The sequence below is a fragment of the Tinamus guttatus genome, unplaced genomic scaffold, assembly GCF_059628265.1.
Source record: "Tinamus guttatus ecotype Peru unplaced genomic scaffold, ASM5962826v1 Tinamus_guttatus_pri_ptg001596l, whole genome shotgun sequence".
NCBI lineage: Eukaryota > Metazoa > Chordata > Aves > Tinamiformes > Tinamidae > Tinamus > Tinamus guttatus.
This window is the reverse complement of record NW_028290130.1, coordinates 1-62082: the sequence shown is the minus strand read 5'-3', so window position 1 is coordinate 62082 and position 62082 is coordinate 1. Positions and strand designations below refer to the sequence as shown.

General features: G+C 54.3%; 2 protein-coding genes and 1 pseudogene across 2 annotated transcripts; 2 read left to right on the top strand and 1 right to left on the bottom strand.

Moving 5' to 3' along the window:
* Positions 1–15729: 15729 nt before the first annotated feature.
* LOC148590207 (uncharacterized) lies at positions 15730–16872 on the bottom strand (the record flags this gene model as incomplete). Its single annotated transcript, XM_088539318.1, has 2 exons — positions 16826–16872; positions 15730–16475 (listed from the first exon to the last, which is right to left on the bottom strand). Coding segments are annotated over exons 1-2 (793 nt in total), but the record flags the coding sequence as incomplete, so codon positions are not given.
* Positions 16873–21230: 4358 nt separating this feature from the next.
* Positions 21231–34029, top strand: LOC148590206 (maestro heat-like repeat-containing protein family member 2B; annotated as a pseudogene).
* Positions 34030–34167: 138 nt separating this feature from the next.
* Positions 34168–35701, top strand: LOC148590205 (protein maestro-like; the record flags this gene model as incomplete). Its single annotated transcript, XM_088539316.1, has 6 exons — positions 34168–34215; positions 34426–34608; positions 34777–34929; positions 35122–35244; positions 35423–35525; positions 35633–35701. Coding segments are annotated over exons 1-6 (679 nt in total), but the record flags the coding sequence as incomplete, so codon positions are not given.
* Positions 35702–62082: the final 26381 nt, after the last annotated feature.

Here is a 62082-nt window from a genome sequence, read left to right as displayed (position 1 = left end):
CAAATCTGATAATGCCGCCTTTTTCCCTTCCTTTTTCATTAAGTAAATATCAACCTTTTCATCCTTTCCATTCACCCCCACAAAAGGTTTCAGCCATGGGGGTGGATGTAAAACCAAATCCTCCCAGGTGATTATATATGGAAATTGATCTGGGTGTCCTTCCGACCCAGGTCTCATTATTACCTCTTTTACTTTCCTTATCAATTTTAAATCTAAACTTCCCTCTCTCAGCCAGCCTACGTCAAAACTTGGCCACTCACTTTTACAAAATATTTCCCACCGGTGTTTATACACTTCTACAGACAAATTATGTGCCCGATGTTTAACATATCCAAAATGATTTAACATAAATGACAAAGGAGTGGATTTCCCTTGTCCCATTGTATCAAGCTCGTCGCTTAAAACCAAAATTAATACAATTGCCAGTAAACCAGTAAGGGCGATTATTAACAGAATTTGCCCTTCCCAGACCGATCTCCCCTCGTCAAGGAGAAACAGTATTCCCAACCAACCACCCTTCCTTTTCCTGGGAGTCCGAGGGACGTCTCCCTCGGGCTCCAGCCGACAATCCTTTGGTGCGTCCACCTGGATTACCGTCGGCTCACCACCACACCCTGAGGCCTCCCTTAACTTATTATCTTTCTCCATTTTTTTCTTCTTTCTCGTATTCGAATCCTGGACGAGCCCCCAAATGTTAGGTCCGGTTTTCGAATCAACAGAGAAAGAGGCAAACACCATCGATATTTTGTGCTTTTAATAATAGGAGAAAGATAATAAGTATTACCAGCTAGCTGGGGTCCGGGCTTTCCCACGCAGGGGTCACACCACGGACCCCGACTACTTTGGTCATCCCTCTTTTATACCCTTTTCACCCCAAAAATGTTCCCCCCTCCCGTTTCTCTGTTCTACTTTCATGTTAATGTTATCTATATTTTATTGCTAACTAGGACATCTGGACAGGCAACCCCTCCATGCGGAACCTCCTGACTTGCCATTTCTCAGGAGTCGTCCTTGTAGATAGGCAACCCCTCCATGCAGAGCCATCTGTCATGCCATTTATCAAGAGTCCTTGCATTTTGAGACTAAGTATTGACTAGCTTATTACTACACTCTACATTAACTATTTAATCCCTACACCTTCAGGAGCTTCCTCTGCTCCCATCTCTCCGGCCTGTCCAGGGCTCTCAGAAGGGCAGCCCAGAGCTCTGCTGTAGCAGACATTCCTCCCACTTGTGCATCACCAGCCAACATGAGGAGGGAGCTCTCTGTGCCTTCATCCCTGTCAGTGCTGAGCAGGCTGAACAAGAGTGCAGCCAGTCCCGAACCCTGGGCACAGCACTATCCTCAGAGTGCCCAAAAGCCTCTGAGCTCTGCCCAGTTCAGCCCCTTCTCAATGCACCTCACCGCCCCATCTAACCCACACTGCCTGCGCTTACCAAGGAGACTGTGATGGGAGACAGTATCAAAGGGCTTGCTGAAGACGAGGGAGACAATATCCAGTGTCCTCCTCTCATCTCCCCAACCACGCATTGACCTCCCCATCACAACATGACATCTGCCAACAACCTCCTTGTCTTCTTCCTTGCTTGTCCTGTTTTGTCAGGAACCATACACTGATTCCCTAGAGGAGCAAGACATTCCACAGCCTGGCATTGGAATGGATACACATTGCTACAAAAGAACCATTGTTCCTTTGCAGGCCTGGCCTTGGAGGCTCCCTTCCTTTCCAGAGAGCAATGCCTGCTCTCCTGAGGATGGGCTTGTCCTCTCCTGGCACTGCTTGAGTGCAGGCATTTAGAAGGGGAGCACCTGAGTGCTGAGTAGAGCTGCGGTCCCTGCTGCCTGTGGGGAATGCTCTTTGTCTCAGTGATGTCCTACACTCCTTTTCTCTGCCACAGTTTTCTCCCAGAGAACAACCCTTGGAGGAAATAAAAGAAGAAAAAAGGTAGGAAAAAACAGAATAAAAACAAATAAAAAGAAAAAGAATTGGAATGAAACCAAAGAGGAAAAAATGATAAAAATAAAGAAGAGGAAAAGAAAGAAAAGAAAGGTAAAGAAGAAAAAAAATACAAAGAAAGGAAAAAAAGAAGAGTAGTAGAAAAAGAAAAAGAAGTGACAAAGAACAAAAAAAGAAAAAGGGTGGAAAATGGGCTGTGGCATCCCAAGGGTCACATGTGAAGGAAAATCCTAGAGGGAAACTTTGCTGGCCCACACTTGCCCCTAGGGTCTGAAATGTTAGGGCTACACACACACATCTGCAATGGGGATGGCAGAGGTTGCACTTTGGTGGCAGGGTTTGCGCTGCTTGCTTTTGGAGGGTTCTCCTCTGCGTGAGGGAAACATCTGACAGCACCGGGGAGATCTGCTGCTTCATCTGCCATTGGCTTTCCTGTCCTTACCCAAGGGCAGGGAATTTACCTCCATTAGCAAGTGAGCATTGTAGCCCAGTGCTGGGCAGAGCTGCAGCAGCTGAAGGTCCCTGCTGCTGCTCAGGGCACATTTGTGCCTGCTCTGCCCTCTGCAGCCCTAGGAAGCCGTGGCAGGGGCAGCAGTGCAGGAGCCGCACCAAGGCTGCTCTCAACCACAGCACATGGCGCCTGCAAGGTGCGCAGCAGGACAAGAGAAGGAGCCCAGCACCGCACCAGGGCTCCCAGGCTACCACCAACTCACAAGGGCTCTGCTGAGGACATGCACACCTGGCCCCAGGGCACAACTGCCCTTCCTGCTCATTGAGCTACCAAGGAACAGGTCTCGACCACGGAAAACAAAACTTTCTTGACTCCTTCGGGCTGTAAGGGCAGCAGGGGAGCAGGGAAGAAAGATCAAGGTGTTCAAGGCTCCTTGCAGGGTTGGAAGCAGAGCCCCAAGTGCAGCCTGGCCTCTGGGCAGGCAGCCGCCAGCAGCACCATGGGGCTGCATGAGGAGCCCTCCTTGGCACCCAGCAAGCCCAAGGCCACGCACTGCTCTCTGCCGCCAGGCTCAGAACTGCCAGGGGGAGTCCAGCACATGCAGACCCTTCCTCATGGCGATCCCCCCAGCCCTGCCGCTGCCCTCCTCCCCCCACGCAGCAGTGGAACATCCCAGAGGGGCAGTTATCGCCATGGGAACACGGATGCTTCCCAGGGCTGCGCCTCACAGTGGCCCCAGTGCTGGCCACGCAGCAGCAAGGCCAGGTGAGCAGCAGAGCCACGCAGCACCAGGGGCCACCCGTGGTGCCCATGAGATGCAGGGGAGCTGCGGGGCTCCAGGGCAGCATGCGCGATGCCTCCCAGGGGAGGCCCCAAAGCCACCGCACGACACTTGGCACTCATGGCTGCAAATGTAAACAATTCCATTCCATTGCAGACTCAGGAGAGTGAAAGAAAATGAATAAATATGAAGTTGAAGACATGGAGTGGGAGAGCTCGGTGCAGGTACTGTGCCCGCAGGCAGAGGCTGCGCGGGGACGGCTGGCGCTTGGCTCTGCGAGAGCAGCCACAGGGCTGGTGGCAGAGGTGCCAGGGAGCTCTGGCAGGTCTGGGTGCTGGGGCAGAGCTGCGCCAGGGCCAGGAGCAGCCAAGGCCTCGGGGGCTGCTGCCTGAGCCTGGCGCCCTGGCTCTGTGCACCGCCTGCCCTGCGCACACAGGGGACACGAGGCCCCGCGCACAGAGCCAGTGCTGCCACCATGACTGTCCCCACAAGCTCTCCTGCTGTTTTCCAGACTCCTGGCACCTGGAGTCCGGATGGCTGCAGCGTCGAGGAGCCCATGGAATGGGAGAGTTCGACCTGCAGCGTCCAGGTATTGTCACGGCTACACGAGAAGACCTGGGGCGGGTCCTTGCCCGTTCCTGCTTTCCCGCTTCCTGCTGCAGGAAGAGGGACCCTGGGGCCAGCCTTACCTTGCTCTGGCACCTGTCCTGGAAACACTTCCTTCTCTCTCGCAGGCTCTGCACACAGATCAGGGCCCTGCACTTAATGAACCAGAGCCAATGGACTGGCTCCGTTCTGGCAGCAGCCAGGTACAGCACCCACAGCCACTGGATGCGCTTGTGCTTCCTCCTCTCCACGCAGTGCCCCTACCAAAGTCTCCTGGTCTCTTCCAGGCTGTGGGCACCAATGGCCTGGTCGGCTGCAGCACGGAGGAGCCCATGGAGTGGGAGAGCTCCGGCTGCAGCCCCCAGGTATAGCCCCTGCTGCCGGCTGCACGGGCAGAGCTGGGGCTGTGCCCGGCCCCTTGGCGCTGCTCCGCGCTGCCTTTGGGGAGCAGCCGCGCGGGAACCTGGCCCAGGTGTGCGGGTGCTCTGGCGGGCCGCGGCGCCAGGGCAGAGCTGCACAGGGCGCAGGAGCGCCCAAGGCCTGGGCACCTGCTGCCTCAGCCCCTCTGCCGGCCTCTGGGCTGCGCTGGCCACGCCAAGCCTCTGCCAGGGCACCAATGACGGCAGCGCTGCTGCCAAAGAGCCCGCGCAGCCGCCAAAGAGCCTCTGCTCCACGGGAGCCCCCGAGCCGCTCCTCGGCCCTGCTCACGCCTCCTTTTCCCTTGCAGGCCAAGCTCCCCTTCACCCTGGCTGCTGATGGGAAGCGCTGGGCTCATGGATGCCAGCAATAACTTCTTCTTTGGATTTTTCTTTATAGACTTTTATATTAGCATTTATTGTTGTTAATATTGTTGTTGGTTTTATTGTCGTTCTGATGATTATATCGTTGCTATTTTTCTTGTTGTTATTGTTTATTATATTTTTATTTTTATTGTTGTTTAAATATATATTCCTGTATCGTTCTTTAAGTGCTGTGTGATGTTTCCAAGTGATCTCAGGCACAAAAATCATCCCCACTGCAGGTGTGTGTGCCTAGCCCTAAGATTTCAGAACACAGGGGCAAGTGGGTCCAGAAAAAGGTCCCTGTAGGATTTCCCTTTGCACACAGTCCTTTAGGATGCCACAGCCCATTTCCATCCTTTTTCTTTTCTTATTCTATGTATGTTGTTCTTCTTTTTCTGTTTTCTATTCTTCTTCATTTTTCTTTCCATCTTTTTCTTCTTTACCTTTTATTTTTTTCTTTTCCTCTTTATTTTTATTATTTTTCCTCTTTCTTTTGCCTTCTAATTCTTTTCATTTATTTTTATTCTTTTTTTTTCCAACTTCTTTTTTTTTTCTACTTTTCTTTCTCTGAGGATGGTTCTCTGGGAGAGAACTCTAGCAGAGAAACAGAGTGTAGGACATCACTGAACCAAGGAGCATTCAATCCCACAGGCAGCAGGGACCGCAGCTCTGCTCAACACTCAGGTGCTCCCCTTCTAAATGCCTGCACTCATGCCGCATCACTGCATGGCTCTTGTTTTGAGAGACAGCCCAAGAGGGCAGCCTCAGATCCTGAAGGAACCACGAGGGTCCTGAGCGGGCCATGATGTTCACTCCTTCCAGCAGCATGGAACACACGGATACACTGGGCTTTGGAAGCAAAGCACCAGCAGCACCTGCCCTGCAGAACCACCAAGGCCAGGAAAAAGGAGGACAGTAGCTTTAACACAAACCGCCTTCTCTTCAGGCACCCCAAATACAAGAAAAGGCACCCCATCCATATCCTCATCTTCCACAGCTGCAAGGAGCAAGGGCCTCCTTTGGCCCCTTTGCCATGCGCAGCAAGCCAGCAGGGCTGCAGCTTCCCAAGCAAGGCCACTGCAGCCCTGCACAGATCACAACGGGCACTGCGCTCGCACCGGCACCAAGCAGTCCTGATGCACAGTGCGAGCAGGCTCCTGCCGGCCTCTTGGTGCAGCTTGCTGAGCACACCTCTGTGCTCACACACCCCCTGCTCAGCAAGCATTTGCACCTGGCTCCTCACACCATCTGCCACAAGGAAAAGAGCCCATGCTGAGGCATTCCTCTGGCCATTCCTTCCAAAGGGGGCCCATGCCTTTGCAGCAACTGCCAGCTGCACCTGCGCAGCCCCAAAGCAAGTGGAGCTCTCGGGCTCTCCACACAAGCCAAGCTGCTGTACACAGTGACCTCACAACCACCTGAATAACCCCACAGACCTACCACCTCCTCAGCAGCAAGCTGCTCACACACAGCTCATGCAGACTGACCACACATGATTCAGTACCTCCGCTCTGAGGTAAAAGAGTGTGCTGAGACCTTTGTCAGTAATGCCTGGGAGAGCATGAATCATAGAATCATAGAATCATAGAATGCTTAGGGTTGGAAGGGACCTCTAGAGATCATCTAGTCCAACCCCCCTGCATACGCAGGGTCACCTAAAGCATGTGGCACAGGACTGCATCCAAGCGGGTTTTGAAGATCTCCAGAGCAGGAGACTCCACAACCTCTCTGGGCAGCCTGTTCCAGTGCTCTGTCACCCTCACTGTTAAGAAATTTTTCCTTAAGTTCCTATGGAATTTTTGGTGTTTCAGTTTCCGGCCATTTCCTCTAGTCCTATCAGTGGCCACCACTGAAAAGAGACCAGCACCGTCCTCTGCACTCCCTCCCTTGAGGTATTTATATACACTGATTAGATCCCCTCTCAGCCTTCTCTTCTCCAGGCTGAACAAGCCCAGCTCCCTCAGCCTCTCCTCATAGGGCAGATGTTCCAGGCCCCTGATCATCCTTGTGGCCCTGCGCTGGACTCTCTCCAGAAGCTCCACATCCCTCTTGTACTGTGGAGCCCAGAACTGGACACAATACTGCAGATGTGGCCTCACCAGGGCTGAGTAGAGGGGCAGGATCACCTCCCTCGACCTGCTGGAGACATTCTTCTTAATGCACCCCAGGATTTCATTGGCCTTCTTGGCCACGAGGGCACACTGCTGCCTCATGGTCAACTTGTCATCTACCATGACACCCAGGTCTTTCTCCGCCGAGCAAGGAGGCCTTGAATCAAAAGGAGGCCTTGGATCAAAAACGTCATGCCAAGACAAGAGCCTTACAAAACAGCTCAGCAGAAAGCACTGTGGAGAGGGTGCAGCAGCCAGGAGAGCAGCGTGAGCGGCCTCTGACTGCAGCAGCTTCAGCAGAGAACTGTGCAAGGCGGGTGGCAAGAGAGCCCAGCCCCAGAGATGGGAGCAAGGTGAGGCAGGACCATGGAAGGCAAGAAGGAAGGACAACTCCTCTGGGAGAATCCAGGGGGTGTGACAAAAGAACACAGCTCCCATCTATCATCCTTCTGGGAATGGCCAGGATTTGAGAGGGTGAAGTAGAAGTTGGAGAAGCAGCAGAGAAACATTCAGCTCATCTGCTCCCATTCCTCTGACAAAGCTGCACGTAAAATGTGGAGAGCACATGGGAAGGCAGGCAGGAGCCCCTCGTTTCCCCCTTACCACACGCATCAGTTCCTTGTTCTCCAGAGCTGGAAAGGGAACTTCAAGCAAGAGCAGGAAGTACATGAGAGCCCATCCCCTCCATGAGTCAGCAGGATTCCAGGCAGCCGCTCTGTCCATTAGCTCTGAAATTCCCTTCTCAGAGACAGACCATGAAGAGAACCCTGCATGCAAGGCTGGGGACGGACAAGCCAGAGCAAGACGAGTGCTCAGAGAGGGCAGTATCTTGGGGGCAGCTAGAATAAAGACGTTACTCAAAAGGGCCCTTGCGCCCAAGTTTTGAGGCAAACAAGCTGCAGCTTCTCTGCAAGCAGCCTGCGAGGGGCAAGGGCTTCCCAGCGCCTTTCCTGCCGGCGGGGGCGCTGCGCACGCCTGGGCTCTGCAGGCGTCATGCGCGCAGACAAGGCGGCTCCCAGCACTGGCCATCACAGCCACGGGGCTGAGCTCGCTGCCCAGCCCTCTGCTCGCGCCTCCCTGCAGGGAACACTGCTCTGCTTCACACTTCCCCTCCAGCATTGCCAGGGCAGCAGACAAATGCCTGCCGACAATTCCCCGTGCCACCAGCCTTGCGGCTGCTTGGGAGCCAACCAGAGCCCTCCGCGCACCTCTGGCACCAGCCCCTTCCCAGCAGCTGCGCTCTGCCTCGCAGGGGCACTGCGGCATGCCAGCAAGCAAGCTTGGCCAGCAGCAAGATGCTCCTCTGGGCTCCAGCACTTTGGTGGCAGGGGTTGCGCTGCTTGCTTTTGGAGGGTTTTCCTCTGTGAGAGGGGTGGAAGCAGAGCCCCAAGTGCATCCTCTGGGTAGGCAGCCTCCAGCAGCGCCATGGGGCTGCGTGAGGAGCCCTCCTTGGCACCCAGCAAGCCCAAGGCCACGCACTGCTCTCTGCCGCCAGGCTCAGCAGTGCCAGGGGGAGTCCAGCACATGCAGACCCTTCCTCACGGAGACCCCCCTGGCCCCTGCCGCTGCCCTCCTCCCCCCACACAGCAGTGGAACATCCCAGAGGGGCAGTTATCGCCACGGGAACACGGATGCTTCCCAGGGCTGCGCCTCACAGTGGCCCCAGTGCTGGCCACGCAGCAGCAAGGCCAGGTGAGCAGCAGGGCCGCGCAGCACCAGGGGCCACCCGTGGTGCCCATGAGATGCAGGGGAGCTGCGGGGCTGCAGGGCAGCCTGCGCGCTGCCTCCCAGGGGAGGCCCCAAAGCCACCGCACGACACTTGGTGCTCACACCTCTCACATTGCCCTTTTCTCTCCTCCACTTGGCACTGGACTCCCTGCCTGCCAAAGGGGCTGCCAGGGCAGGGAGGCTGCTGTGGGCAGGCCCAGCACAGCCTGCTCCATGCCCAACTGCTCCCGCGTACGGAGACGCCAAGAGGCTCCTGGCACAGAGATCCCTGCTCTCAAGGCTGGAAATGACAACAACTCCTTTTTTCTTGCAGTCTGGGGAGATTAAAAACAAATGGATAATTTGGGAGTGGAGGATATGGATTGGGAGAGCTATGGCTGCAGTGGACTGGTACTGTGCACACAGGCAGAGGCTGTGTGGGGTCGGCTGGCGCTTGGCTCTGCGAGAGCAGCCGCAGGGCTGGTGGCAGAGGTGCCAGGGAGCTCTGGCGGGCCTGGGTGCTGGGGCAGAGCTGCACCAGGGCCAGGAGCAGCCAAGGCCTCGGGGGCTGCTGCCTGAGCCTGGCGCCCTGGCTCTGTGCACCGCCTGCCCTGCGCACACAGGGGACACGAGGCCCCGCGCACAGAGCCAGCGCTGCCACCATGACCGTCCCCACAAGCTCTCCTGCTGTTTTCCAGACTCCTGGCACCTGGAGCCTGGATGGCTGCAGCGTCGAGGAGCCCATGGAATGGGAGAGTTCGACCTGCAGCGTCCAGGTAGTGCCCTCGCTGCACGGGGAGACCTGGGGCAGGTCCTTGCCCGTTCCTGCTTTCCCGCTTCCTGCTGCAGGAAGAGGGACCCTGGGGCCAGCCTTACCTTGCTCTGGCACCTGTCCTGGAAACACTTCCTTCTCTCTCGCAGGCTCTGCACACAGATCAGGGCCCTGCACTTAATGAACCAGAGCCAATGGACTGGCTCCGTTCTGGCAGCAGCCAGGTACAGCACCCACAGCCACTGGATGCGCTTGTGCTTCCTCCTCTCCACGCAGTGCCCCTACCAAAGTCTCCTGGTCTCTTCCAGGCTGTGGGCACCAATGGCCTGGTCGGCTGCAGCACGGAGGAGCCCATGGAGTGGGAGAGCTCCGGCTGCAGCCCCCAGGTATGGTCCCTGCTGCCGGCTGCACGGGCAGAGCTGGGGCTGTGCCCGGCCCCTTGGCGCTGCTCCACGCTGCCTTTGGGGAGCAGCCGCGCGGGAACCTGGCCCAGGTGTGCGGGCGCTCTGGCGGGCCGCGGCGCCGGGGCAGAGCTGCACAGGGCGCAGGAGCGCCCAAGGCCTGGGCACCTGCTGCCTCAGCCCCTCTGCCGGCCTCTGGGCTGCGCTGGCCACGCCAAGCCTCTGCCAGGGCACCAATGATGGCAGCGCTGCTGCCAAAGAGCCCGTGCAGCCGCCAAAGAGCCTGTGCTCCATGGGAGCCCCCGAGCCGCTCCTTGGCCCTGCTGACGCCTCCTTTTCCCTTGCAGGCCAAGCTCCCCTTCACTCTGGCTGCTGCCAGGAAGTGCTGAGCACAAGGACTCCGGCCCTAGCCTATTTTGTGGATTTTTATATATGTAGTTTCACAGTAGTTTTAGTTGTTTTTGATATTTTATATTGTTATTGATATTGTTGTTCTTACTGTTATTAATATTGTTGTTGTTATTGTTTTTATTCTCTTTCTCTATTGTTGTTATACTCTTTTTCGTTCTTGTTTAAATATATATTCCTGTATCATTGTTCATGTGTCGTGTGTTTTTTCCAATCGAGCACAGGTGCAAAAAGTATCCCCACTGCAGGTGCGTCTGTGGAGCCCCAGGATTTCAGGCACCAGGGGCAGGGGGCGACAGTAAAAAGGTCCCTCTGGGACTTCCATTCACACGTGGCCCTGGGGATGCGCAAAGGGGAAGAAGCCCCAGCCCCACCGCGGGGCAACTCTCAACTCTCCGGGTGCCGGACACAACGTGTCCCCGCAGTGCCCAAGCCACAGGCAAAGGGAAGCTGTCGCACCCCAGGGACACGGGGCCTGGAGATGCAGGGCCCAACTCCCCGAGCCCCTGGGGGACACAGGGCCCTGCAGGGCTGGACATGCTCAGGGATCACGTCATGGGGGGCAGTGTCCCTGGAGCAGCTGGTGCAGAAATGGGCTGCTGCCAGGAAGGGCCCCGTGCTGGGGACCACGAGGGAGGATGCTCTGTCCCTCGGCAGCCTCCGGAACAGGGACTAGGTCACCGAGGAAGGTCCTGCAGGTCCACGGTGACTCTGGCATTTTCTGTGCAGGGGCCATTTACTCTGCTCAAATTGTGTGACACTCGTGTCCTTGCGCTGCCTATAGCCTTTCCCAGCCTTTCCCTGTCCTGAGTCGCCTGCCATTTCCAGCACAAAGAGCTCCTGGAAGGCCCATGTTGAGCACTGCATGTGAGCACTGGACAGGAGGAGCTGCCCTTGCCAAGGGGCCGTCCCTGTGCGCAGGGCTCAGAGCGCAGCAAAGCAAGCTGCAAGCTCCTTGCCGCGCAGAGGAGGCAGGAGCTGCCAAGAGCAGGGCCCTGCACTGCAGGGCTGCACGAGGGCAGAGCGTCTCCCAGCGCTGCTCTGTGCCAGGCAGCAGCTTCCAGAGACAGCGTCCGCCTGCCTGGGGGCACCTTGGCCACCACTGTGCAGCTGGGCCCTGCTTGCAGCCTCCAGCGACGTGTCCACACACGGTGAGACCTTATGTACCACAATGCAAACCCCGCCTGAAGGGAGCACAGGCGCTTTCCTCTGGGGGTCTAGCAGTTTGCCAAGTAGCTCCTGCCTCCAGCCACGCCAATCTTCTTCCTGGGAGGAGCCTGCCAAAGAGCCCTCTGTTTGAGGCCTGCACCCAGCCACACAGAGCACTAGGGAGACGACTGGTGCTGCCACTGTCCTCCCAGGGCCGTCTCACAGCTGCTGCAGCTGCTGATGGCGACAACTCAGTGCCATGGGAGAAGAGGCCTTACGGCCTGACAAAACCCCACCGCTGCCCTTCCAACATCGCTGCCGCCATGGGCGCCCCGGAGCGCTCCCAGGTCACACAGTCACACAAGGGTTGACGTTGGAAGGGACCTCTCGAGATCATCAGTCCAACCCCTCCCTGCACAAGCAGGGACCCTTACAGCATGTTGCACAGGATCACACCCAGGAGGGTTTGGAAGAGCTCCAAAGAAGGAGCCCGCACAACCTCGCTGGACACCCGCTTACAGTGCTCTGTCACCCTAACAGTCAAAAAGCTCTTCCTCATATGCACATTGAAACTGTGTTGCAATTTGTAGCCATTGAAACTGTTTTGCAATTTGCACCCTTTAGCCCTTGGGCTATTGCTGGGCACCACCAAGAAGAGTTCGGCCCTGTCCTTTTTACATCCTCCCCTAAAGTGTTTGTACCTGTTGATAAGTTCCCCTCTCACTCTTGTCTTCCCCAGGATAAACGGGCCCAGCTCGCTTACTCTTTCCTCATAAGACAAATGCTCCAGTTCCTTCATCATCTTTGTGGCACTATGCTGGTCCCTCTCTGCAAGTTCCACGTCCCTCTTGTCCTAGGGAGCCCACAATATTTCTGCACACAAGAGTCCAGGTGTGGCCTGAGCAGAGCTGAGGAGAGGGGCACGATCAGCCCCCTCCACCTGCTGCCAACACTCCTCTTCATGCAGGCCAGCATCCCTTTGGCCGTCCTTGACACAAGGGCACATTGCTGCCTCCTGCTTGACCTGCTGTCAAGCAGACCTCCCAAACCCCTCTCCACAGAGCTGCTTTTCAGCAGCTCCACCCCTAAGCTCAGCTGGAGCCTCTAGGTTATTCCTCCCCCACTGTAGGACCCTGCACTTGCCTTTCTTCAGTCTCAGGAGGTCCCTCTCTGCCCAACTCTCCTGCCTCTGCAGATCCCTCTCAATGGCAGCGCAGCCCTCTGGAGTGTCACTCACTGCGCCCAGCTTTGTCTCATGTGCAAACTTGCTGAGGGGGCCTCCTGCAAGGCGCTGAGCAAATAGGTGAATAGCACCAAACTCAGCACTGACCCCGTAGGGTACACCACTAGCCACAGGCCTCCAACTAGACTCAGCACCCATTAGTACAACCCTCTGAGCTCTGCCATCCAAGCAGTTCTCCATTCACACACTGGCCACTCATCTGAAGCATACTTGCTCATCTTTCCTAGGAGGGTTATGGGCAACCATGGGAATGAGCAGCTTCCTTTAAAGTCCTGCTTTTCCATGCCTGTCTTCCTGCCTGCTCAGACATCAGCAGCTCCTCCAGCACTGGGGAGATCTCCTGCTCCGTCCACCTTGCCTTTACCTGAGGGCTGGCAACTCAGCTCCTTTAGCAAGCTCAACTCAGATCTAAACATGCATCCTGAGACCTTTGTCAGTGATGCTCTGGAAATCCTGCAGAAGGATTTGGAACAGCAACGTCCGCTCTTCCAAGGCAAGAGCCTTTCAAAACAGGTCAGCAGAAAGCACTGCGCAGAGGGGGCTAGTGCAGCAGCCAGGAGAGCAGCCTGGCCGGCCTCTGACTGCAGCAGCTTCAGCAGAGAATTGTGCAAGGTGGGTGGCAAAAGAGCCCAGCCCCAGGGAGGGGAGCAATGCAAGGCAGGACCATGAAAGGCCACAAGGAAGGAAAAGTCCTCTGGGAGAATCCAAGCTGAATAAGTCAAGAACAGAGCTCCCACCTATCATCCTGCCAGGAACGTCCAGACTTTCAGAGTATGGAGAAAAGGTGAAGAAGCAGCAGGGGAAGATTCTGCTCACCTGTTCGTATCCATGCGACAAAGCTCTGAGCAGGATGCGCAGAGCACACCCAAAGGCGTGCAGGAGCCCCTCCATTCACCCCAACCACCTGCAACCAGACCTTGTACTGCAGTGTTAAAAAATCACTCTAAATGGAGGCCATGGAGCAGGTGAGACCCCTTCCCCTCCAGGGGTCAGCAGGATTCCAGGCAGCCTGTCCCTTCAAGCAGCTGCAAAGCACCTTCCCAGAGAGGGGACTATCCAAGACAGCCCTGGTGGCCCAGGTGCGAGACAGACAAGCCGCAGCTTCTCTGCAAGCAGCCTGCGTGGGGCAAGGGCTTCCCAGCGTCTTTCCTGCCGGCAGGAGCTCTGCAGGCGTCATGCGCGCAGGTAAGGGGACTCCCAGCACTTGCCCTCACAGCCACGGGGCTGAGCTCGCTGCCCAGCCCTCTGCTCGTGCCTCCCTGCAGGGAACACTGCTCTGCTTCACACTTCCCCTCCAGCATTCCCAGGGCAGTAGCCAAATGCCTGCCGACAATTCCTCACGCCACCAGCCCTTGGCTTTCATGTCCTACCCTGAAAGTCGGCAATTCTTTCCCTTAGCAAGTGAGCATTGTAGCCCAGTGCTGGGCAGAGCTGCATCACCTGCAGGTCCCTGCTGCTGCTGAGGGCACATTTGTGCCTGCTCTGCCCTCTGCAGCCCTAGGAAGCCGTGGCAGGGGCAGCAGTGCAGGAGCCACACCAAGGCTGCTCTCAGCCACAGCACATGGCGCCTGCAAGGTGCGCAGCAGGACAAGAGAAGGAGCCCAGCACCACACCAGGGGCTCCCAGGCCTCCACCAACTCACAAGGGCTCTGCTGAGGACATGCACACCTGGCCCCAGGGCACAACTGCCCTTGGCGCTCATTGCACTACCAAGGAACACGTCTCGACCACAAAAAACCAAAACTTTCTTGACTCCATCGGGCTGTAAGGGCAGCAGGGGAGCAGGGAAGAAAGTTCAAGGTGTTCAAGGCTGCTTGCATGGTTGGAAGCAGAGCCCCAAGGGAAGCCCGGCCTCTGGGCAGGCAGCCGCCAGCAGCACCATGGGGCTGCATGAGGAGCCCTCCTTGGCACCCAGCAAGCCCAAGCCACGCACTGCCCTCTGTCACCAGGCTCAGCAGTGCCAGGGGGAGTCCAGCACACACAGACCCTTCCTCACGGCAGGTCCCCTGGCCCCTGCCGCTGCCCTCCTGCCCCACGGAGCAGTGGAACATCCCAGAGGGGCAGTTATCGCCACGGGAACACAGATGCTTCCCAGGGCTGCGCCTCACAGTGGCCCCAGTGCTGGCCACGCAGCAGCAAGGCCAGGTGAGCAGCAGGGCCGCGCAGCACCAGGGGCCTGGTTTATTACTTACTTATTCTTATTATTATATTACTCTATTCTTATAGTTTATAACAATCTTAAAATTATATATCATAAACTGGACATAAAAACATAAGGCACAAAGTGTAGAAGGTAAGGGATGACAGGTAACACCGCGGTATAGGAATAGGGTGCACCTTGGTATAACTTGGGGATAATACTGAGTAGATATATTCTTAAAGCAGTTGTTGGTGTTCTACTAACGTGATGTTAACCTTCTCTAGCCGACTCTAGACAAACAGCATGAGCTTATTCAACATACAGGGTCCAAAGCTCAGTGTCACTATGACCACTGCTATCGGCCCTATCAAGGTGGATATCAGGGTGGTTAACCACAGCGAACCGGTGAAACAATTTTCGTACCAGCTGCGTCTGGAACAGGGTTCAATGGGTGCTGGTTGGCAAGGCGTGAAACTGAAAATTGGTGACCCTGTAGTTATTTTTGTACTAATTGCTCGAGATTGTTCCATCTGTTCAAGTACCCATTTAAAGGGCTGGTGTGACTCTACCTGTCCTATAGTGACAAGCTGCAAAATTAAGATAACGCAAAGGCATCGCGGCCCCTCTTGCGAAGGCTGTTTTGTTGTTCTCTGGATTCGGTCGGCGCGGAACTCACAGGCTCGGGCGGGACGCCTGTCACCGGGGCGTCCGATGATCCAGTCCTGTGAACAGAAACTCACAATTTTCATTAGTTTTATCTTGAAGGTCTGGTTTAATAGACTTAAGCGGGCACCACTTGACTCTGCCATCTTTCCTGACAGTGACCTTTGGGTCGATCTTGGCATGGGGGGAGCACTGCCAGCGAGTCCCCCAGCCAAGGGCAGTTTACTGCAACGTGGCTGGCCTGGCCACATTTAGAACAAGCCATTACGTTGGCTATTGCGGTGTGAACAGCCACCTGAATTGGGGTCAGATGCTCTTCCTTTGCAACATGCTTAATCATGTCTGTGATACTTGCCCCTACCGGCAATGATCGCAGGATTTCTTTGGTTGCCGAATTGCATTGTTGGTGTAAACATTCCGCTACGACCGGGCTTTTTGCCTCCGCGGGCAGGGCCGAAGAGTCGACTGCTGCTTGGAGAGGATCTACAAATTGTGTAAAGCTCTCACTTTCACTTTGCTTTATTGAGGACCATGGCGATGGTCTGGCAACGACTCTACAGGCTGTGCGAATAGCTTCTCTGGCTGCACGAGTAGTTGTCATAACTTCATGGGCCCGCAGGCCATGGGCCTGCGCCTGGGGTGTGATCATTGTTGGATCTGTACCCATTAACCGCTGCAGGCTGGAGCCATGTAATGGATGATCTGCCCCAGTTACTTGGGCTAAATACTTTGTACAGTTGTCTTCCCATTCTTGTCTGAAAACGATCATCCCTGCTCCATCAAAGATTAGCCTACAAGTTTGTTTTATATCGAACGGGAGCATATCGTCCCCCGCGAAAATACCATCTATGAGGGTTGAGACCATGGCAGAATTAATCCCTTTATCCGCAATTGCTTTAACAATCGCTTGTACACCCTTAGATTTTATCGGCAAGTGGGCCCTCTGTCCCCCCTCCGTCACCCAGACCGGGAACGCTAGCACGGCCGATGGGGCCCACTCGGCACACACGATCTTTATTTCCTTCCAGTCTGCGAGAGGGGTTTCTTCCCTTTGCAGTTTTTCTTTAATTCGAATGGGAATATTTTGGCTCTTAGTTCTGTTTACCTTCTTTTTCTCCTTCCTTAAGTTTGAATCAGTTGTGAGCCACCCGTCCTCACTAGTGTCCGAGCCAGAGCTGGAACTCAGCTGACTGGTCACTTCCAGGCTCCGGTACTTTTTCATTGGGCTCCGGCCCCGCCTACTTCCGTCCCGCCTACTTCCGTTGCGGGCGGGCTGTTCCCCCCCGCTTGGCTCGCCCCGCCTCCTACTCACGGAGGCGCGTTTTTTCAAACGGTCGCTCTGATTGGTTCTCAGCGCCTCACTCGGGCTTCTCTGATTGGTTCTCAGCGCCTCACTCGGGCCTCCCTTACCTGACCGGTAACCCCCACCACCTTTCTCCTCCTCGTTCTCTTCCCCCTGTTGTTTATCTAACGGTTCCCATCTGTCCTTGTTCTTCTCCCCCTCTTTTTTATCTAACGGTTCCCGTCTGTCCTTGTTCTTCTCCCCCTCTTGTTTATCTAACGGTTCCCATCTGTTCCCGCCGGGAGCATCCTCGCCCCGCCCTTCTCCTTGTGGCTCAGCGCCATTTTGGGGGGCATAGGGCGGTGGCCTGACCCAGACTTCCCCAAGCTCTGACTTCTTTTCGATATTTCTAGCTTCATCGGCTAGCTCGTCCCAAACAGATTTCGGCTGTTTTTGCTCCTCTGTAAGCGGGACGGGGTTCGGGGATGGAGGGGATGTATCGCCCTCTTGCAGATCTTTAGGCTCAGCAGAATCGCCATCATCTGGGGGGTGCAAAGTCTGTGCGGCTGCCCCGACTCCCATTTTCGGGGTGACCAACAAACAGTCCTTTACCGCCACCCAGGTCTCCTGCTCTTTCATAGCTTTCTGCAACGCCTGTACAACTTTTCCCCAAGCCTTAAGGTTTTTCCCACAACCCGAAGACATTGTCTCCTCGGCTAACGCCTTGGTACATTTGTCCCACACATCAGGGTGGAGAATATCCACCGGCTGGTCTATAACCTCAATTTTTAAAAGCCTCGCAACAGCGAGAGTAAAATCTTTTGGCTTACAATCAATCCCCCAGTATTTATGTCATTGCGATACGATCTTTACAAGGGCTTCCATCCTCCTTGTTGGTCCGGGAGCGTCCTCCCTGCCGGGCTGGTCCAGCCGCTCTGGCCGCCATTCACCCGTCCAGGCGATAATTCCCGGGTTTCGGCACCACTTGTTGCCGTTCAAGCGGCGTGGCAACCTGGTTCAGGAACGGCATGGCGACCACCCCCAGGCTGCTCGGGCCATCAGCTTGCTAACACCAATGTGGTGGACGGCAAATGGCGTTTATTGGTGGGTAACAAGGTGTTATATAGCTAAGGTTTACAACGTCACATCCGCCTGCTTACATCATAAACTAACACTATTGGCTATTAGGGGCCCTATCTTTCCGTACAGCACGATATCTTCCGGCCGCCGGACCCTAACTATCTGCAACACAGAGGCTCTAGCTCTTTCTGCGGGGGAGGCTGCAGAGAGCCCCGCAGCAGTCGGTGAGGCAAGAAACAGCACAAGCACCTCCAGGCCTCCCTGTGGCGGCTGCCACTCGCATCGCTGGAGCAGGAGCCTGCCCAGCCTGCCTAGGGCAACTTTTGGTGCGACAAGGCAGGGGCTTCAGCTGTCACAGGTGACATACAGCCTGCAGACTGCAGAGTCACCATGGCCTGAAGGGCCACAGGAGGAGCCCAGGCCTGCTGGGGATGGGACAACAGGGGCCCTCACAGCTGCTGCTAAACCCCAGGGCAAGGGCACAGTTTTTCCTGCCCAGCTCCTGCCCAGCAGCCTGCAGCTCCTGCTTCTCCTTCTTTGGTGGGGGGAAGGCCCAGACAAGGCTTCAGAGCAGGGCCCAGCAGGCCCAGAGCAGCCTTGGGCAGGAGCATCCGCAACCCTGATCATCAGCTCTGCTCCATGCCCACCACGCACAGAACCAGCTCCCTGCATGGCCCCTCTCCTGCAGCCTGCACCAGCCGCATATCTCCCCAGCCTCCATCGTGCAGAGGGCAGAAGCTTTGGCCAACGCATGGCACGCTCGTTGTCTGCCATGGGCACGGGAGCTTGCTTGGCCCACAGCAGCCCCACAAGCAGCTTTTTCAAAGCCCTGCAGTTGCATCTGGGGCCTGGTAGAGACTGGCCCTCAAGCCCTGTCTGCCTCAGTGAGCAGCAGCCATTCTGCGGGGGAGAAGGCAAGAAGAGCAGTCAGGCCCATCTCCTAGAAGCACCGTGGCCACACCATGAAGGTCAGGAGTGGGCAATGGCCTGGTATGGGCCAGTCATTGCTACAACCAATTGGTGGAGAAATGGAAAGAAGTTAACCTGCAGGGCTTTAAATATACAGGGGAATTTCCACTGAGAATTTCCCTTTGAGGAGGCCCCCACCTAGAGCTGGGATAGTGAGAAGATCATCTTGTGAAGAAGCAAGTTGTATCTTTGGGATAAAGCAGAAAGCTGGAGGTGAACCCTGTTAAAGACAAAGACCTGAATATTTTCCCTAACACCTTCCACCTTTTCCTTCTACTGACTTCCTTTGGCTTGTCACTCTTGGAGTGGTCTCCCTTGCTTGAGCAGTGCTCTTTGCAAGAGTGTTGAGAGTCGTCACACATGTGGAGCACAAAAACAGTTCAGAATGGGAGATGGTGCGAGACAGGCAGCCTTGAGCTCCTGTGGCAAAGGGCTGATTCCTGGGCATTTTCTTTTCAGCAGAGCTGCCTCAGTGGATACCCCAAGCTCTTGCTCTTGCCTCCCTTCATCTTGGCTGCTACTCGCAATGGTTGCTGTGTGCAGTGCCCTGCAGTCATGTGGCAGGATAAGGATGAATCACCTTCTTTAAAAGTAAGTAAAACAGAAGTCCCCTGCATCTTGGTAGCACAGGAGGAAAAATCATTAGACCAAGCAGAACAGACCGTGATCATTCTTTAACCTTGAGCTGCTCAGTACAGTATTTTTATATATATCTACTTTGCATCCATGGCAAGAAAACTCAAGGTTTCTGCTGACTTATGTAGAGTGCCTTCCTATTAATCCTCTGAGTGTGGCCAGGGATGTCAGGGACAGCCAGAAGGGTGCATTTGAACACATCCAGGGCTCCTGTCTGGAAGGGGGAGCTGTACACAGGAACTGCTGGGGGCTCCATCCTGGCATCTCCCATAGCTTTGCTCTTCTGGCAGGCATTTATTGTTGTGCAGCCATGGACGGGCATCTCTTTGAGTGCAAGCTCAAGGTACTGGGTCCTGGCCCGAGGCACGAAGAAGCGCCTGCACCAGGGCAGCCTGGGAGTTGACCTGCTGCTGGAGATAACTCTGCAGAGAAGGAGCTGGGAGCCCTGCAGGACAACAAGGTAAGTATGGGCCATCAATGATGCGGCAGCCATCAGTGTGGCCCTACACAGCCCTGGGGAGGCAACTTCTGGAGCAGTGTGCCGAGTTCTGAGACCTCCCCAGTAGAAGAGAGACACTGCACTGCTGCAGGGAGACCAGTGGAGAGTCCTGGAGCATCTCTCTTACAAGAAAGACTGAGAGAATTGGGCCTCCTTAGCCAAGGGCAGGTGTCAAGAGGATGGGGACAGACTGTTCTTCACTGGTGTCCAGCCACAGCAGAAGAGGCAGTGGGCACAAAATGAAACACAGGAAGTTCATTTGCGTAAGGAAAAAAGCTTGTTAAGTGTGTGCAAATGGGTGTGCGCACAATTGTGTGCAACCTGTTCTAGGGGACTACACCTGCATGGCGTGGGTGTGCGTGTGTGGACTAGCTGATCCTTGGAGGTCCCTACCACCCTGACTCTTTTGGTGAAAGGAACCATGCAAAGACTCTACCAATACAGAGAGAAGCAATGTGCGATTTTAAACAACACAGGAAATATTTTATTAATTTTTTTTTTCCCTTTTAAAAGTTTGATCCTGACTTGTCTCTATCTTTTTCTTCCTTGGTCAGTCCCTCATGCTGGGGACAGCAAATGTCCAACAACAGCTCCCTGAATGAGTTCCTCCTCCTGCCATTCGCAGACACGTGGGAGCTGCGGCTCTTGCACTTCTTGCTCTTCCTGGGCATCTACCTGGCTGACCCCTGGACAGCGGCCTCCTCATCACTGCCTCACATTCTCTATTCTCTTTCTCGTACAGTAATGGGTAGGTCATTACCTTGCTTATTTTGTCTGTTGCTAAAACCAAGTGTGTAGTAAGGTTAATGTTTTGTTAAATGTACCATTTCATTTCTGTATTGTCTTAATATTAACAGTGAAATAAGACCATTCTTTCCATTGATGCCTGGTTCTGTCTGTTGCCCCCAGCCCCGTCAATTGGCAGAACATGTCTGGCAATTGCATGCAAAGCCTGGCAAACTGAGGGAAAAGCAATGCTGCAAACACAAATTCCTCCTTGTCAAAGACACTGCAGTCTTTTTCCCCTTCCTTCTTGCTGTGACAGGTCCCACAGCAAGTCTTTTCCCCTCTGAGTCCAGAAGGCGAGACGCTGCGTGTTGCACAGCCCTACTTTTCCTTCTGCTTGCCAGGCTTTGCATGCAATTGGCAGTCACTGGCTTGGCAGCTTGTGGCCTGATGCCATCAGGTTCTGGGTGTCTGCGAGGCTTCCCAGGCAGCCGAATGAGCTGGCACTTGTGTGAGCAGAGGCCTGAGCAGCTCCTGGGTTCTTTCTGCTAGAGCGATTGCCCCTGTGCAATGGCAAGGGACAGTTACCACTCAGAAGGGCTAGGGGCCAAGGAGCAACTGTGAGTGCTGGAGCCTGGGGCAGTGCCACGTTTAGGGAACAGGAGGCCCCAGTGTCTGCCACTCTGTCCCTGCCCATGCCCACATTGCCAGCAGCCCTCTGTGAGGCGTCACAGCGGTCCCCACAGGTCACAGTGGCCCCCGCAGGTGACCTGTCCCTCCCGGCACTGCTGCTGCGTCAGTGGCTTGTGATTCCCATGGGAGGAGGTGCTGCTGGAGCAGTGCATCCGCAGAGGGAGTCGTGCCGCGATGGGGGTGCTGCGAGCGCTCCGAGGTGGGGGCGTCCCCGCGCTCAGCGTCTCACGGGGGCGACGGAACCTGCCAGCGCCCACGTTCCAGGCTTGGGCAGAGCATGCCTGAGCCCTTGGGGCTGGCCCTGAGCTGCCGCAGCCTCCTCTTCCCCAGCCTGAGCAGGGCTGGCACCAGCAGCCTCTCCTGTCACCCCGTGCTCCAGCTGTGCAGGCTCTTGCCCTGAGCTGGGCTCTGTCCTTGTGGCTGCTGGAGTGACACAAAGCTGGTGCTGCTTTCCTTCCAGGTTGCTTCACTTGTGCAGGTGCCCGGTCGAGACCTGCACGTGGTGAGGATGGCGGGAGTGTGGCCGGCTCTGTTCCTGTGGCCATTACTACCTTTGCCACCATCGTGACCTCGCTGTTGGACCGCCTGCAAGACGCCGAGGTGAGCAGGGGTGTCTTGATGGGCTCCGTGGGGTTTGAGGGCTTCCTGCAGCACCCTGACTTCCCTGGGTGCCGCAGACTGATCTCCCACGATGCTGCCTCTCCCCTCGGGCTGCACCTCGTTCCAAAACGTGGATGCTGCGTGGATGCTGCTCGCGCCCTCCTTGATGGCAGGAGGTGGCAGCATCTCTGGGCTTGGGTGTCCACATTAGGATTTGGGTTCGCACAAGGAGGTCACAGAGCAGGGCTTCTCGCCCGCTGCCGACGGCTGTGCTGAGCAGTGCCAGCAGCTGCTCCCTGGCATCGGCGTGGCCGAGCTGCTGTGTGTGGGCCAGCACGTCCCATGGCTGCTGTGTCCCTGTGTCCCCAGGATGGCAGAGCGGAGGAGACCTACCGCAAGCTGGAGGGCGTCTTATGGGGCGAGGAGAGCCACCTGCAGAGCTCTGTTGTGGACAGAGCCATAGCGGTGGCATTGAAGGACCTGCGAGCGGCACAGGTGAGCTCGTTCTCTCTGAGGGTGACCTCAGGTGCTGGCCCCTGTCCCGGCCGTCCCCTGCAGGAGCTTCGCGACGCGTTGCGGTGTGGGGCCAGGTGATGTGCAAAGAGGAGCTGTGGGGCTGTGTGTGCGCAAGGCATAGTGGGAGCCCTGCTAGCGCCTGTATGTCCTGCCTGGAGGCCGAGCCCTGGCAGAGGGTCAGTCCCGCTCCTGCCACATGCAAAATGCTTCTTCCAGGATGCACCGCTTGCTGTGAGGAGGGCCGCTAGCGACGTCCTGGTGGCGCTGGCCCGCAGCCATCTGCGAGATGTGGTGTCGGCGCTGCAGAGCCACCTGCAAACCCTGCAGGAGATGTCGGAGGAGTTCGTCCTCATCACGCTGCGCAACGTGGCTGCCCGCTATGGTAGGGCCCCCCAGCTGGGTGCCAGCGGGTGCCAAGCAGGAGAACGGACTCCTAGCCCTGCCCCAAAGACCCAGGGCTGCACCAGAGGGAAACCAGCAAAGAGCCAACACACCAGGCTGTGCCCCACGCTGTCCTCCCCAGTTTAGGGCTTCCCCACTCCACGTGCCCCTCGAGGAAGGTGGTTGGCACACAAGTGGGCTGGCAGGAGCCTCCCTGCAACGGGCTCTCCCCCTGGCCCATCTCTCCCACGCCCTGGCCCAGTGCTGTCCTGGCAGCGGTGCCGGGAGACGGAGCCCGTTGGCCGCCGTGACTCTGGGTGACCGGACTGCCCACATGCTGCTCTCTCTGCAGCCCTGCAGTGCGTGCCCTTTGTGGGGAGCACGCTGTCGGCCCTGCAGCGCGTGCTGAGCGCGGCGGGGAGCGGCCGCACGCTGCGTCTCGTCTGCGACGGTGAGTGTCGGTGCTGTGGCGCTGCCACCAGCAGCTCCGCAGCCGGAGCCGACGGCACTGGGTGCCGCTGGCCGGAGGAGCTCCTGGCTCCCTGCCCGGCCTCTGCTGCCACGCGTGCCTCCCGGTTCAGCTGCCTTTGGCCAAGCTCTGCCCACCCTGGGCTCCCCCGTTCCCTTCCCTTCCCTTTCATCGAGCACAGCCTGCTTTGCTGTTTGTGGGCTTAAAGGCAGAGCCTGGGAAAGAAGGGCCAAAACCGCGAAGCTTGCGCTGAGGGGCAAACGCTGGGGGCAGGAAGAGGCTGGGGCTGCAGCGGGCAGTGTTGGAGGGGAGCTAAGCCTTGGGGAGGAGAAGGTGTGCGGGGGTGGAAGAAGGGAGAAGCAAGGCAGCGTTTCCACCCGGCCGTCTCGTGCCATGGCACAGGGTGTCTCTGAAGCCAGATCTCCGTGCCACCCTTGCAAGGCCATAGTGGGCGGAAGGAGGCCTGGGGGCCACTGCAATGTGTGGTGCTGGTCAGAGGTTTTGAGGCGATCCTGTTTCCCTTCCTGTGCTGCAGTTCTGGAGCAGTGGTGCAGCGGGATAGCCGGGTACCTGCATGAGTGGGACAAACAGGTCTTCCCTCGCCTGGAGGCCACCCAGCTCTGCGCCCCAGTTTACCCGCTCTTCTGCTACGTCGGCAGACACTGGCAGCGGTGCAAGGATGAAGAGGTGAGCCTTGCTGCCCTTGCAGCCATGGGCAGCCACGGGGACATCCGCAGGGGCCAGCGGGGCTGTGCACGGGGGCGGGTGAGGGCTTGGAGGGAGCAGGCTGGTTGGAAAGCATTCCGAGCCGGGAGCCTTCAGGGAGCGCCGACATGAGCGGTGCTGACAGGCAGGAGGGGACATCCGTGCAGCAGCCCTGGGCCAAGCACTTGGGGCAGGCAAGAGGCGAATGCTGGGGCCTTCTAGCAGGGCAGCTGGGGGTGGTGGGAGGAAACGCTCCCTGTGCCGGCGAGCAAGGCCTTCTTGCCGGGACTGAGAGGAAAAGGAGAGTCCTGTGCGGGAAGTGCAGGCTGGGTGTCTCGCGGGGAGGCGGGTGCTGGAGAGAGCCTCATCCCTGCATGTGGCGGCGTCTTGCTTTCCCTCGGCAGGCCAAGCAGGCCGTGCTCAGGGCGGTGGGTGCCATGATGGCCGTCCTGCTGCACGCGGAGCAGTACCGCCAGCGTGTCTGGGAGCAGCTGCTCTGGCTGCTGCACCAATACCGAGAGGTCCGAGAGCCCCTTGGTGTGACCATGGTGAGGCACTGTGCGGGGCACGGCATGGCCGGGGCCTGCGGGGGAGCAATGAGGCGTCGGGGGGTTGCAGGGCGCCAGCAGGAGCTGAGTCCCTTGGAGATGGGAAGAGGGAACGGGGCCCTGCGGCTTCCCGGGCTCCTGCTGGCAGAAAGCAGCAGGGCAGAAGGGCTGGGAGGGCGCGTTGAGTGACTGGGGCACGTGGCTCTGCAGGGGACCCTGCAGTGCCTCCCAGGGCCGTGGGTGTGTGAAGAGCTCTGTGAGTGCGTTCAGGCCGTGGTTTTCCCAGCGACGCCTGTTTCTGCCTTCCTGGGGGCTCGCGGTAACTGCTGTCCTCTCCCTGCCGCGCTCCCTTGCAGAGCCTGGGCCGTTTCCTGGTAGCTGTGGCTGGCATTCAGAGCCGCGGGCCACGGGCCCACCTGCAGGCCGTCAGTGCTGCTGTGCACGAGCAGGTAAGGCCTGGCGGCGCCTCCCTGGCCTGGGGCTCCTGGGCAGCCTCGGCTGCTGCCCAGCCCTGCGTGTGCTCAGAGCGCTGCGCTTGGCGCGTGGCTCCGCACCCAGAGATGCCCACGAGAGGTTTCCTTTCTGTCCCACTCTCTGCCAATGCAACCTGCTCTAAGACACTTTGTTCCCACAGCTCTGTGACGAGATCGATCCGCCCCGGCCTGAGCACAGGACAGAGCTGTGCCGCTGCATGGTGCTGCAGGGTAAGGAGAGGAGAGCCGGGGCCGCACTGCTGCGTTGCCGCAGCTCTCGCAAAGGTGCACATGTGGGAAGATGCAGGGCTTTCCTGACCAGCAGGATTTCTTTCTTTCCCACAGCCCAAATCTGTCCCGAGCAGACAATCGTCTTCCTTTATTTCAAACTGAGGAACGGGAGCAAGGCCGATCGTGTAGCAGCTGTGGGAGTGCTGCAAGCTCTGGTCCGCTCTGATGGTCAGTAGGCCGGGCAACAAAAAGATCAGCATCCCCCTGGGAACGTGCTGCTTCCTTTGAGGCACAGGCTGGCACCCCTTTTCTGCCCTGCTTGTGCGTGGGAAGCCATGGAGCTGTGTGAAATAGCTGCTGAAACGAGGGCTTGGCTTCAGCGCCACCTCTCTGTGTCTCTTGCAGTGCCTGCCGTGCGGGAGAACTTGGCCCTGTTTGTCAAACTCGCCGAGTCCGTGTGCCATGACCCCACATGCCAGGTGAGCTGGTCTGGGCAGGGCCAGGGCCATTGCGGGGCAGAGCAGGGCTGTTCCAAGACAGAGCCTGGCCAGGCCTTTGCCATAGGCGGAGGCAGGCTCTGGGGCAGGAGGCTGGCGGCAGCAGCAGCAGCAGAGCAAGGGCTGCTGCTGCTGCCTCCTTGTCCTGGCCTGGGCAGAGGAGTGCAGCGCAGCGCAGGCAGCTCCCCTGGGGCTTGGGGCTGGCTCGTGACGGCAGCCTGCCCTGCCTGCAGGTGAGGATGGCCGTCCTGCACTTCATCGGGGAGCTGTTGCGCTCCAGCGGCCTGGGCTGCTCATCATGGGACGTGGTGGGGCATCTCTTCAGCGAGTTCTGCCGCGCCTCGGGCAGGCTGGTAAGGCAGAGCGCAGCACCGTGGTTGCACCCCGTGACTGTGCCGCACTGCCATGGGTCTCCCTGAAGGAGCGGAGTCCAGCGCAGCCGGGCTGCCAGTACCGGTGCCATGGTGGGGGTCCTCCCTATCGCCAGGCACCGTGGGGCCTGGGAAGGGGCAATGACAAGTATTTGCCACCCTGTCCCGCAGGCTACAGGGAATCTTTGTGCTGCGGAAGCACGTGAAGAACGGGCCATTCGGCGCCTGTGCTGGCACATGGTCAGCACGATGGATGTCTCCAACAGAGCGGTAGCCCAAGTGAGTTGTTCCCGCCATGTGCACCGGGACGCCCACCTTAGGCATGAAAGCAATCAGGGAGAGCTGGGTGTGAGCTCTGTGTGGCCAGACTCGCTCATCCTGTGCGTGCTGCAGCGCATGAGCACCGCTGGGCACGCGCCTTGGCTGCGTCCCGTAGCCCATAGAGACCTTGGGAGGGGCTGGCGAGGCTGAGTGGCTCCCACATCCCTTTGCCGCAGGGAAGGGAGCTGCCCCGGGGGCAGAGGTGTGCCAGCCGCTCTCAGCAGGCAGCCAGAGCGAGGGAGAGGGAAAGGGGTGCGAAGCGTGGCAGGGAGAGGGGCAGGAGGGGGAGGAGGAGGGCAGAGCAGGAGAAGAGCTCCTGAGCTCGTGAAGGAGCGAGGCCAAGGGCCCAGGCCAGGGCTGGAGACATGGCAGTGCCACGGGGACTGGGAGAGGCAGAAATGCCCTCATGCCAAATGGCCTGGTTCTTGTCCGCAGCTCCTGTGGCCGAAGCTGCTGCGCTACGTGGTGCCAGTGCAGTACACGGGCTTGCTTGTGCCACTGTGCCGCTGCCTGCGCGCCCTGGCCGAGAGGCGTCAGGAGACTGAGCACGGGGAGCCCGAGGCCCTGGAGCCTGAGGAGCAAGGTGGGGAGCAGCACATGCCAGGCAGCAGTGCCTGGCCCTTGCCAGGCCCTTGCGGGAGGCGCGGGGCTGCAGAGGGCAGAGCAGTGTCCGCTGCCAGGCGCGAGGGCTCTTTCCATGTGTCCCTTCCTGGCGGAGGCACTGGGCACTGCTGCTCACAGCTCTCTGGGGCCCTGGGGCTGGTTCCTGCCATACCAGGGCTGTCCTTGTCCCTGTGTGCACAGCGCCAGGAACCCAGCAGTGCCGCTGTGCAGGCGCTGGGACCGGTGTGCCCTGCAGCCCTGCGTGGCAGCATGGGAGGCGGCACGGGCAGGGCCCAGAGGGGCTGGGAATCTCACGCTGCCTTCCTTTGTGCTCACAGTGGCTCTGCCGGCTCCCCAGGCGCTGCTGGCTCGCCTGCTGGTGAGTACAAGGAGCAGGGAAGGAGCTTTCATGGCCGGGCAGAGGGCGGGAGGGATGGTGCCGAGGCTGGTGCAAGCAACTCGGGAGGAGGCAGGAGTGTGCGAGAGGCGCCTGGGGCTCCCTGCCTGCCTGCCTGGCTGCCTGCGGCGCAGCCACGGCTTCCGAGCTGGGTGCGAGCCCCCGTCTCTCTCGCGCTCTGCTAGGTGACGGCGGCGGTGGCTCCGCATGCGGGCGGTGGCCGTGGTGCTGCGGCCCTGCAGCTGCTGCAGGTGCTCTCCGGCGTGATCCACAGAGCTGTGGGAATGAGCTGGGCTGCAGAGATCCCCCTGCTGCTGCAGCACCTGGCAGGTAAAGTGTCGCTGCCAGGGACAGGCTGGCGGCAGAGGAAACAGCAAAATGCCGTCAGCTCCCAGCTCGGCACTGGGAAATGGTGCCAGGTTTAGGGATGCTCGTCAGCCCCCTGGGCTGAGCCTTTGGGCTGTTGGTTTGCAAAGGAGACCCTGGAGCTCTGCTGGGGGCTCAGGGCAGTGCCTGAGCCAGGGGGGTCAGGGTCTGCCTCCTTGGGCTTTGCAGGAACAACCGCCAGCTCCCTGGACGTGGCCGAGTGGGAGAGCCATGTGCTGAAGGTACAGCATGCGTGTGGGGGCACAGCTGGATAGGGTGCCCGGGGTGTGCAAGAGTGTTGGGAGGAACCTGGGGGCTCCCTTTTTGGACACTGAGCAGCACAAGCTCCTGCCAATTCCCCGGGCTCAAGCATCGTGTTGGGGGAGAGCCAGAGGCAGATTTTAGAGGGCTGGTTAGGGAGCTCTGCCCATTAGATGTGCAAAAGGGCCCAGGCAAGGGCAGGGGGTGTTTGCTTCATGTCCCCCTCTGCCCTAGTTCCTGCAAACGTCTCTGGAAGCCATCGGGAGCAACGCCTGGATCGTGGGCCTGAGCCAGGAGCTGAGCCAGCAGCTGGGCAGCTCTCCCCGCCTGTCCTGGGAGAAGGTTTGTTCCCTGCGCGGTGTCGCTGCCGCTGCTGGGGCGCCCTGATGGCTGCGGCACCAGCAGAGCCCTGGGAGGCCGGGGCCCACGCACAGGCTGGCGGCGCTGCTCTGCCCGGCAGGCTCCTGTCCCTGCTGCTCTCACTGCCCAGGAAGGCGCTTGCTCTCCCCTCCACGCCGGGCTGGTGGCTGTGCCGGGCTGGCCAGCGTGTGCAGTTGGGGCTGCTGCCGCAGGCACCTGGGCAGCTCTCGGCACGGTGGCACCGCTGCGGCCTGGCCCTGTCCCGCCGGGCAGGGCTGTCCTTGCAGCTGGGGCCTGGCCTCTCCTCTTGCAGAGGTTCCTGTACAAGGCTCTCGGCACGGCCCTGGCAGCTTGCAGGTGTCTGCGCCACGTGCAAGAGCAGACCCTGAAGCACCTGCAAGCAGCCAACTTCCTGGAGCTGTGGGAGGCGCAGGTGAGGGCTCCTCGCACCGCCCTGCTGTGCGGCAGGGTGTCTCCTGCATGTGCCTGGCGTGCAGGGGCTCTGTGTGACCCTGCTCCAGCACAGCTGGTGACCTGTTTGTGTCCCTTTCCCCGGGGAAGAGTCCTGCCTGACCGCTGGAGCTGGTCACAGCTGGGCGCTGGGCTGGGAGCGACTCCCTGTTTCTGCTGCCTTGCAGGGAATGGTTTCTGTCCTGTCGCGCTGTGCCGAGAGCCACTTCTCGCTTGCCTTGGCCTGCGTGAAGGAGTTCCTGGAAACTTTGAAAGCCCAGAAGGTAAAGGGCCCAGGGTGCCCCTGCTGGGAGGTGCCGCTGTTGGGGCAGGGGCAGCTCCTGCCTTAGGAGCACACGGAGTCTCGGGGCAGAGCAGGGCAGCGGGCTGACGTCTCGGTGCTTCTCTGGGGAACCCCCGGCAGAGCGACACGGTGAGGACACGCGCTGCTCGCGCCGCACTCATGGTCACCTACGGGCGGATGTTGCTGCGCGCCCCCAGGGAGCAGCTGCTGGCCCACGTTGAGAGAGACGTCGTGGGCAACGTGCTGGGGCTCTACAGAGAGGGCTGCCAGGTGGGAGCTCGCAGCGTGGGGCAGAGGCGTATGGGTGCTGCCAGCTGCAGCCCCTCCTGCTCCTCCTGTCACGCACCTCTGCTGCTGCAGCCAGGCGAGCGCTGCTCAGCCTGCTGCCCATGTCCGTGATGCACGGGGTCTTCCCAGGCAGCACCTGGGGCAGCGGCTTCCCCTCCCATGGGAGGCTCCTTGCCAGCAGGGGAGGGGACGTTTCCGTGTTGGGGGGCAGGTGCCCAGGGTACTTCAGGGTCCCAGAGGGCACCATGTCCTCCCTGTGCTGCGCTTGGAGGCGGATTAGCCCCAGCCCCGCTGCCCTTCCCACCCTGCGGCCCTGGCTGAAAGCCTCTTTGTCTCCCCTGGCATCAGGACGCACAGCTGAGGCTCTCACTGGTGCAGAGCATCACAGAGATCAGCCTTGCCCTGCAGGCTGCAGGCGGCAGCCCCAGGTTTGAGCTGTGCCGCAAGCGGGAGCTGCTGCAGACCCTGGTGGTGAGTGCCCAGAGCTGGGGCCGCGGTGCAGGGGAGCCAAGGGCTGTGCCATGGGGTGGGTTTGCGCAGGGGTGCGATGCTCTTGCAGGGTGGTATGCAAGCTCCTGACGGCCACGAGCTGCATCCCCAGCTGGCAGGGCATGTGGGGGCTGGCACTGGGGCTGCAGTGGGGGAGCAGAGTGCGTCCCGGTGCTGCAGAGCTGTTGCCTTTTCTTGTAGAGCCTCTGTGGGAGTCGTGAGGGGGTGGCAGGGCTGGTGTCTGTGGGCTCGGGCAGCTCAGTCCATGGCTTGGCCTGGCAGGAGCTCCCTCCCACTCTCCTGCCCACTGTCCACCCTGTGCCTGTCTGTCTGTGCCTTGCAGGAGGTGATTCAGGAGGAGCCGCAGGAGTCCCCGGTGCAGCCCCGGGCCCTTGTGGCCATGGAGCAGTTGAGGTAGGGTCTGTTCCTGGCACTGTGGGTGCCAGTGTGTGTTCCAGCACAGCTGGCTGGTATGGCTGGGGCTGCGGGCTCTGGGTTTGGGGTTGTGGATTGGGCCAAAGGCAGTTGTCCTCTGGCTCACTCTGGGGAGTGCTAGTAAGCACCCTCTCTATGTTCTCTACCCTTTTCTCCTGGCAGCAAGCTGAAACCCTGTCTGAGCAGGGGGGAAAAGTGCAGCCTCCTGGCTCAGTGCTGCCAGGCCATCCTGTGCCTTCCTTGCCCAGAGCAGCTGCATGTGAGAGGGGAGACAGTGGCGGCTGCTTCACGCACAGCGGTAGGTGCTGGCCTGCTGGGTCACCCCTGAGCGGGGAGCCAGCACCAGGCACCCCACACTGGGAATGGGAATCACCACTGGCTGCTGTGGCATCTTTGTGGGGTACATGGCCTCTCCTCTGCTTTCTGGTGACAGGCGCCATCCCTGCGAGCCCTGGGACAGCTCACGGCAGCCCTCCTGCAGGCAGAGCCGGTCCCCATCTGCTTGGGGGATGTGGTGCAGGTGAGTGCCCTAGGGCAGCGGGGAAGGCGTTGCTGCTGCCAGAACACGGCAGAGCCAGGGGAATCAGGCCTGTGGGCCTGGTCCGTGGAGGGGAGCTCTTCTCTAACTCGGTGCCATCCGTGCACATCAGTGGGAAGTGATATGGTCCTAGCTTCAGGCCCCCTCGCCCTAGGTTTGCATCCACGCTTTTCCCGTCTGCAGCAACGTTCTTGCAGGCAGCTTGCAGTGTCCTGCAGCCCCCTAGATGAGCAGAGCTTCTCCCACTTGTGCAGCTGTGAGCAAGGGCTGATGCCCAAATGAAGGCTGCCTGTGGCGAGAGGCTGGAGTGGGAAGGTGGCCACGGCAAGGGCTCCTCACGTGGGGCTACAGTGCCCAGGGAAAGCAGGGCCACAAAAGCAGCAGGGCCCTGCGGAGGGGTGTAGGGCGAATTTCAGGCCGTGGTGAGACAGGCGCTGTCGTGGCAGGTCCTGCGGCCCTGGCTCGCCTCGGCCCACCTGTGTGAGCGGGACGGAGCGCTGCAAGTGTGTGTGCAGGTGCTGAGCACCTGCAAAGAGAGGCGCGAGCAGAGGGTGAGCGGGGACCCTGTGCCGGGGGCTCTGCGTGGGCAGGCGGCGGGTTCTGGGTGTCCCAGGGCTGCAGGGTGGCCCCTTGTTCCCGCCCGGCTCCGCCAGTGCTCGGGGCGCTGCAGTCGGGAGAGGGCCAGCGGCCATGGCGATGCCGGTGACCTTCATGCCTGTGTCTTGCTCCCGCAGCGAGGTGGCACCTGCCAAGAGTTTGGCTCCTTGGTGGGACTGCTGGGGCCTCTGACTTGTGAGGAGTCAGGCGCATCCCGTCGGCGGGCAGCGACCTGCCTCTGCCTCCTTCTCCAGAGAGTTGGTGAGAGGAATAAGCAGGGCTGCCCCTGCTGCTCCCTGCGGGAAGGAGCCCAGCACCAGGCCCTGTTCCCCTGTGCCGTAGCACCTTGTCCAGCTTGCAAAGCCACTGTGTTGCCTTGGGGAACCCTGGCTGTGCATGGCCTTTGTTGGCCTCCCTCATGTCCTCGCTCAGCGCCCAGGGATCTGGAGGTTGGCTCCCCGTGAACATCACTGCCCTTTCTGATAGCTCCCCATCAACATCACTCCCTTTTCTGATAGTTCCAGCTGAAACTGTGGACGTGGCGCCATGGACCCAGGTCACGTCTTTGTCTGAGAGGCTCAGCGCTGTCACCTCTGAGTCTCTGCTGGCAACCTCCACCAACATTGCCAAGGTACCTGGCCCTCAAAAAGTGTGAGGGGGCCCATGACATGTTTGCTCGTGTGTGTGGGAGCGCTGTTCTCAGGACACGTGTTTTGCATCTGAGCAACTCCTGTGACACGCTCGCTTGTGTTTCTGATTTCTCCCCAGCTTGTCTGCAAACATTTGCTGCGAGGCCAGGCCACAGGCTTCATGAGCAACATTGTGGAGAGCCTGCTGTGCGCCAGGCCCATGTGCGTGTGGGCTGCGGGTCAGTGGACACTGACCTTCCTGAGGGATTGTGTTGAGAACATATTTCAGGAGGAGGTGAGAGGCATTTTATGATGCCTTTGGCTGTTCTCTGCAGTAGTGTGTTGGCCCCGAGGCACAACGGGGAAAGGACACACCGAGCCTTTCTTTCTTGCCCACCTCCTTTCAGGTGCCCGAGCTGGTGTCCATCCTGTGCACGTGCCTGCGGAGCACCCAGCTGAGCACTCCTCGGCACGTGGTGCTGCGGGCCATGGTCCAGCTGTGCCGCTCTCACCAAGAGCCAGTGCTGGGCAGCCTCCTGCAGACACTGCTGCCCATGGACAGGTCTGTGCAGCCGCCCTTCCCGCTGCCGTCAGAGCCAGCCGCGGGGCTCGCCTGCGTGGGCGGCCCTCTCGGCAGCCAGTGCTTTTGCCCCGTGCAAGGCTGAGCGCTGCAGCTCGTGTCCCTGTCGGGACCTGGGTACCGGCAGTCCCGTGGGCACAAGGAGGGTGTATGGATTCTCCTGGGATACCTTGGGTAGCCTTGGATGCCGGCTCACGTGCTGGCGTGTGTTCCTTTGCAGCAACACAGCAGAAGTGTGGAGGTGCCTGGGGGGAAGCACCGTGGGCTGCCCAGTCCTCATCCGCTTAACGCAGAAGTTGGAGGCAGCCGAAAAGAGCAATGGGAGCAACTGCTGCGCTGGGGAGCTGGGCAGCAGCCAGGCTGCCCTGGAGCCTCGCACGGTATGGCCGGCAGCCCCGGCGGCCGTGCCGCTTTGCATGTGCTTTCCAAGCAGTGCTTGAGTGCGAGTGGGATTCCTGCCCTTTGTGAGGGCCTGTGAAGCCTTGTGGGGTGCTGAGCTGGTGTGGTAGCAGTGTGGGGAGCTGGGACAGCTTGCAGCTGCCAGGCTGAAAGGCTCTCCCTGCAGTGAGAACTAGAGAGAGTAAAAGCCCCTGGGCTGTCAGGGGGACATGGTCCGTGGGCAATGGCCTTGTTTTACCAGGTGGTTCTTGGTTGAATTTCTCTGTAGATCACTCGCGCCCTCTGTGAGGTGGTGTCAACACTGAAGAATGACACCCTGGTTCGGCGCCTGCTTCCCTGGCTGCTTCCAAGCCTCCTGGAGCAGCTCAGTGAAACACTCAGCGAGGACATGGACCCATCCCTCAGAGAGCTGAGTAGGAGTGACCCACCGGGCAGGTGAGGAGCGGCAGGGGCAGAATCTGTGTGTGCGGCCCATGGCTTTGCAGGAGCCACCTGCCTATTGCCCTGGTGCTGGGCTGCCTCCGTGGTAGGTGGGATTGGGCTCTGTAGGGCAGCGCACTGGGCATTGGGCCGTTTCTGCAACTCAGCTGGGTGTTGCGGCTAGGATCCATGGTGGGGCTGTGCTAAAGAGCAGCTTCCCACAAAGTGCTGCGCCTGGAGCTTTCTTTGGCTTCTCCCTGCAGCCTGTTTGTGGAGGCTCTGGAGCTGGTGCTGGCCAAGAGCCTGGAGCACCGGTGGCTGCGGCTGCTGCGGGAGCAGGGAGCGTGGGCGTCCTTGGCAGCGCCCCAGGCTCACACGGCCGGCGTGTGTCTCCTGGCGAGGTGAGAGCCCCTGGTGGGGGCCGTGCTGGAGGAAGGGCTGCCGGGAGCTGGGGCCTGCCCCGAGCTCTGCTCCAGTGCGAGCGGCGTCTGCACCGGGGTGGGCGCAGCTGGGAGCGGTGCCACGGGGCCGTGCTGTGTGAGCATGTGCTGCAAGGCTGTTGTGCTCTGTGCACAGTGTGCTGCTGCGCGCGGAGCAGGTCCCGCAGCGCCTGGTGCAGCGGCTCTTCCACTGGCTGCGTTCCCGCTCGGCGAACCTGCGGCTCACAGCCACCGCGTTCTGTGCCGAGGTGAGGCAGCCGCAGGGTGAGGGGGCTCGCAGGGCTTCCTGCGTCTCACCCAGGTGAGGGGTGCTCCATGCTAGTGCTCACGTGTCTCGATTGCAGCTCATGAAGGACCAGCTGGTGAAGGAGAGGAAGATTGTGACACCCCTCCTAGAGGCGCTGGCAGAGAGATCACACGACCCTGTCAGCGGCGTGAGACAAATGGCCATGAGGGGCCTGGGGAACGTGGCCACAGGAGCACCCAGAAAGGTGAGACAGCCTCTGGTGGGCTTTGAGCGCAAGCCGAGCTGGGGAGGAGTGCAGAGGTGCTCGAGGAGCCGAGGCAGGTGCAGGGCTGCACTGAAGCAATGCCCTGGCATCGGGGCTCTCCCCTGGGCTTGCTCTGGAAAGAGCTGCCACTGGCGCCGCAGCGGGGAGCAGCACTGAGAGACAAGAGCTCATGTGCATGTCGCTCTGCAGCTGCGGAGGCACTGGGCCACGGCGGTGAGAGCGCTGCTGGGGGGCCTGGAGGACGTGGGCAGCCCGGAGGTGTCTGCGGAGAGCCTGTTGGCTCTGACGAAGGTGCTGGGACGGCTGGAGGCGAGGGCCATGGGCTCTGCCTTTGAAGAGGTGGCCAGGAGCTGCCGGGCACTCTTTGGGGCGGTAAGTGGAGCCGCTGGCTCTACGTGGGCAGGCGGGAGCCCACGCGGGTTGCCGTCCCCTGCGGGCTGCTGTTGGCAGGGGGCAGCCGTCGCCTGTCACCCGCCCTGTGGGCAGTGGGTGCCGAGCAGTGTGTGCTAGCAGCCTGCCCGACGGTCTTTCTCGTCACAGGAGGAAGAGGAGCTGCGCTGCTCGGCCTTCGGCCTCTACGGCACCCTGGTCTCCTCTGCGTCGGGGAGGAGGTCTTTTTTTAGCAGGGAGGTGGAGGAGGCCTTTCCCAGCCTGGTGCTGCACCTTCGTGACCCGTCCCCGGCTGTGTGCAATGTAAGAGCTCCAGGCGCCCCACAGAAAGCCCCATGGAGCTGGCTGAGCCATAGGAGCACTTGCTCCCTTCCATGCGGGGTTGCAGGAGTCTCCACGGGCCCTGGGTGATGCTGCCCCCCCAGCAAGGTTCCTTCCTCAGTGCCAAGGCAGGTGCAGAGCATCCCCATGACAGGGCCTGGGGCTCTTTTGCAGGCCTGCAAGGTGACCCTGCACCTGTGCGCCCCATTTCTGGGGTCGAAGAGGCTGCGGAGGCGCCTCAACATCAGTGTTGGCCTGAGTGCAGAGGAGACACAGGACGAGGTCTGCAGACACCTGGTGAGTGAGCTGTGCACTGGGGCTGTGTCCCTGTGCTGGCCGTCCACCCCGTGACTCCCTCGTCATGGGGTCACCCCCGTACTGGCTATGGGTGGGCAGGTGATTGGGCAGAGGGGAGCAAAGGGGGCTGTTGGAGATGGGGATGAGCTCCTGCTGCCTGCACTGTGTGTTGTCGCAGGCCCAAGACTGCCCCGCGCTGTTCGAGCAGCTCCTGAGCGCATCCTGGAGCTGCTGCGTGGGAAGCCACCAGGCACCGCAGGCAGCAGCCGTCCATGTCCTGGGTGAGCAGCAGTGGGGGGCTGAGGCGCTGCTCCTGGGCGAGGCCCCGAGTTGGGTTCAAGGTCGGGCTCTGGGGCAGGTTGGGGCTGTGGCCATGCCCCCATGCCAGGCCTGCTCCAGGACACAGCGCCAGCCACGTGGCTACAGAAGTGGGGCCTGGCTAGCGAGGCGACCAGAGGTTCCGTGGGTGCCAAAAGCCAGGGGCCTTGGGGATGCGTGGCCCTAGGGGTGCATCAGGGAAGACACCCCAGCCGAGCACAGTGGGGCATCAGGGGCCTTGTGCCCACGCTGCTCCCCTCAACGTCGGTGTCTTTGCAGCTCACTTTAGGCCAGAACACGTCAAGGAGCCCTGTACTCAATGGGCAGTAGCTGCAGAGCTCTGCACCGGGGGAGGCCAGCAGTGCACAGCAGGAGGCAAATAAAGCTGTGTCCCTGTGGAGAGGCACTGTCTGTCCGTGTGGGGCTATGTGCGGTGCGGCAATGACCCTGGCCCTGCCTCCCTGGGAATGTGGGCCCTGCGTGGAGCTGCCTGGGGACAGTGGAGAGCAGAGGGACTGCAGGGGAGGAGGTTTGCAGGTACTGAGCTTAGGGGGCCACTGCCAGGTGCTTTGGGGCACCAGGGTCACTGGGAGCACTAGGAATAACCTGGGGGCCCTAGTGAAGGATCCCAAAGCAAAGCCAGCTCCGCTCTCCGTCGGCAGCAGCCTGTGGCAGCGGATGAGCAGATCTGCTGCCCTGCAGCCCTGCTCTGCTGCACTGCTGGCCTGGCACAGCTGCAGGCGCCAGGGAGAACCCCCTGCCGCACGGTTTGTTGGTGCCAGCAGCGCGCGGGCAGAGCTGCGCAGCCCCTCTGCAGCACCAGGAGGCTCCATCCTCGCCAGAAATGGGAACAAACCCACCCAGCCTGCCCCAGCTTCCCCCAAAGCACCCGCCAAGGACATTCTCTGCCAGCAGTTCCCTCCAGCCCCTTTCCCTCTTAGCACCCACAAGTTCCCACAACCCACGGTGGGGCTGGAAGGCCCAGCAGTGACTGGCTGTTGTCTCATGTGCCATTACACAGCAGTCAGAGGTGGCCCATCCACAGGCAGGCCCATCACTGCAGAGCACAGGGTGAAATAAAGCCCCCAGGCCACCAGCAGGCACTTCCAAACGCCGCTTTTAAACCTGCATCAACAAGTCCCCTGCTTGGGAATGGGAGGCTGCCACAGAAGCGCTTCCAAAAGGAAACTGCTCAGGTGCTTCCTCTTTCTCATTTGTGTTTTTGGGGAAACAGGCATTGGCACAGCAAAATATGTGTCTTTTAAAAGTAAGAGATCTAGTGCAGCTTTCCTCTTCCTTGCCCCGCTTGCTTGCAGACGACAGGCAGAGCAGGCAGAGCCCTGGCAAGAGCCCTGCAGCCGGGCTGCCCTGTTCCTGTGCCCGGGACACAGCGCTGCCGAGAGCAGCCCAGCCCAGCATGGAGGGGCTGCAGAGTTTCCCCGTCACAGGGCTGCTGGGAACTGAGCCACACATCTGCTGTCCCCCACGCACAGAGCTTTGGACATGCTTCTCTTTGGCACTCACTTCTTTTGCATCCTCCTGTCTGCTGGAAAGTTGAGAAGAAGATGATGGAGAAATTCAAAGAGGAGCAGAAAAGAAAAGAAAGCAAAAGCCATCACAAGGTAGAACCTGATCAACTCCAGAGTATTTCCATGACTCAAAGTAGCTTTTCCCATGCAGAGCAGATCAGATAGCTACGGGTAGAGAAGCTATGGGTAGGGAAGGTTGCGGGGAAGCTCTTTGAATCAAGAGCTTCTCTTCAGCTCAGCTACAAGGAAGTGTGGAAACATCATCAGGAATGACTTTCATTTCTCGAGAAGATGGAGCACAAAAGCACTGTGGGGGTTCCTTCCAGCGCAGCTGGTACCTTCTCACTGGCCTTGATGAGAGAGCAGTAGGACCAGTGCCATGAGCTGCCCAGACCTCCCCTCTGCAGGGATGGGCTCAACCCATTCCCTGTGGAAAAAGGCTGTTTTTCTCTGTTCTTCCTCTGTTCATTTATGTTAAGGCACATTTTACTGCCTTACAAATGGTAGGGAGGAACAGTAGATTCTAAGTGTCCCATGTGGGACTCAGAAAATCCCAGAATCCCAGGATTTTTGAAGTTGGAAGAGACCTCTAGAGATCATCTCCTGTCACAGGTGCATGACGTGGCACTTGCTTTTGTTGACCCTCAGGAGGTTCCTGTGTGCCCAACTTGCCCACCTGTCCAGGTCCCTCTGAAAGGCAGCGCAGCCCTCTGCTGTGTCGCCCACTCCCCCCAGTTTTGGATCACACGCAAACTTGAGCACTCTGTCCCATCTTCCAGGTCATTGATGAATAAGCTGAATAGCACTGGGCTAGAGCAGTGCTAGCCCCTGGGAGGCACCACTGACCACAGGCCTCCAACTAGACTCGGCCCCATTTATCACAACGCTGCGAGCTCTGCCATTCAGCCAGTTCCCAATCCACCTCCCTGACGTTGGCTTTCCTGCAGGACTCTGGCACTGCTCCTGTTCTCCATGACCTTTTGAAGATGATAGAGAGGGGCTGAGCAATAACGCCTGCCAATTTTCTCAGCGTCTGTGGGTGCATCCCGTCGGGGCCCATAGATTTGTTTGCCTAAATAATCCCTAAAGCAATACTCTTCAACCAGGGGAAGCTGTTCCTCCCTCCAGATTTTCTCTCTTGTTCTGAGCTCTCTAGTCCATGGGGACTGGCCTTAGCAGTGAAGGCTGAAGCAAAGTAGGCATTTAGTAAATCCAGCATCTCTTTAATCTCCATCAGCAAGACACCCACCCCATTCAGCAGTGGGCCCACATTTTCCCTCGTCTTCCTCTTGCTGCTGATGTATTTGTTATTGGTTGCCACAGAATGAGTGGTGGTGGGGGTGAGTGACACAGTGCACTTCACTCGTGCATTGAAAGAAATAGTAATAGGTTTTGTTCATATGGTCAATGGTTTCACGAGATTCTAAAGGCAAGGTAACTTATTATTTACTGCATGGGGTACAGGATATACAGAGAATTACCAAGGAAACCCTCACGTTGAGCCATGGGGTTTGGATTGGACCCCCTTGCTTTGCAAACTCTTTGTGAGAGGAGTCTGGATGCAGCTGGATGCAGTCTTAGTCCCAGACCTGATCAACAGTTTAGGACTAAGGAAAATTGTGCACAGTTATGTCAGTAAAGTTTACAAGTTCAAAAAGAGCTGCTACCGTCACTTACCATGAATGTGTCAGGATCTGGCAAGGATCTCTTTAACGCTGAGGAGCATCCTTGGGAGGTGTCTGTGCTCAAGGGGAGACCCTGGCATGCAGCCCGCTGCAATGCAAGGAAAGCTCAAGGGGTTTTGGGGCTGTCCCCATATTTATGGGAGAAGATGACTGACTGAGAGTCATTCTTTCATTTCAGAGCAATTCTGGCTGGTGTATGCACAATCAGCTTTATCTCCCCCCAGAAATGCAGCCATCAGGACCCTTAATAATGGTTAATACCTGAGTGGGGGAAGAAATCAGGGAGCTACCCACCAGGATCAGATATGTCACCGGTGATTAACACCTAAATAGGGCCATGTGTGAACAGTCAGGTTGAGCTGGGGAAGGAGCACACTGGTCACACTCTGCCCCATGACTATAGTCAAGTCATCTTATCCTCACAGAGTAGTGCTATGGTCACCTCTTGGCTCTGTGCCACAAATAGTGTATTGATAATTTTTGCACTTACAAGTCCATGGCAAGTAAACATTTTTTAACATGAAGTACTGCTATTATGTACAAATTTGTACCTTTTGGGTGGTTGAATTTGGGTTATTTGTTTGTCATAACTCGCATTTTTATATACAAAATATATGTAATACAGCTTATAGATTATAAGTAATAGAACTAATAGCTCTAGAGTTAGTAAAATGAATACAGCATTTCCATCAGTCGTCCTGCACACTGCTGCAAGAGAAAATAAAAACTTGTTTCGGTGGGGTGAGGCAGAACAGGTTACCCCATTGAAAAAGAAGGGAAAATCCATTGTGCCCTTTTTCTGTCTTTTGCACCACTGCTGTCAGTAGCTTCCCAGGCAAGTGGGCCATGAGCTTTACTTAGAGTCCTAGGCACAGCGCCGATGGATGGTAAATTGACCATCACAGGCTTTCCAGCTGTAATGTTTTTGGATATCCTCTTTTACCTGTAGGCTGAGCACTAAGCTCATCTTTCACAAAGAATGCTGGGCTTACAGGCCTTCCAGCAGGCCCATAACAATTATTTAATTGAGGGAGTACTTTGGGAAGTTGTCTGTCCCCTTGAGCCTTGTGTGGGTTGAGGCTCTTTTTTTAACAAGCCATTGGCTCTTTCCACCATCCCATTTGATTTGGGATAGTTTGGGGTGTGGAATACCCACTGAATTCCTTCTTGCTTTGCCCAATCTTGCACTTTTTTACATGAGAAATGTGAGCCGTTATCACTTTGGATAACAGGAGTAGGTAGATGTGGGAACCAAAACAATAGTCCTTGCACCACACTCCGCCCCTTGGCTTTCCTGCACTTAATTGCTGTAAGCAAGCCAGAGACCCCTTCCACTCCCGTGAGGAGGCCCATTGGTCTTCTTGGCCACGAGGGCACGTTGCTGACTCATGGGTAACTTGTGCACTGCCTTCATCTTCTTCTGTAGCTTCCTAACCAGTGATAATATTTAATGCAACAGTCTTTTATACCCATTTACCATTTACCCTTTTTGCTGAAGCATCTCTAAACCACATGTTTTCTGTTGGTGTTCCTTCAATGATGGATGGTACACTAAGAATTGCTGAAGGTTTAAGAGGTTCTTCCAATGCTAATGGATCTGTTTTTACAGGCATCTGCGATTTGGAAACCTTAGTATGCCCTTCAGTTAGCTGCATATTTTCTGCAGCTCCTGTTAGGTAGGCATACCATTTTGTGGTAGTGGGGTTTTGTGCAATTCCTTCTGGGGGAGCAGTCCCCTTTAGGACTCCTTCTAGTAAATGAAATGGTCCTCTAGTTTGCACAGGTTGTCCTTGATGTGTTTTCTCAACCTGTTTAACTGCTTGGACTAAGGATAAAAGTCCTTTTTCTCCCTTTCAGAACATTGTAGTTCCCTTTCTTTAAATGCGGTCAAGCTAAACAATAAATATCTTTTTGTTCCATCAAGGCCAGCCTGTAAGTAAGTTACAGTAAGTAAGAGTAAGTTACTGTAACTTAGTAACAATAAGTTACTTGCTGAAACCTTAGCAGCATGTTCAGTGCAACCCCATGCAACTATAAGAGGGTCGTGAGGGTGTTCTGGTCACAGTGACTGAAATTTTTCTATTTCTTCTGTCGGAGTTTTCACTACCGCTTTGTGTTCTAATTCCCACTTCTAGGGTTTGCCTTTCCTTAAGAGTGAATACAAAGGAGGAGCAGTGATAGAATATCCAGGTAGGTGCTTCTCCAATATCCTAAAGTTCCCATCAATCATTGTAATTCTTTCCTTGATCGGAGCATTTGCAGCTCTTCATTTTTTCTTAAGGAATCTGCAGGAATCCCTGTACTGCCAGCTATCCACCAAGGAAGGACAAGCTGCTGTACTCTTAAGAGATGTGAAACCAGAACAGTTCCCCCATTCTCCATTTACCTATGCTGAACATGAACACACTTTCAACCCCTCACTGAGATTTATAAATGACATCTTAGGAATGACACCTTATCCTTTAATCTCTTATATGTAGCCCTTAGCAAAGCCATATCAGCATTGAAGTATAGGAGAATAGAGCTTACATCTCCTTCAAAATCCAGGCCAGGCTTTTTTGTTGTTGTTTAAAAAAAAAAAATGAAATATTTACCCTTCCAGCAGTTTTTCTAGCATATGATGGAGAAGTGATCTCCAACAGAAGACATTTTTAAAGTTCCAGATTGAATTTCTCCAGAAGAGTGTGTTTGGAAAGAAATGTGTCATCTGCTAAGCCTGCAGAAGGAGGTCTGTCGTGCTGCTCAAGAGTTTCTTATGCAAGTTCTGGAGAGTTCTAACCAAGTTGATTTGTCACTGAAAATATTAGGTACGTGGAAAACTCGGTAAGAGAGATAAAAGAGAATGGATGGGGAATGCAAGAGGAGCAGTGAGAACAGTTGTAGGGAAAAGGGTTCTAAAGTGAATATACTGCTGTGAACAGAATAACTGTCCTTCCTTACGCCTGCAGTTTGTCTGTGCGAAGGGGTCTCTGCAAAGCCAAACTGAATTATCTAGCATAGGGAAGAAAAACAAGTAAACCTCTGTTACGCACCCACCTGAGGACCAAAAGAAACCCAAGTTTAGTATCAAGGAATCTCTTCTAGTTTTATAGATTTTTAGCTCATTTTACTTAACTTGTCTAAGTGTCCTTGTATAAGAGCTAAAAGGTAATTGGGATAGGTTCACAGAAGCTAATTTAAATTGTCCTGGCTTCCTCATCTTCAGTGGAAAGAACTAAGATCATTTTCTTTGCCTGGTATTTGGGACCTCTGCCAGCCATGTGCTGTTACTTTTGATAGCAGTTGATTGGTAATTAATTTGCGTGTGGTGGTAAACAAGATACTTTGGGCACAGAAGACATGCCTTATTTGTCATCATGGTCAATTAGTTTTACACTGTGCAGGGCAAGCAGTCTGATATCAAAAGCACTTTTCTTTGTTTAAGACCTTGACCTTTCCAGGCAAAACCTGTAAAGTATTTCACACTCTTTGCCTGTAGTTCAATTAGACTGCTCTTATTAGGAGTGAAATTTAAGTGATAAAAGTGGAGCACCTTTGAAATTATAGGTCAGAGTCAAGCCTGAATTTCACATGTGAGTATAGAAAATGATTTCTTCTAATTGTCTTACATGAGCTGCAATAAGGAGCCCAGCTGCTCTCTCTATTCAGGTGCAGTTTCCTTGACTTCTGGGGTCTCCGTTAGAAAAATCTGCAATTTGTTTGATTCACACGATGTTTTCCTCCAGACATCCTGATGTGTTTCCATGGGCTCACCCTGCAAGGCAGGCACACTTATCTCCCAGTGCATTATCAGGCCATTCCATGTATTTGCTTCTTGTTAACTAGAGGATAATTTACAGACTGTTATTATATGCAGAGAGAGAGATGTTTGAGTGAAGTGAAAACAGGCTTCAAACTAACCAAGTATGAACTAGTTGTTTATATAAGGACATTTTCATAGATTTGGAGCTTTCTGAAGCTGTAACATTGCCCATGCTAGCTATGGTTTCCTTGTAGCATTCTCAAAACTTGTTCTAGACAGGGCAGGCTAGATCTCAAACACGAACCTGCTCAGCTGGGGGAGCTGCAAGCTGAAGTTTTTGCCTTGCATTCACTCTGTAGCTTCAGGATTAGGGAAGAGCAGCAGCAACTTATACTTGCCATTTTGCTTGTCCGTCAGAGATGTGAATGTGGTCTGGAAGAGATACTCTAGCGCACTAGAAAGCAGGGAGCTGGCTCTTTGTTCAAGGCTTTGAAAGATTTTGATCTTTTTATTTGTTTTAGGCTGACAAAACACGTCCTTGGTTCTAGGTGTAGATTCATCTGTTTAATGTCCTCCAAGCTGAAAGTGGTGATTATCAGCTAAAACAGGGAATAAGGCAAGGGGTTCTTCAAAGAGACAGGAGTGTGTCCTTGAAGACTTTCTGCCTTCCACAGAAAGCTTGTTAAGCTTTGCTTTGGAGGGATGGGAAGCTGCTATTTTTTTAGCAGTGCTTTACTAGTGTCTCTACAGTCACACAAAGGAATTAATGCATTTCTCTAAAGTACCTTATTCTGATATTGTACGTTCATGAGTAACAGCTTAGGCTTCAGCTTCTGTTGCGTAGAAGTGCTGAATGTTTGGTGCAAACTCCATATGTTTGTGTGTGTTTCAGATTCTAAAAGCCTGCAAGTCTCAGAAGTCTTCGTCTTTGACATAATATTCCCTCTTTTTCATAAGGCACTCTGAAGAAAGTATATCTAGACTGTATGGACACTTAAATTTCATCTTCTTCATAAAGTATTGCTCCCATCACTATGGTAGCTTTCATGGCATTGAGTTCTGTCACTTGGAAAGTCCTTTTTCAGCATAATTATGTTTTGGTTGCTGCTGTAGCAGATGCCAACAGCCATGCTTCTCGTGTTGGCCTGCCTAACAGCATGCTTCCCAATTAATTTGGCACATTCAGTCTAATGCTTTTTTCTGTACTGCAGCCCTGGACTTGCAGTCTTGGAGATGGAGTTTTGGGAGGCTCCTCCTGGGAGAATAGCTCCTACTTGCCTCCTCACCCACAGAATAGAGGCCCCTGAATCCATCATTGATCTGATTGGAGCTGCTTCTTCCTGTTCTGATTCTCGTCTGTGGATGGTTGCCTCCAAGTTCAGCTCAGCTCTGGAAGGAACCAGGGTAGAAGTGGACTAGGAAATATCAGGCACTCTGCTAGGTGGGAAAGGGGAGATAGTGACAAAGGACTTGGGAAGGGATGAGATGCTTAGTGCCTTTTTTGCCTCTGTCTTCTCTGGCAAGACTGGCCTTCAGCAATCTCACCTTCAAATCTCCAGCCAAGCTTTCTTTGCTAGTATAAAGCCCAGCAGAACACCAATGCCCTCCTCAGCCCACAAAATCTCTTGGCTCCAGCTAAACCTTGTGCCCACGCGTACAACCCTTAGCTCTGCCTTTCTGCCAAGTAAAGGAGATAGTGTCCAAAGTGTTGCAGAAGACGAGGTAGACCACATGCTCTGCCCTCCCCTCATCTACCCAGACATCATGGAGGGCTCTCAAGAGTGGTTAAGCATGGTTTCCCCTTGTGGATGCGTGTCACTACCCTGAGCTCCTTCTTCCCAGGCTGGAGCTGGCATGCCCATGGAGCCGCCGGGTGCCCCGGGGCTTCTGCGGGGCTGCAGGTGAGGCTGCTGGGCCTGCTGTTGCCAATGGCAGTGCCTTGCCTGGCAGAAGCAGGTCCTGCAGCCAGAGCATCTGCGCAGGCAGTGCGGGGCAGAGTGCTCAGGGAGGCATCACTGCTGCCATGAGCAGGGCCAGGAGCAGGGGGCCTTCCTGCCGCTCCATCCCAGTGTCCCCTGTCTGTGCGACTGTTGAGATCAAGGGAAGGGTGAGATTGGGGAAGAAGAATCACTCGACTCCTGCTTTACAGCACACAAGTGTTTATTGCACATTTACTGCACTGAGCCCCGGTCAGAGGGACACCAGGCTCAGCGCGGGGCTGGTTAGCGGTGTCTCTGCCCCGCGCTGAGCTCTCCGGTGTCCCGCTGCTCCTCCTGGCCTGGCAGCTCCATCAACTTCAACAGGACCAAGGCCAGGAGGAGCCCGGGAGGCCCCCATGAGCTCCGGGCCTCCCCCAAGTCTCTGTGTCTGAGCTCAACTCTGAGCTCGGCTGTTCAGCCACTTCTCAGGCCATCTTCTGGCTGCTCGTCTCGCCCGCGCTTCCTGAGGTGGCCGAGAATCGTTGTTATGGGAGCCCGTGTGCAGGGAGGGGTCACTGTTGGCAGGGCCAGGAGCAGGGGGCTTCCTGTGGCTCTGTGCTGGTGCTCCCTGCCTGGCTGTCTGGCGAAGGTGAGAAGTTTTGAGGGCAGAGGAGAGGCCCAGGGAGAGGCACTGGTGTCCTGCACCTCTCCCTGATGACGAGGGCCTCGTGTTCTCCATCGCGGTGCACAGATGTTTTTTGCACCGCCCAAGGGGACAGGGCACCAAGAGGCCCAGGGAGAGGCACTGATGGGCTGCGCCTCTCCCAGATGACACGGGCCTCAGGTACCCTGCTGTGGTGCACAGATGTTTTGTGCACCGCCCAAGGGGACAGGGCACCAGGAGGCCCAGGGAGAGGCACTGATGGGCTGCGCCTCTCCCAGATGACACGGGCCTCAGGTACCCTGTTGCGGGGCACAGATGTTCACCCCAGGGGGACAGGGGCGCCGGGCCGGTGGGCACTGCTCAGCACAGCCTCTGTACAGGGGCTGTGCTTCACAGCGTCCCCCTGGTGTCATGGGCGGCCCGGCGGTCCCTGCGCCCTCTCCTCCTCCTCAGGGCGGCGATGCGGCGGCGGAGCCCCCTGCCCAGTGCCCGCCAGCCCCCGCAGGAGCAGCCGGGGCAGAGCAGGGAGCGAAGCGCCACTCGCCAGCCGGAGCCGGCTGCAGGAGGGGAGGGAGCCTCCGTGTCCCCGGAGTCCACCGTTTCCCAGCGCTGCGGCGCTGGGACAGTGGAGGGCTCCTCGCTCCCCGAGCTGCTGGAAGGCTCGGGCTGCGGTGGAGACCCAGATGGGCTGGTCTCCACCACCAGGATGGGTGCCCAGAGGCGCTGCAGGATGGATTTGCGCGCCGCAGTTGGGGGCCAATCCAGGTGGGGCTCCCTGGGGATGAAGCCAAGGAGTTCCTTGCCCGGCCCCAGGAACACCACCTGGCTGGCCCCGAACTGTACACGGCGGCGAGGTGGGGAAGGGCCATGAGGCTCCCTGGTCACCCCGCCGTCCGTGCCTGGGCACCTGGGAGGGAGAAGGCAGGTCAGGAGGGGGCCGGGGCTGCCCAGTGTCCCCAGCAGGAGGCCCTGGCGCTGGCGGGTCCAAGGGAATCCATCCCAACTCTTGGCCTCCTGGCCCACCCTGCTCCTGCTCGTGGGACCAAGCCAGCGCCTCAGGGCAGCCCCGGCAGGGCCAGGGTCCACTTACCCTTCCAGCCCCCTCCCAGCAGGCTCCTCTGGGAGCTCAAAGGGGAACACGGAGACTGTGGGAGAGAAGGCAAGAGGCCGTCAGCGCCATGGGGCAGCACCTGCGCAACCCCAGCCAGCAGAGGGGTGGGCGCTGGCAGCCGGGGTGCTGGCCAGGAGCCACTACCGTGGCTACGCTCAGGACAGGGCCGCTCACCTCCAGGGATGAACATCATGGCCATCCAAAAAGACGCCAGGACACGGCAGGCCGAGGGGATGCCCAGGATGGTAAGGAGCATGAGGCTCAGGGCCACAAGCTGGCACGCGGCTCGCACGCGAGAGTCCATGTCACCGAGGTGACAGGGCCTCGCGTGCGGCCGGCGCCAAGCTCTTCACCCAAGACCTGTTTGCAGAGGAAAACACGGCCCAGCTCATGTTAGTGGCCCCAGCAGTGACCCGCAAGCCCAGCCCCAGATTGGGCAGCGGCACCACAGCCCTGCCCAGCTGCCTTCCCACCCACTGCACCCGCTCCTGGCCCCAGCCCCTCTGCTCTGGGCTCACCCTCGCGCCTGGCGTCCGCAGCAGAATAAAACCCAATAATAAAATCAGCTCAAGGCCGACGAGAGGATATCTGGGAAGAGAAGGGCACCCTGTACTCACTCCATGTGCCCTCCCTGGCACCAGGCAGCAGCTGGGGGCCCTTGGGAGGTCACTGAGCAAAGGGAGGCTGGAGAGGGGGCCCTGGAGTGGCTCTTACCCCGCAGCCTCACTCCTTGACCACAAGGTCAAGTCTTTGCCTGTTCGCAAACGGGCAAAGTGACCCAAGGCCACCCCAGCACCACCTTTATAACAGGCCTGGGATTGTGATGCAATAGTGGTGTCACAGCAACAGCCCTGGGCCACACGGCAGGGGTTCTGATGCGATGCCGACATCATGGCAACATCCCTGACTCTGGTGCCACCCGAGGGCTTGGAATGTTGTGTGATGCTGACGTCCCGGCAACATCCCTGGGCGTAGTGATGCCCCTGTGCTGTGCTGACACTGTCATCACCCAAACACCAACACTGCCCAGCACTGCAAGGAGAAGCCCAAGGCAGCTCTGGCAGCAGATCCCCAGCAGCACCTAAGATCGGTCACGGCCAAGCCCATGGGCAGGCTGCAGCCTTTGCCTGGCAATGATGGACTCTGGTGTCCTGGTCTTGCAGGGAAAGGCAGCACGGATGTGTCTCCAAATGCTTTGCTTCCCAAAAAGACCTTGTGCCCATCAGCACTGTCTCTTCTTGCAGACTCTATCTAAGGAATGACTTGCAGGCAGGAAAATGATGCACTCAATATCCACCTCCCAGTCCTCCCTGGCCCAGTAGTTACTGTGAGTGCGCATGATCACAGATTCACTGAATTAAGTGGAGAGCAGAGGAAGCGTGTGTGTGATGCAGAGGATAACCCTGGGGTAAAGGAGGTGTGAAAAGTCAAAACACAAGCACAAAGTTAGTTGGGTCTTTCTGTACTTTCATTGCATATTATTTTCTCTTCTACAACTCAATATATGTGCCTTGAACATTGCCTTAGAGTACAATAAGAGCGGTTATGTAGACCGTTACTTTTGCAGCATAAAATAATCTTTTAAAAACTGCAATCCAGTAAACAAAGCCCTAGGAGATAAACATCCTTTACAACTGTCAAACTCTGAGCAAATGCTCATTTTTTTCATTGCTGCAAAGTATGCCTTATTCTGAGAAAGGAGAGAGAATAGCCAGTATCATGCCTAATATTTGAATGATCTGTTTGCAAGAACAGATATTGATGTAACCTTAAAGAAAAATGGTTGAGGGCTAAAAGATAATAAACAAACGTGCTGAAATACCAAGCACTACGTCTAACCCTACAGCTCAAGGGCTGTAAATTAATGGCATACTTTTTCAACATAGCAATGAACTACAAAAATTCTGCAGGCTCTTACTCCTTGCAAGGCCAACACATCTCTGAAACTTAAGTGACCTTTTGCCAAGTAAGACTGATCTTGGAAACACAAGAGTGTTTCAAATCCTGCTTCTGGAAGGGTCCGTGTGAAACCTTTTGTAATGACATTTCAGTTTTGGTGGTAACGCTGACTGTCATTTTTACTGGCTCAAAGCAAAACCAAACATAGTTAACTAAATCTCTTGTAGTGAATTCTATCAGCTAGATAAGACATGCAGCACGTAATGCACAGAACATTTGCTGATTGTGGATGTAGTCCAAGAATGTGAGGCCAGCTCATCTTTTTTGGTTAAAAGCTCTGATCAGGACAGTTCCGTCTCTGCATAAGGAGACTATCATTACGTCACAGATTGGTTCACCTCTGTTCCCATTATTCAGGCTTATGCATGCAGTAAAAAGTTTATACAATGCATGCTGGAAATTGGTGGATGAATTCCTACTGATTTCCATTAGATTGTGCCATAATATGGGGCCTTGTGTTTTATTGCATTGCCTTAGCACTTGGTCATCAGTACTGAAGTGTCTCCAAATAAAAACTAAGGAGCCTTGGCAATTTTTTTTCTTGTATGACTCATAAACAGCTGCATATAAAAATGAGAATATCAGACAAAGGTAAGTTCTTATATCATTTATACCTCCTTAATTATCTTTGCCAGAAGATAATTAAAACCAAAGTTATCATTGCTTTTAATTAAGCAAACATCCTTAGAATGGCAAGACGTGCTGCCTTGTGTTTATCCCTGCTGGAAATGTTTATTTCTATTGAGAAATTTTATTATGAAATATCAGGAGAAAGGAAGGAGAGTAGAGGCTTCAAATATCCTGGCTCCTGGTCCTGTATATTATGTTTTCCAAACTGTGCCTTCAAGGTGAGCAGTCAAGATAAGCCACTCCTCTGCAGCCCACCTAATTTGTTTTTCCATCATTTCCTTAACTTGGCTTACATGCAATAATCATTATAATGCAAGTAACACCGCTGGGAAAATCATTTCTTCCTCACTGAATAGAATATAACTTATACTACACTTGAATCATAATTGGCCTTGTGTTTATTTCACAGACTTGCGGTCAACCTATGACTTCTCTAGCTGAGGGAGTTCTGTGTCTTCTGGCAAAGATCCTGCTTGTTACAAAATCTTCTTCTCATTAAATGTAATTAAAAACACTTAGGAATCTGAACTGATTTTTTAATGTCAGATGTTCAATATTATGTTCCTGAAGATTTAAGAAGTTTCTGAATATTTATTAGGAAGGTGGAAGCCTATTCTAGACAGGCTTTGAACTGTGCTCCTTGCTAGAGTAACTGAACGACTTTCCACAATACATTTGTCATATCTTCTATTATTATAAGGTTATTATTCCCTTCCACTGTTTCTCTATAATTCAGCTACAACAATGGAAATGACTCTTATGTGCTATATATGAGCATCAAGCCCGTATAAATGATGTCAGCTATTCAGCCAGAGGACGAACAGTAGTTGACAGAGGTTTTCAGTACCCTGCATTGCACTCACACCTCTGGGATGTCATGCAGCGTGCCAGAAACATCTTCAACTACACTCTATTTGATTAAATATATTCAGGGCTGGTGGATTGCACTTAGCTTACTTTTAATGAGAAAGTGCTATCTGAGGCAAAAAAAAAAAGCGGGTTTTTAAATTTGTTTTTGTTTTGTTTTATTCATTTCAGTGATTTAGTTTCCTATGGAGTGCTTATGCTCCTGAGCTAATGCTCAGGGTGTTTGAGATAAAACCCCATTGTGAGGGGAGCTCATGGGTTTCTTTTTCTCTGATGAGCCGTATAAACCCTCTGCATGCAGCAGACTCAGGAAAGACATGGGTTGGTCACCTTGAGTCCAAGAGAGACTTGAAAACCTGTTTATCACTGGAATACGGTTTTCCTCAGTTTCGGTATTGGGGGAGGAGACCATTATTAAGCACTTTTTGAAATAAAGTCCTCCCTTTGTTTCCCAGAGGCAGCTGGGGATACTCGTTTTTTTTATTCCTCCCTTTTAGGGTGTCTCTGTGCTGTAACTTTGCACTTTGCTATGAAGCTCCAGCTGAGGTCTTGCCGGGAGCAGCCGTGCACCTCAGTGCCTGGGGGAAGGCGTTTGCAGAGCTGGGCTCCTGCTGCTGAAACCTGCCAGCCCTGCTCCAGCAGAACTGCATGTAAATTAGTAAGTGGAATTAAAACAGCCATGAAAAGCTACAATAGCTTTAAACCATACACCAGGGGTCCTCAAACTATGGCCCACGGGCTGGATATGGGCCAGATATGGGCCGGAGAGCCAAGAGCAACTGTCTAGAGGTCATCTTGACCCTTCGCTACATCTCAATAATCTCAGGCCATACCACAACCACCCAGCGCTTCCATCTGTGCTTCCTACAATCTCCAGACTTTCCAACAGCACAAAAGGTGCCAGCACAACAGCACATGCCATACATCCTGAGGTTGCACGCAGTGATAGCAAAAAGATTCACACTGATCAAACCACCTTTCCCTGGATGGCCAGTCACTTACCCATTGGCAAGCATATCCAGTGCAGATACATGCAGCTTCTCCCGCTCAGTCGCTGCCTGTGATTTTGCCTGCCTCATCATCTTTCTCACTGCACTGTCCAGCTCTTTGTGGAGCCGCGCTCAACTTGCAGTGCCAAGCAGCTCCAAACCATTAGCCATGGCATGTAGGTGAAAGGAGTCCCAGGCTTTAAGGCATCATCCAGTAGAATCACGCTGAAGAAGTAGAGGTTACACCCATTAAAACTTGGATCTGCTGCTTTTAACTTGGAGAGACATCCCTCCATAAATCCTAGAGTCTCCTTATTGGTCCAGGTTGCATACTGTAACAGAGAAAGACAATTGCTAGAAAGCAGATGATGCTGAACTTCTTTTCATTCACACAAGCAAGTCAAGCTCAAAAGTAAGCAAGCCAAAAGAGGAAAAGAGAAACTCTATTTTCAGGTAAGAGTTAGCTTAGTAGGATGATGGAGATCCTGGCTTCTTTAAGGCAAGCCGGCAAGTGGAAGAACTTACATTCTAGGGGTTATGCAGTTTATGTCTAGTGGTAGATTTTCCAGTGTTGAGTAGAAAGAGCTGACTGGCTGGAGGTTTGCCCTGCAGCTGGAGTATTTAGCATAGCTCTCTGAAAGAAAGATTATTATTATTATTATTATTATTTATTTGCTCTCTACTAATGGCTGGCATTAGTAGCCATGTGGCAGATGGCTTCTGAGGTTTCCCCTTCTCTTCTCAGACAGCCACTTTAATTCACAAGCCTTGCATGAAGGTCACATCTGGGAGTCCACAAGCTTCTGGTTACATTTGGATGAAATTGCTTAAAAGACTCACATATTGCTGGGAAGAACAAGGGACACCTGTGCATGCACACATGCACAGGCCTTGCTGAAGCCTTCTTTCCTGAAGATTCTCATGTAAAAATAGCTTTTTTCTAATCTTTTGGTTGATAAGAAATTTAAAGAATGAATGCAGTTGTTCATACACAAGGCCCTTCATTTCACGAGCTTTCACTTTTTTCTCATTTTTTACCTTTAGGTGTGTTTCCACCGTGGTTAAAAAAAGGAGCAAGAAAAAGCTGGGAGGAAAATGTGAAGAGCCATCTAAAACCCTTATGGAGTAACAATCATACAGGAGAATCAATTAAATAGAGTTAGCAGTGGTGAAAGAGGAGACGCACTTTAGAAGGTAGAAGATTTCCCCATGTTATGAACCTTGTAAGCCCAGAACCATCCTGAATGCAATACAATGCAATGTTGGCCTAGTCACCTCTTCACAAGTAGTGACACAGCAAAAGAAAAGCGTGCTTTGCTTCTGATGAAATCAAGACCACAGGTAGCACACAGGCCCCATAATCTGACACATAAATCCGCCAAGTGCCTGCATTTAAGCCAGCTACTAACTGCCCCCCGGACCGGTGCACAGTCCTTATGTAAAGGAAGAACATGCACATCCCATCAAGGTAAAATGCAATAAAACCCGCATTTGGGGCTCACAAACAGAAAAATACATGGGAAAAAGGTGCTTTATCTTGTTAGATGAGGAAGGCAGGATATTGTATTTCACACTTATTTTACTCTGTGCTATGTACTTTTCAAATAAATGCTCCTCCATGTTTAACTTCATTAGTCGTTCTTGCCTAAATTGGGTAGTAAGTTTTAAGGACTTCTTAGCACTCAGACACTTGCTTTGGACTATGTTCTGGTTTTCTCCTGAATTTTGGTCTTGTATGCACCTCAGTGGTACTTTCCCATCATGGGAGCTGATACCTCTTTTACATAGACAATGACTAGAGAATAAGACTATGAGGGGTAATCTTGCCTCTGCCAAAGAGGGTATGAGCAGGTCTACGCTAATCTATACTGAGAGAGGACTAAAAAAGGTGAGTGCTCTAAAAATGCTGATAAAGCCTTTGCTCCTCAAAGCATTAGGCATAAAAGACAAGAGGATCATTTATTGTGCTTTGGCCTGGCACACTGAAAATAGGACTTCTTAACACTGCATTTACATTTGTATGTGTGTGAAACTGATACACATTTTACTTTTGCAGCTCATTGATGCTAGACTCTAAAATGGTATAAATAGGATAAAATGGCCTTTCCGGAGAATGCTGCTTGTCAAAGAAAGCTACAAGGGCAGGTTAATGGAAGCATTTCTTTTACCCTGAAAGGCATAAATGCCGTTGCTTGACGGCCTCACATTTAAGAAGGGAAAGGCAAATGAAGATATACAAAGACATACAACAACTAGTTGTATTGCAGGAAGAAGACAAAGCTCATCACATATGAAAAAAGGGTCATCAATCTCTTCCACTCTTAAAAAGAAATTAAGTAGTTCTGTTCCTCTTCATAGCCGTGTCATATGCAAGAGATAAAACATAACTGTTCTTTTCCAGCACTCATGAGGATTCAACCGGACAAGTTAGTCCTCCTGCACCGCTAGTTCCCCAGCACTAGTCTTGTCCTAACCTTGCATCTGCCCCAAACATTTATTCCAAAATAAATCTGCACAGCCTCCTTCTCCAAGCAAGCCCCTGCTCCCATAGGGCAAATACAGAGACTCCAGGAAAAGGAAAAAAAGCAGAAAAGGAGACCACATGGCAACACACCCTTACCAATCCTTAGTGAAGGAGTCAACTCTCCAACAGGGATCCACCAGGGCAGGAGAACCAAGTGCAAAACCTCCTTTCTTGTCCTCTGGCTGTTTCCCTGGGAAAAACACAGAGCAAAACCCTTTGGTCAGTAACTGGCACACCAGCACAATGTCTTTTTAAAGATATCTTTTAGCTTTTGATTAAAAAGAAAATTCAACAAAGGACACATGTATACTCACAAGCCTTTCTGCAGGGCTTACTGTCTGTCCTGGCCTTAAGTGGCATAGCTGATGCTTTTCCTTCTGGCCCATTCCAGACAGGGAGTCACAGGATGCGCGCAGCAGCTCCCCAGTTCTTTGTGGCGCACGGAGGATAGTTTGCTTTCTTTGGGGAGCGGGGGAAGCGTTTCTGGGCAGAGGTGGTTGGAGCTCATCAAAGGGGATGCTGCCACTTTCAAAGCTCAGAGCTGGACTACAATTAGTATTAGCAATCCCATCTCTGTCTCTTTTTTTTGGAAAGAGACAACAGGATTCCTCTCTTGCAGATCCAAACTGCCCTGTCCACTGGGATCAAGCTGCACTACCTGACTTGGGATATTAGGCAGCTTTTTCCCTTCCTTTGCCATTCCAATGAAAAGGCATGCTAGGAAGGGGGTCACTGTTTCAGTGAAGACATCACTAGGGTTAGCTAGTAAAATGTGACAACAATTACTTTCTTTGTTTTGGATGCATGTGCTAGAGATCTAGAGAACTTCCAAAGAGCTTCTGAAAAAAAGGTGACAAACTCTTGTGGACTTCACCTGTCTTTTTAAGCATCGCTCTACATGCAAAGACACAAATTTAGGACTCCAGAGTCCACTGATACAAGTGTCATCATCATGAAGCACTTGGGCTCAGAAGCAGCCCTGGCTGCGTTGACCAGAAGAAAGCCAAACAAGAGCACTCCTCTCATGCTTCTCAAGGGATCAGCTTTGGCCTGGAAAGCTAGAGAAAACGAAGGTCTCCATACTCTAGAGTTGACTGCCTCCACTGTCACACACATCACACACCTCAGCACAGCCTGTAGCCTCAAAGAATGGCAGACAGAAAGCATTATTGTCACTAGGATTGAAAAATATTTGCAGCGCTCTGTGAATGAAGTTACGCTGGGAGTCCTATGAGCAACAGGAGTGCCACTTCCTACGGGTGTAAACTCCAGAGCTGCTCCTCTTCTTCTGCTTTGTGCTGCACATTTTGCTTTACTCTCACTCCCCTCTTCAAGACTCTTGGATTAAGGTTTTCTGTGTGGAATGCCAGTATCTTGTTCTGTCTGTGTGTGTGCTCTCTATGTCGGTTCTTCCCAGTTAGGTATCCCTCCCCTTTTTTTTCATATGTACTTAGAAAAGCATTTTTTCCACATTGTGTCAGGTATTTCACACCTCTTGATTAATTGGCATGCTGATCTAAGAAAAACATCTCTCTTCTTGTCAAGTGAGTGCCTTTTCATAGAAAAAGGGAAGGTAACTGTAGCTAGAAGTGGCAATGCTAGACACAATTCATTTAAAAAAGAGTGTCTATGAGACAGAGAATATTTTCCTTCCTTCAGAAGAGCAGCCCTGCTTTGATGACACGGCTGTTGCAGTGTGTGAATCTCTAAGCCCTTTATTCTCATAAACCTTTCGCCTAGTGTAGAGTGTGGAAAGTACATGTCAGACATGGGTAGCACCAGTTGCAAAAGTGCTGTGAATTCCCCCGTCTTTGTTTAAGAGACCAAGTAGAATCAGGAGTTGATAGGCCTGTAGTCTTCACTAGCTCTTGATGCTGTGCTTCAAGTTCTACCTCTCATGTACAAAGCAGACATGAGTGCCACCAAGGCAGTGTGCTTTTCTGGCAGCAGATGGCTCTTTGTGCAGCGTGGCTCCTTGGGAACGTCTTCCCTGGCAGTCCTTATCCAAGTGCCAGCACAGCCACCTTTCCCTTGCGTGTCACTGCCATACTTGTGAAGACAGTGGCTTTTACTGATCATATAGGAATTTTACAAGCTGTGAGGAGAGAAACATTTTTAATCTGTATCTTTAGCCCGTACTTGCCTCATCCAAGGGAAACCAATTATTTTGGAGCCGCTATCGGAAAGAAAGTTTGGCCGAATGTCATTATGGAGCAAAGGCAAAAGATACCACTCACCCACCTGTAAATATGTGCTACCTTATCTACACTGCAAACTCTGGCAGAGAACTGATCATGAATAGGTTGTAGCAAAAACCATAGCTGTTCCCAATGGAATAGGCATCATTTAATGGCAGTGTGAAAACTACTAGGACAATGATGACATCTTTTAGAAAAACAAGAACTTTCTCTTTAGGTTTGGCCCTCTCAACCTCACTGCAATTGCATCAGCTTCTAAAAGCTTATACTGCTTCCTGCCTTTGAGCTTGGCAAGCTTACAGTGCATTGCCCTCCTCTCATCAGCATTCACCGTTGCTCTATCCCACTTCATTTCACAAGAGTTAACCGAGTTAACCGTGCCATGCCCTCTACAGCTGCCTTTTCAATAGAGAATTATCTATTCAGACACCAAAAAACAGGTAGACGAAGACATCTCATACCTTTTCCATAAAATAGAAAGCCCAGTGCCAGTAATTACGACAAGCAAGCATATCACTGTTCTGGCAGGGAAAATATATATATATATATATATATTTAAAAGATAATTTCCCATTTTAAATCTATCCAGTCAGCCTTTTTTCCAGTCAATAAAAGCAAGTACTTCATGAGAGAGAATGGACAAAACTTTACACCAGGTGCCCACCATAACTTCTCCCATGATATGTTGGCTTTCTGTGGCTATTTAAAGAGATTCCTCAAAAACAATGCTTTCCCCACATCATTTTCCAGAGAGGGACTGCATTTCCATGCATCACATTATTTCATCCTTTTGGGTCATTTCTTTTTCGGGGGAGAGGGAGAGAAGAGACCTATCTGTAAGGACAGCCAGGTCAGTCTCCGCTGAAATATACATCTAGAGTCTCTAAAATATACATGTGTAGTCTAAAGTTGCCCAGGGAGCTGCTGGAGAAAGATACCACTTGGATGAGGGCAATTCACTCCAACTCTCCACATACCCAGAAAAGGGAGGGAGGAATCACTTCTTAAATGCAACTATCACTGCTGAGTCCAGAAGCTACATTAGACACCAAACACATCAGCAGTTCATCCAGTTCAACATGAAAATAACAGAAATACCTTGTGCACTGGCCAAACTTGGCATTGTTCTCTCCAACTGCTTCAACACTCTTCCCTAGCTTACCTCAAGAAAATGTCATTTTGGGAGCGCACAAAGACAAGACAGACAGGAGCAGACTTCCACAACCCTTTGGTGAAAATTAAAATGGGAGAGAGGTTCTTTCCTCTTCTCTCCCTCTTCCTTGGAAGGATAGACGGTGTGAAAGGACAGGCGTCGGGTGGCCCCGGCCTAATAACTTCTTTGCTCTTTAGGTAACTGCAGCATTCCTAGAAAGGATGGCGGAAGCTCATGCAAAACGCATAACCCTCCTAAAATGCCTTTTTTGCTACCTCTCTCACATTTAAGAAGGGAAAGGCAAATGAAGATATACAAAGACATACAACAACTAGTTGTATTGCAGGAAGAAGACAAAGCTCATCACATATGAAAAAAGGGTCATCAATCTCTTTCACTCTTAAAAAGAAATTAAGTAGTTCTGTTCCTCTTCATAGCCATGTCGTATGCAAGAGATAAAACATAACTGTTCTTTTCCAGCACTCATGAGGATTCAACCGGACAAGTTAGTCCTCCTGCACAGAGGGGCACTGCATGGAAGAGAAATGAACAAGCTCATCTAAGCTTACATGATCCTTCGGCAGAGCAGCTCAAGTGCCTCAGCATCCTCTTGAAGATGCTGCTAGTCCTAGCTGTCTAAAACGTCCTACCGAGGACTTCAGCTCTTTCCATTTGGGCCCTGACTAGGATGATGGAGTTCCAAAAGCCCTTGGTTAAAAGGGATGCAGGCGCCCTCATATCCCCCTGAAATCAGGACAGCGGCCCACATCCTGCACTCCCTCAGGGGCACCATGACCCTCCTTTCCCAGCTCCATCCATCCAAGAGTGCTCCCACAGCACTTCCGCAGCATCCCCAACACCTCCAGCCCCATGAAGAGGGAGCCGCTGGGGGCCGCCAGTGGCCAGCCAGGGTCAGGGTCGCCTGGGACGTGGGCAGAGCTAAGGCTTTGGGAAAGCAGCTTTCAGGGGGAGGTTTGTTCCAGAGCGGGGCGCTATAGAAGGAGCCTGGCAGCCCCCCCCACGCCTCAGGGAGGATGGGAAGCCCCATTGTTGGGTGTCGTCGCCAGGGGCCACCTGGTTCCGTGATGCCCTCGGGACCCAAGGTGCCCAGCGCAGGGCAAGCGGCCCTCAGGGCACCTCTGGAGCCCAGCGCGGCTGCTTTGTGCTGCAGCAGCACCAATGGCTCTTGGCCTACGGCTCTCCCTTGGACAAGCAGTGGCAGGGCCAGTGCTCGCCCTTCTGCTCCTCTGGCTTCCCGCCTACAAGCCTCCAGACTTGCGGGACGCTTCTCCCCTCCTGCAACCCCCGGCCCTGCTGCTCAGCTCCCTGGGCCCTCATGGACATGTCTCGCACAGACTGGACACAGAGCACCGCAGCTCCTGCTTACAGAGCAAAACTAGCAATCGGCGGTACCAGACAGCCCCCACAGCAAAGCGGCAGCCACAGGCCCCACCACAATGCTCCTGCTCCATGGACCCTGCCTGCGTCAAGAACACAGCTCACTGCTCGGGGAAGTCTGTGCTGCAGCCAGCCCTCCTGCCAGGAAGAACACCACCAGCCACAGCCTCCAGCTTCATGACAATGCACTGCCTATCAGCTCCATGCACTGCTCCTGCGTGCCTTCATCACAGATTGACCATGGAGATGTCTGCGCAGGATATGCAGCTGCCAGGGCTTGGGCCACGCGTTTACCTGAGCCACGCGGGGCAGCCGCTAGAGCTGGGCTGTCATGCACACCTCAAGGCACTGGGCTTAACTGCAGCTGGAGAAACTCTGCCCTACGTCAACCACCACCGTGACAAGAGCAGCTCACACTGCTCAACACCTATAAATCCAGCTATGATCTATGCTATGAATACCTTACGCATAACTCTTGCCAGCTCTGCTTTAGATTCCGGCCTGCATGTGTTTCATTTCTTTGTCAAAATAACCTCACCAGGGAGCTCTGGGGCTTATCTTTCTATTGATGTTCAGACTTTCATGAATACTGGGCATCAATCACATGTACTGCTCTTAACAGTAACTACTTGGGACGCTAAGTCATCAAACTACAGATACTCATTTAAATTACATTCCTCTCCAAAGACTGGAAGGTGGACCATCACACCACGTTGGGCTCCCACATTTGGGACAAAACTTGTGCTTCGATGCAGTGGGTTTTCGGGGGTCCATTTGCCTTTGACCTATAAAGTAATAGTAGCTTCTGAAGTATCAAAAGGTACCAGAGGTACTGGAAGTCGTTCTTCAGAGGAAAATACATTTGCTACAATTCTGCATTTTGCTTATCAGCCCGGAACTCCTCCTCCTTTTCTCCCAGTTGGAGTATGCTCTCCAGAGTATCCACGGAAAATGTATGTATATAATTCTCTCGGAGCACTTCAACAAGTGCCTTTATATGTAAAAGAGCAGGACCCACTTGAAAGTCGACCAGTAGCTCTTGTGTTTCACGAGCTACTTGCCTCACTAAGTGCTTCAAGCGTACCAACGACACCGTACGTCCAAACTGGAGACCGTTTTCATGCTGGGTTTAATTTGACTGACCTTAAAGCCTCAGTCTTGACCTCTAGGAAAGCTGGAAAGTTTTTCCCGGGAAAGATCTCTGCAGAAACGGAAACCCAAAGGGAAGGCAAAAAATGGACTATCCCTCTCACCAAAAAGGAAAATAGCATTGCTGCAAATGCTTTCTCTATCCTAAGAAAATGGAAGAACTCTTTCTATCCAAAGCTGGAAGAGGGGAATTCTTCCAAATTGGCCACCAATGCTGCCATTTCCACTGCCCTTTACCAAATTGGCAAGAACCTTTTCCCTCGGATACGATATCCACCAGAAATGGAGAGAGCGCTGCTGGGGCACAAAACACTTGTAAAAGAGGCGCTGTCAAAAATACGCGCTTTCAACATCACATTGCTGGCAGCCAAGGTAATAGTGACGCCCAACACTGTGAACATGGGAAAAGCTTTGAGAGCGCCCATAACTGAAAACCCTGTGACCCTCTTAACGCTTGTGGTCATTTTTCTTGCCTACCTTGCTTTGGCCCTCTGGGCACTGAAAAGAGACAAGGCTGACAGGCTCACCAAGGACAAGATTACCGTTCAGCCACACAATGACCCTGCTCATAAAGTGCACTTTGTGGTCACCTTATACACAGGCAGTCGCTGGGGAGCTGGAACCACTGCAGATGTTTTTCTTCAACTCGTGGGCCAGGACGGCACCAGTGATGTCTATTGCTTACAACACCCACATTTTCCCTCTTTCAGGCAAGGAAGCACAGATACCTTTTTGTTAACTACTGAGAAAGACATAGGAGATATCTGTGCCTTGAGAGTATGGCACAATAACCAAGGCCCTTCTCCAAGCTGGTTCTTAAGCAGAGCAAAAGTTGAAAATCTGCACGCTCACAAGACCTGCTTCTTTATTTGCCGCACTTGGTTTGTTCTCAACAAGGATGACAACTTAGTCCAAAGGACATTCTTTGCCATGAACCCAAATGCACGGCTCAGCAGAACTGACTATTTTTGGATTAAGCTTGCAGCAAACCTCAGAGATGGTCACCTGTGGTTCTCGGTTTTTGCTCACACTGGCACCGGCACCTGCAGCAGGCTCCAAAGATTATCATGCGCTTTGGCCACACTGCTCCTAGAGCTGCTTGTCAACTTTATATTCTTTAATGTTGACAAAAGGGAAGAATCCCCAGCACCCACAAGCTTTTGGAGTTCAATAACATTAGCAGCTGAAAGGGCTTTCATCACCATTCCCCTACACATGCTCATAACTGCCTCATTTAAGTATCAGCAGGAGAAACCTCTCAAGACACCAGAAGGGGACAACTTTCAGAGGCAGAAGAAAACACAAAGCACTGTCCCCCTGCTCTATCACAAGCCATCGCACTCAGTTTTATGCCGGAGATGTGCCTCCTTCTCCTGGACATTCATTATTGTTGTCATGGGGCTATCATCATTTTTCATCGTCTTCTATGGCCTGTCTTATGGCTATGAGACCTCACGCCAGTGGCTTTTTACATCTGCCGTCACCTTTCTCAAGAATGCCTTACTTTGCCAACCCCTAAAAATCCTGTTTTTCTCAGCCCTCAGTGCAATTCTGCCAAAATATTGTCATAGCATTGAGTGGCCAACCCAGGAAAATTATTCTGGAATTACCACGGAGATTGAAGGTGAAATAGGAGAGATGCACTGTAAGCTTGTGAAATTTTTTCCTTTCACTTATATCGTAGACAAACTTCACAGCATATGCCAAGAAAAAGAAAAGATTAGTTCCAGTACCTCTGCTTAGGTTTCAAGTCACTATTGTTGCTTTCTGGTTTTTTAAAGGTCACCAGGTCTAGGATGGGAGCAAATATTGGGAAATTTTACACAATCCCACCCATTTCAGGATCAGAGGAGACATCGCCAACATTTGGAACTCACAAACAGAATAATACATGGGAAAAAATATGCTTTATCTTGTTAGATGAGGAAGGCAGGATATTGTATTTCACACTTATTTTACTCTGTGCTATGTACTTTTCAAATAAATGCTCCTCCATGTTTAACTTCATTAGTCGTTCTTGCCTAAATTGGGTAGTAAGTTTTAAGGACTTCTTAGCACTCAGACACTTGCTTTGGACTATGTTCTGGTTTTCTCCTGAATTTTGGTCTTGTATGCACCTCAGTGGTACTTTCCCATCATGGGAGCTGATACCTCTTTTACATAGACAATGACTAGAGAATAGGACTATGAGGGGTAATCTTGCCTCTGCCAAAGAGGGTATGAGCAGGTCTACGCTAATCTATACTGAGAGAGGACTAAAAAAGGTGAGTGCTCTAAAAATGCTGATAAAGCCTTTGCTCCTCAAAGCATTAGGCATAAAAGACAAGAGGATCATTTATTGTGCTTTGGCCTGGCACACTGAAAATAGGACTTCTTAACACTGCATTTACATTTGTATGTGTGTGAAACTGATACACATTTTACTTTTGCAGCTCATTGATGCTAGACTCTAAAATGGTATAAATAGGATAAAATGGCCTTTCGGAGAATGCTGCTTGTCAAAGAAAGCTACAAGGGCAGGTTAATGGAAGCATTTCTTTTACCCTGAAAGGCATAAATGCCGTTGCTTGACGGCCTCACATTTAAGAAGGGAAAGGCAAATGAAGATATACAAAGACATACAACAACTAGTTGTATTGCAGGAAGAAGACAAAGCTCATCACATATGAAAAAAGGGTCATCAATCTCTTTCACTCTTAAAAAGAAATTAAGTAGTTCTGTTCCTCTTCATAGCCATGTCGTATGCAAGAGATAAAACATAACTGTTCTTTTCCAGCACTCATGAGGATTCAACCGGACAAGTTAGTCCTCCTGCACAGAGGGGCACTGCATGGAAGAGAAATGAACAAGCTCATCTAAGCTTACATGATCCTTCGGCAGAGCAGCTCAAGTGCCTCAGCATCCTCTTGAAGATGCTGCTAGTCCTAGCTGTCTAAAACGTCCTACCGAGGACTTCAGCTCTTTCCATTTGGGCCCTGACTAGGATGATGGAGTTCCAAAAGC